The sequence below is a fragment of the Triticum aestivum genome, chromosome 5A (genome assembly GCF_018294505.1).
Source record: "Triticum aestivum cultivar Chinese Spring chromosome 5A, IWGSC CS RefSeq v2.1, whole genome shotgun sequence".
Taxonomy (NCBI): domain Eukaryota; kingdom Viridiplantae; phylum Streptophyta; class Magnoliopsida; order Poales; family Poaceae; genus Triticum; species Triticum aestivum.
The window spans coordinates 657,810,984-657,883,072 of NC_057806.1; the positions used below are offsets into that span (position 1 = coordinate 657,810,984).

Consider the following 72,089-nt stretch of genomic DNA (forward strand, 5'->3'; position numbering starts at 1 on the left):
GGGCATATTTCCAACAGTCTCCCACTTGCACTAGAGTCAATAATCTAATTCACATCGCCATGTGATTAACACTCACAGGTCACATCGCCATGTGACCAACATCCAAAGAGTTTACTAGACTCAATAATCTAGTTCACATCACTATGTGATTAACACTCAATGAGTTCTGGGTTTGATCATGTTATGCTTGTGAGAGAGGTTGTAGTCAAGGGTCTTGCCATATTCAGATCCCTATGTATTTTGCAAAACTTTATGTCATATCGTAGATGCTGCTACCACATTCCACTTGGAGCTATTCCAAATTGTTGCTCCATTATACATATCCGGTATCTCTACTCAGAGCTATCCGGATAGGTGTTAAGCTTGCATCGACGTAACTCTTTACGTCGAACTCTTTATCACCTCCATAACCGAGAAACATTTCCTTATTCCTCTAAGGATAATTTTGACCGCTATCTGGTGATCCACTCCTAGATCACCTTTGTACCCTCTTGCCAGACATGTGGCAAGGCACACATTAGGTGCGGTACTCATCATGGCATACCGTATAGAGCCTATGACAAAACATAGGGGACGACCTTCGTCCTTCCTCTTTCTTCTGTCGTGGTCAATCTTCGAGTCTTACTCAACTTCACACCTTAAAACTCAGGTAGGAACCCCTTCTTTGACTGATCTATTTTGAACTCCTTCAAAAACATGTCAAGGTGTGCGTTCTTTGAAAGTATCATCAGGCGTCTTGATCTATTTCTATAGATCCTGATGCCCATTATGTAAGCAGCTTTATCCAGGTCTTCCTTTGAAAAACACTCTTCAAACAACCGTTTATGCTTTCCAGAAATTCTACATTACTTCGGATCAACAATATGTCATCCACATATACTCATCAGAAATGTTGTAGTGCTCCCACTCACTTTCTTGTAAATACAAGTTTCTAGCAAACATTGTATAAACCTAAAAGCTTTGATCCCTCCATCAAAGCATATATTCTGACTCCGAGATGCTTGCTCTAGTCCATAGAAGGATCATTGGAGCCAGCATACCTTTTAGCATCCTTAAGATCGACAAAACCTTTTATTTTATCACATACAACTTTTTCTTACGAAAACTGGTAAGAAAACTTGTTTTGACATCCATCTGTCAGATTTCATAATCGAAAAATACAGCTAATGCTAACATGATTCCGACAGACTTAAGCATCACTACGGGTGAGAAATTCTCATCGTAGTCAACTCCTTGAACTTGTGAAAAGACTCTATCCCACAAGTCGAGCTTCATAGACGGTAACATTACCGCTCACGTCCGTCTTCTTCTTAAAGATCCATTTATCTCAATGGCTCGCTGATCATCGGGCAAGTCCACCAAAGTCCATACTCTGTTCTGATACATGGATCCTATCTCGGATTTCATGGCTTCTAACCATTTGTCGAAATATGGGCCCACCATCGCTTCTCCATAGCTCGTAGGTTCATTGTTGTCCAACAACATGATATCTGAGACAGGATTACCGTACCACTCAGGAGTAGTACATATCCTTGTCGACCTACGAGGTTCGATAGCAACTTGATCCTAAGCTTCATGATCACTATCATTAACTTCCTATTCAACAGACGTAGGCGCCACAGAAAACATCTTTCTGTGTTGCATCACTTTCTGGTTGAAATAAAGGTTCGACAACCTCATCAAGTTCTATCTTCCTCCCACTCAATTCTTTCGAGAGAAACTCCTTCTCGAGAAAGGACCCGTTCTTAGCGACAAACAATTTGCCCTCGGATCTGAGATAGAAGGTATACCCAACTGTCACCTTTGGGTATCCTATGAAGATGTGTTTGTCCGCTTTGGGTTCGAGCTTCTCCGGTTGAAGACTTAAGCATCGCAGCCCCAAACATTAAGAAACGACAACTTTGGTTTCTTGCCAAACCAATGTTCATACGGCGTCGTCTCAACGGACTTATATGGTGTCCTATCTAAAGTGAATGTAGCTGTATCTTATGCATAACCTCAAAATAATCGCGGTAGATCGGTAAGAGACATCATAGATCGCACCATATCTCATAAGGTTCGATTATGACGTCCGGACATGGCTTCAACTGTGAAACAATTACACAATGTCTTAACTGCTTACCAAACTCATAACTCAGAAATTCTCATTGATCAGATCGTAGGAATTTGATCTTCTTTTTATGATGATTCTTAACTTCACTCTGAAATCGCTTGAACTTTTCAAACGTTTCAGACTTGTGCTTCATTAAGTAAATATACCTATATCTACTCAAATCGTCAGTGAAGATGAGAAAATAGCGATATGCACCGCACGCTTCAATTCTCATTGGATCACATGCATCAGCATGTATGATTTCCAACAAGTCACTTGCCCATTTCATTGTACTTGAAAACGGGGTCTTAGTCATCCTGCCCATGAGGCATGGCTCGCATGTGTCAAGCGATTCAAAATCAAGTGACTCCAAACATCCATCGACATGGAGTTTCTTCATGCATCTTACGCCAATATGACCTAAGCGGCAGTGCCACAAGAAAGTGGTACTATCGTTATTAACTCTACATCTTTTGGCGTGAACATGTGTATTACTACGACCGAGATTCAATGAACCATTCACATAGGGTGCATGACCATGAAAGGTATTATTCATGTAAATAGAATAACCATTATTCTCTAACTTAAATGAATAACCGTATTGCAATGAACATGATCTAATCATATTCATGCTCAACGTAGACACCTGATAACGTTTATCTAGGTTCAATACTAATCCCGAAGGCAGATGGTGCGTGCGATGGTGATCTCATCAACTTTGGAAACACTTCCAACACACATCGTCACCTCGCCCTTAGCCAGTCTCCGTTTAGTCCGTAGCTTTTGCTTCAAGTCACCAATAATAGTAACTGAACCGGTATCCAATACCCAGGTGCTACCAGGAGTACTAGTGAGGTACACATTAACACGTATAAATTTTGTTGAAGTTGCCAGCCTTCTTATCTACCATGTATTTGGGGTAATTCCGCTACCAGTGACCGTTCCCCTTACAATAGAAGCACTTAGTCTCGGGTTTGGGTTCAACCTTAGGTTCCTTCATTGGAGCGGCAACTAGTTTGCCATCCATGAAGTTTCCCTTCTAGCCCTTGCCCTTCTTGAAACCAGTGGTCTTGTTAAACCATGAACACTTGATGCTCCTTCTTGATTTCTACCTTTTGCGGTCTTAAGCACCGCGAACAGCTCCGGGATCAACTCCATCCCCTGCATGTCATAGTTCATCAGGAAGATCTCGTAGCTTAGTGATAGTGTCTAGAGAACTCTATCAATCACTATCTTATCTGGAAGTTTAACTCCCACTTGATTTAAGTGATTGTAGCACCCAAACATTCTGAGCACATGCTCACTAGCTGAGCTATTCTCCTCCATCTTGTTGGCAAAAGAACTTGTCAGAGGTCTCACACCTCTCAAAACGGGCATGAGCCTGAAATCCCAATTTTAGCTCTTGGAACATCTCATATGTTCTATGGCGTTCAAAACGTCATTGGAATCCCGATTCTAAGCCGTAAAGTATGGTGCATTAAACTATCAAGTAGTCATCAGGATGTGTCCGTCGGGTGTTCACAACATCCACAGACGACGTTGTAGGGGTTTGCACATCGAGCGGTGCATCAAAGACGTAAGCCTTCTGTGTAGCAGTGAGGACACTCCTCGGACTACGGACCTAGTCCGCATCATTGCTTACAATATCTTTCAACTTAATCTTTCTCTAGGAACGTATTGAAATAGGGAGCTACAACGTGAGCTATTTATCTACAACATATTTGCAAAGACAATTTAGACTATGTTCATGATAATTGAGTTCATCTAATCAAATTATTTAATGAACTCCCACTCAGATAGACATCCCTCTAGTCATCTAAGTGAAACATGATCCGAATCGACTAGGCCGTGTCTGATCGTCACGTGAGACAGACTAGTCATCAACGGTGAACATCTCATGTTCATCGTATCTTCTATACGACTCATGTTCGACCTTTCGGTCTTTTGTGTTCCGAGGCCATGTCTGTACATGCTAGGCTCATCAAGTAAACCTAAGTGTTTCGCATGTGTCCCGAGCCCATGGCTGTACATGCTAGGCTCGTCAACACCCGTTGTATTCGAACGTTAGAATCTATCACACCCGATCATCACATGGTGCTTCGAAACAACGAACCTTCGCAACGGTGCACAGTTAGGGGGAACACTTTTCTTGAAATTTTAGTGAGGGATCATCTTATTTAGGCTACCGTCGTTCTAAGCAAATAAGATGTAAAACATGATAAACATCACATGCAATCAAATAGTGACATGATATGGCCAATATCATTTTGCTCCTTTTGATCTCCATCTTCGGGGCTCCATGATCATCGTTGTTGTCGGCGTTCTAGGAACGGGGGTCCCCAGACTTGCTTGCCTGCGGCCTGCGGCGTGGCTCAAAGGGGGGCCCAGCGCGGCCCATCTTCACCAACACAAACCCAAGACCCTCACGAGGGGCCAAGCCTCGCGGGGCGGACGATGCGGAGCTTTCTCAGGCGCGGCCTCGTCAGGCTGGCTCACGAGGAGGCGGAGAGATCAAGGCGGGGTACCTCACGAGGTGCCCGTGACGCAAGCCATGACGATCGGGGGCGCCAGGCGGGTGCTAGCCCGCGCGGTGTCCTCCCTTCCTCTTTGGTACAAAGGGGGCAAGCGCAGCCGCAGAGTACCGAGGCATCAGGCAAAGGTTGTCATTTCGGTGCAACGAGACCAACACCAGGAGGACTACGAGACGGAGGTCACCTGGAGCCCAAGACGGCGTCATCACCAAAGCTTTGCGCGGGCGAAGACTACTTTTGTCAGGGTAGCTAGTACTAGCTGTCCCCCTTCAAATTAGCCTGCCATTGTTGGCTCCCTTCCCGCTCGATATTTGGGAAGAGGACCAGGGCCTCTATAAATAGGACCATCCACCCACAGAGCAAAGAGAGCCGGGGGGTTGGAAGGATAGAGAAGATCAGAAAGAGAGAGAGAGAAAGGTGACTGAGCTCCTCCCAGCAGTTCATCGCCCCAGCCAAGAACAGACCCTCGAGAGGCTGTTCTTCCTTGTATTGTTCATCATCATCAGCCCAAGAGGCAATCCACCACACCACACACTGGAGTAGGGTATTACACCACAACGGTGGCCTGAACCAGTATAAACCCTGTGTCTCTTGTGTTGTTCTTTCCATAGTTTAGATCCTAGCAAGGCAGAGGAGTGCAGGTAGGTAGGAGGCGAAATCTCCGCGCGCACCCCAGTGTTCGAACCTCAAGGGTCTGCCGGAACCCGAAATCCGACATTTGGCGTGCTAGGTAGGGGTGCGCCGGGATTCGTCTTCCACCACCCCGTTCTCCTCCGACCATCATGCCCATGTCTGACGCTCGTTGGGCCCGCGTCGAGCGCCGGGCCGCGCTCGCTTCCTGCGTCGCCCAGACGACCCCTGTCGGCGGGCGTCCTTGCCGTTCCCTGTCACCTGCCGTCAACGCCGCCACCGTCCCGGTGGGGGACGAGGAGCAAGCATCGTCCCAGCATCCGTCCGTGCGGCAAGACGGCCGCACCGTGACTCCCTCGTTCACCCTAGTTGGTTCTTCGTCCCGCGCGCTCCGCGCGCCCATGGAGGCTCGGGCTACACTCATCGCGGCGTACGAGCTCCTGCGCTACCGTCCCGTCGATGACGTCTACGAAGAATGGCTCGACCGCGTTGTCGAGCTCGTCCGCGCCGCAGGGGGCTCTCCTGCGCCGTCCGTTCTGCTGCACCACACCCCGCCCCGCGCGGGCAATGAAGCTCCGGCGGCGCCCCGGCCGCCTCCTCCTCAGGAAGGCGTCATGGCTCCAAGGCGCGTGGCCCCTGGGCGGAACCCGCTCCGTCAGGCGCCAGCGCAGCAAGAGCAGAGCTGTCAAGAAGTCCCTCGCCCGCAAGAAGCTGCCCGGGCGCTCCCTGCTCCAGCACATCGCGACCATGCTCCTGCTCCCGCGCGTCAAGACCCCGCGCTCCTCCCAGCTGCAGCGCGTGGGGACATGCAAGACCAAGTTCCCCGTCATCCAAGGCCTCCCGTTGCCACAGCAGGCTGCCGCGCCTTCACCGCCGAGCTACGCAATGTCGCGTGGCTCGGCAAGTTCAAGCCAGACTTGCCTCCTCGATATGACGGCACGGCTGACCCTGCGGAGTTCCTCCAGCTCTACGAGCTGGGCATCGAAGCTGCCAACAAAGACGAGAAGGTCATGGCGAACTGGTTCCCCATGGAACTCAAGGACGGGCCCGCACCTGGCTCCTGAACCTGGCTCCAGGCACAATCTCCTCCTGGGACGAGATGCGCACCCGCTTCATCGCCAACTTCCAAGGCACTCGTGACCGGCCACCCGCCGTGAGCGACATGCGCCGCATCAAGCAACAGCCCGGGGAGACCCTGCAGAAGTACATCCAGCGCTTCAACAATGTGCGCCTCAAGATTCCCAAGGTGACTGAGGAGGCCATCATCTCGGCCTTCTCCGACGGCGTGCGCGACGTCAAGATGAAGGAGGAGCTGGCGATGCATGAAGACCTGTGCACTTCCTTGGAACTGTTCAACCTGGCAACCAAGTGCGCCAGGGCCGAGGAAGGGCGTCTCTCCCTCCTCGAGCTGCCTGCCTCAGACCTAGAAGAGAAGAAGCCCAAGGCCAAGGATGTGAAGCGCAAGGGGGCTGCCATGCTCGCGGCAGAACCAGACACCAAGCGGGGCAGAGATCAGCCCGAACCTTCCAAGGGCAGCCGGTACTGTGTGTACCATGACCTCCACACCCACAACACCAACGAATGTCAAGAGCTCCGAGCCGTGCGAGAAGGAAGGATCGGCCGTCGCCCTGACCGCAGTGACCGGGGCTACGGCCAAGGAGGAGGAAGGAACGCAGGACGCTGGGAAGACCGTGGCCCGCGCCAAGGGTGGCGCGATCAACCTTGCGAGGATCGCTGGCAAGACCCGCCTCGCGAGGGAGGCTGGAGGGACCAGCCTCGTGAGGGAGACTGGAGGGATCAGCCTCGCGAGGATCGCCCGCAAGGCAATGCAGGCCTCCCACCGCTGCAACCGCAGCCAAGGAGAAACGAGGACCGCCACCAGGACGAGGGGGCTGGGGGCTTCCAAGAGCCGCGCGCGATCCCCTGCATCCTGGGCGGGGCACAAGCCCCAGCGTCTCGGCGCATCTTCAAGCAGTTCGCCCGCGAAGTGAACGCAGTCCTCCCCAGGCTCGAAGCCACGCGCCCTCTCAGGTGGTCGGCGTGCGCCATCATGTTCAGCTCAGCGGATCAGCTCAAGTGTGCGGCTACAGCCAGAGTTCTCCCGATGCTTTGCTCCCCGATCGTCAGCAACGTGGTGGTCACCAAGACCCTCATCGATGGCGGGGCAGGGCTCAACGTCTTGTTCGTGGAAACATTCAACAACCTCCAAGTGCCCTACAGCCAGCTTCAGCCAACCAAGCCTTTCTCCGGTATCACCGACGGCTCCACGGTCCCGATTGGGCAGGTCCGCCTCCCTGTCACCTTCGGGGCACGCGACAACTACCGCACCGAGCTCATCGACTTCGACGTCGCTCACATTCGCCTGCCGTACAACGCCATCCTTGGGTACCCAGCGCTGGCCAAGTTCATGGCCGTAACTCACCACGGCTACAACGTCCTCAAGATGCCAGGAAGCGGCGGAGTCATCACGGTGCCCTGTGAAGATAAGGACGCGGTGTGTTCCCTGGAAGGAGCCTTTCAGGCCGCGTCACTGGAAGACCCGGATCGTGGAAGCAGGAGGCCTCCCGAGACCGCCCCTAAGAAGAAGAAGACATCGTCCGGCCCGACCACTCAGGAGGCAGGCCCCTCTGGGCCCGCGCCTGCCCAGGGGGAACCTCCTTCCATCGCATAGGAAAGCGCGCCCGGCGCCCTCCTCAGGCAGGGCTCGGGGGCTCTCCCCTGGAGGGCCACCGACCTAGCTAGGGTCACGAGGGAGGCGCTTGGGCACCACATGGAGGCGTGTTTCGAAGCACGTTTCCCTCAAGAAGGAGCAAGGCAAGGAGACCCAGACCCTCAGGAGTTCGTCAGCAAGGCCATTCAGGAGCTACAGGAGTCAAGAGTCATGAAAGGCGGCCGCCGCCTACCAGCAGTGGCTCCCCATCCAGGCGAGGATGGTGGGCTGCGCGTCTGCATTGACATACCAGGGCTCAACCGAGTCGCCTCTCTGGAGCGCCCCTGGCCCTCGCGAGTGGGGCGCTGCGGAGGCCCACCCCACAGCTACGTTCGCATGCCTTACGGCTTGCCGAACGCGGCTGACACGTACCAGCGCCTCATGAGGGGCATCACGGAGGCACGAGAGGCCAGGTGTTCCGCAGCCCTGGCAGGGATGGAGATGGCCCGCGAAGAGCCGCCAGCACCTCCGGAGCCTCCCGAGGCCCCTGGGCCTGGGGGCTCGTGAGGATCAGCTTCCGTAGCCCACCGAGCCTGCTACATCAATGCTCCTTCGTCCTCAACATCATCAGGTGACATCTTTCGAGTTTTATTTCCAGCTGGGAGCGCCCACCCAGGGCTGCATTGTTCCCAGGCCGCGTGGGTCCGTCCCTGCGGCGTGTATCCCTTTTTATTCCATGTTGTTAGCTTACCTTGTTGGGGGCGCCCCTCGGGCTGCATGACCCCCCAAGTCGCTCGGGCCTGACCCAGTGATGTCCGCATTCCCAGCATCTATTTGAACGAATCCACTCCTTCGCGGCTAATGTGTTTTACCTAGTTGCCTACTCAGCTGACGCCAACTAACGGAGCTGCTCCCAAACGGCACGACGCTTGCGCATGGGTCCGTCCCTGCAACGCCGACAAACCTGGATGGCTGAGCTCTGGCCGCGGCAGCCCCGCATAGCGTCACCTCGTCAAGCCTTCAGTGCCTCACTACCCCTCGGAAGCAACCAACGGCGGACTGTCAATTGTCATGGCAACCCCTTGTTTTTTCTATGATGGACCTGCAGGACCTCCTGAAGGAGCTGCGTCAGGCGAGGCCCTTGCGGTGTCTCCTTCGCTCTCGTCCGCGCGAACCGCTTGCACGTTAAAGGGGGGGTGCCTGAGCATCGCGACTCAGGGCTCCTACTGGCTCTCCAGCCCTCACCCTCTGGCCTTGACCACGGCATCGCGACCTGGCATACCAGCGACGGCTGAGACTCGCTCGAGGGCCGGGACCCGAGGACGTAGAGCAGAAAGGGGAGCAAAGGCGAGAGGGGAGAGACACACGAGGACCTCGCCGAGCAACCTCGCGCCTGCCGATGCACGGACCCGGCGACACACCAGAGAGCGGCCCCTGATCCTCGAGATAAGTCATCACCCGGAAGCGCCAGCTGCCGTGGCACCATCCCCGCACCTAATGCTATCCCGTGTTAGCGACGCCGCTCTCCTTTCTCACCAAATGACGGCTGCTTGGGCGCCAAAGGGGACCTCCTGAGCATCACGACTCAGGGGCTCTTACCGGACTCCGGGTCGCTTACCTCCTGGCCTTGACCATGGCATCGCGACCTGGCATACCAGCGACGACTGAAGCCGCCTTGGGACTGGGACCTGTCGGCGCAGAGCACCAAACCCTTGCGAGGTTCGAAAGGGAGAACTGAGCTAAGACGGAATGAGCAACTCGCTACGACAAGGGTTATATTAACAAACAGGATCACAGGCACCTTACAAGCCCCCACGGGACGCGTTTTTGATTCCTCGCATGGAACAGATACTAAAGGGACACAAACTACACGCGACCCTACAAAAGACGCCATCATCAACAGTGGGCCGTCAAGCACCGACGCCAACCCCATCCAGATCAGAGTCGGCGGCGGCCTAACGAGCCCGCCCTGCTCCAGGAGCGGCGCCGGCTCGGGGGCTCGTAGCTGTCGTCGCTCGTCTCCGGAGTCGCGAAGAGCTCGCCGGAGTCGCTGGAGCCTCCGATGCCTCTACCGCCTGAGGAGCCGCCAAGGGAGCGGTTGGCGGGCCCAGTCCTCGTCGCGGCAGGGTCCTGGCCACCTTCCCCGAGGCAGCACTCCAGTCGGCGCCCGCTCGCATCGAAGACCTTGAAGAGCATCACGGAAGCACCATCGTAATCCAAGTGGACTGCGAAGACGCCCCTTACCCTGCAAACCCGGGCGATCTCTCTCCAGCCCCGAGTCATGAAGACCTCGCCCGGGGCAACGACCACGACCTCTGCCTCGGTCGCGAGGGTGCTGCAGCCGGTGTGCTGCAGCCAGAGCTCCATGGGCTCCCCCTGCGGGATGATGGAGGCGAGGAAGGGAGGAAGGCGGATCCAAGACTGAAGAGGAATGGCGACCTGGAGCACGAACTCTTGGGAGGAGCCCTCGGTGTGGACCCCAGAGGGGACGACCCACACCTTCGTGACCCGTCGGCGCCGACGGTGGCGCCGCCCATGGCGGTCAGCATCAGCTCCTTCGGGGCCCTCGACGTGGGCGTACAATGGCAGCGGGAACCCCGGCGGCACCCGCTCGCACCAAGGCCTCGACACCACCTGAAGGGCCCCCTCGTCCGGGCCACGGGGGGCGAGCCGTTTCTTCGGCGGGAGTGGGTCTGGTTCCCCTCGGGGAGCCTTTCCCTTCTCTGCCGTCGAGAACCGGCGGATCGGAGCCATCACAGCAAGATGGAGCAAGGATCGGGAAGAAGGAGAAGCAAGGAGGGATGGATTGGAAGGGCGCGCGCTGTTCCGTACTTATGGCCGGCGAAGGCCAACCGCGTACCTCCACGATTGCAGGTAATCATGACCCACTTTGCATGCAGGGACTTGTCCAATCCGTGCAGTTGCCGAGGCGCCATGGGGAAATGGAGGCGCCCACGTCCAATCAACCGCCACGCGGCGCCCAAGGCCGCAGGCTATTAGGGCCCGCGGCGCTTCGCTCTTGCCCTTTCGCCTCCCTGCACGGCCATGTCCGAGCGCGCCTTGGGCCCGGGGGCTACTGTCGGTGTTCTGGGAACGGGGGTCCCCAGACTTGCCTGCCTGCGGCCTGCGGCGTGGCTCAAAGGGGGGCCCAGCGCGGCCCATCTTCACCAACACAAACCCAAGACCCTCGCGAGGGGCCAAGCCTCGCGGGCCGGACGACACGGAGCTTCCTCAGGCGCGGCCTCGTCAGGCTGGCTCACGAGGAGGCGGAGAGATCAAGGCGGGGTACCTCACGAGGTACCCGTGACGCAAGCCATGACGACCGGGGGCGCCAGGCGGGTGCCAGCCCGCGCAGTGTCCTCCCTTCCTCTTTGGTGCAAAGGGGGCAAGCATAGCCGCGGAGTACCGAGGCATCAGGCAAAGGTTGCCATTTCGGTGCAACGAGACCAAGACCAGGAGGACTACGAGATGGAGGTCACCGTGGAGCCCAAGACGGCGTCATCACCAGAGCTTTGCGCAGGCAAAGACTACTTTTGTCAGGGTAGCTAGTACTAGCTGTCCCCCTTCAAATTAGCCCGCCATTGTTGGCTCCATTCCCGCTCGATATTTGGGAAGAGGACCAGGGCCTCTATAAATAGGACCATCCACCCACAGAGCAAAGAGAGCCGGGGGGTTGGAAGGATAGAGAAGATCAGAGAGAGAGAGAGAGAAAGGTGACTGAGCTCGTCCCAGCAGTTCATCGCCCCAGCCAAGAACAGACCCTCGGGAGGCTGTTCTTCCTTGTATTGTTCATCATCATCGGCCCAAGAGGCAATCCACCACACCACACACTGGAGTAGGGTATTACACCACAACGGTGGCCCAAACCAGTATAAACCCTGTGTCTCTTGTGTTGTTCTTTCCATAGTTTAGATCCTAGCAAGGCGGAGGAGTGCAGGTAGGTAGGAGGCGAAATCTCCGCACGCACCCCAGTGTTCGAACCTCAAGGGTCTGCCGGAACCCGAAATCCGACAGTTGTCACCGGCATGACACCATGATCTCCATCATCGTGTCTTCTTGAAGTTGTCTCGTCATCTATTACTTCTACTACTATGGCTAATGCTTTAGCAATAAAGTAAAGTAATTACATGATGTTTATGTTGGCACGCAGGTCATAGATAAATTAAGACAACTCCTATGGCTCCTGCCAGTTGTCATACTCATCGACATGCAAGTCGTGATTCCTATTACAAGAACATGATCAATCTCATACATCACATATATCATTCATCACATCTTTTTGGCCATATCACATCACAAGGCATATGCTGCAAAAACAAGTTAGATGTCCTCTAATTGTTGTTGTAAGTTTTTATGTGGCTGCTATAGGTTTCTAGCAAGAACGTTTATTACCTACGCGAAAACCACAACGTGATATGCCAATTTCTATTTACCCTTCATAAGGACCCTTTTCATCGAATCCGATCCGACTAAAGTGGGAGAGATAGACACCCTCTAGCCACCTTATGCAACTAGTGCATGTCAGTCGGTGGAACCAGTCTCACGTAAGAGTACGTGTAAGGTCGGTCCGGGCCGCTTCATCCCATGATGCCGTCGAATCAAGATAAGACTAGTAACGGCAAATAAATTGACAATATCGATGCCCACAACTGCTTTGTGTTCTACTCGTGCATAGAAACTACACATAGACCTAGCTCATGATGCCACTGTTGGGGATCATAGCAGAAATTTAAAATTTTCTACGCATCACCAAGATCAATCTATGGAGTAATCTAGCAACGAGAGGAAGGAGAGTGCATCTACATACCCTTGTAGATCTCTAAGCGGAAGCGTTGCAAGAACGCGGATGAAGGTCTCGTACTCGTAGCGATTCAGATCGTGGTTGATTCCGATCTAAGCGCCGAACCACGGCGCCTCCATGTTCAACACACGTGCAGCCCGGTGACGTCTCCCACGCCTTGATCCAGCAAGGGGAGAAGGAGAGGTTGGGAAGACTCCATCCAGCAGCAGCACGACGGCGTGGTGGTGGTGGAGGAGCGCGGGACTCCAGCAGGGCTTCGCCAAGCACTATGAGAGACGAGGATGGAGAGGGGTAGGGCTGCGCCAATAGGGAGATCGAATCATGTGTTTGGCTGCCCCTTTGCCTCCACTATATATAGGGGGAGAGGGAGGGTTGTGCCCCCACCTAGGGTTCCCACCCCAAGGGGTGCGGCAACCCTAGATCCCATCTAGGGTGGCGGCCATAAGGGGGAGAGGGGGAGGCGCACCTAGGGTGGGCCTTAGGGCCCATCTGCCCTAGGGTTTGCCCCCTTGCCCTCTTGGAGGCCCCTTGGGCCTTGGTGGGAGGCGCCCAGCCCACCTAGGGGCTGATCCCTTCCCACTATGGCCCATGTATGCCTCCGGGGCCCGTGGCCCCTCCCGGTGGACCCCCGGACCCCTCCGGTGGTCCCGGTACACTACCGGTGATGCCCGGAACACTTCCGGTGGCCAAAACCATACTTCCTATATATCAATCTTTACCTATGGGCCATTCCGGAACTCCTCGTGACGTCCAGGATCTCATCCGGGACTCCAAATAACATTCAGTAACCACGTACATACTTTCCCTATAACCCTAGCGTCATCGAACCTTAAGTGTGTAGACCCTACGGGTTCGGGAGTCATGCAGACATGGCCGAGACAACTCTCCGGTCAATAACCAACAGCGGGATCTGGATACCCATGTTGGCTCCCACATGCTCCACGATGATCTCATCGGATGAACCACGATGTCAAGGATTCAATCAATCCCGTATACAATTCCCTTTGTCTATCGGTACGATACTTGCCCGAGATTCAATCGTCGGTATCCCGATACCTTGTTCAATCTCGTTGCCGGTAAGTCTCTTTACTCGTTCCGTAACACATCATCCCGTGATCAACTCCTTGTTCACATTGTGTACATTATGATGATGTCCTACCGAGTGGGCCCAGAGATACCTCTCCGTTTACACGGAGTGACAAATCCCAGTCTCGATTCGTGCCAACCCAACAGACACTTTCGGAGATACCTGTTGTGTACCTTTATAGCCACCCAGTTACGTTGTGACGTTTGGCACACCCAAAGCACTCCTACGGTATGTGGGAGTTGCACAATCTCATGGTCTAAGGAAATGATACTTGACATTAGAAAAGCTTTAGCAAACGAACTACACGATCTTGTGCTAGGCTTAGGATTGGGTCTTGTCCATCACATCATTCTCCTAATGATGTGATCCCGTTATCAAGGACATCCAATGTCCATGGTCACGAAACCGTAACCATCTATTGATCAACAAGCTAGTCAACTAGAGGCTTACTAGGGACATGGTGTTGACTATTTATCCACACATGTATATGAGTTTCCTATCAATACAATTCTAGCATGGATAATAAACGATTATCATGAACAATGAAATATGATATAATAATAACCAATTTATTATTGCCTCTAGGGCATATTTCCAACACTCCCTTGTCCTCAGGAACAAACATAACTACTCACAAAGCATATTCATGTTCATAATTAGAGGGGTAATAATATGCATAAAGGATCTGAACATATGATCTTCCACCAATTAAACCAACTAGCATCAACTACAAGGAGTAATTAACACTACAAGCAACCTACTAGCACCAATCCCGGACTTGGAGACAAGAATTGGATACAAGAGATGAACTAGGGTTTTGAGATTAGATGGTGCTGATGAAGATGTTGATGGAGATTGCCCTCTCCCGATGAGAGGAGCATTGGTGATGATGATGGCGATGATTTCCTCCTCCGGGAGGGAAGTTTCCCCGGCAGAACAACCCCGCCAGAACAGCCCCGCCAGAACCCTAGATTGGCTCCGCCAAGGTTCCGCCTCGTGGCGGCGGAGTTTCGTCCGAGAAGATGGCTTATGATTCTTTTTCCCCAATCGAAAGAGTCCATATAGCAGAAGATGGTCACCGGAGGGCCACCAGGGGGCCCACGAGGTAGGGGGCGCGCCCAGGGGGGTAGGGCGCGCCCCCACCCTCGTGGGCAGGGTGTGCCCCCCCTGGTGACGTTCTTGCGCTCAATGTTTTCTATATATTTGGAAAACATCATCCGTGAAGTTTCAGGACTTTTGGAGCTATGCAGAATAGGTCTCTAATATTTGCTCCTTTTCCAGCCAGAATCCCAGCTGCCGGCATTCTCCCTCTTTATGTAAACCTTGTAAAATAAGATAGAATAGGCATAAGTATTGTGACATAATGTGTAATAACAGCCCATAATGTAATAAATATTGATATAAAAGCATGATGCAAAATGGACGTATCAACTCCCCCAATCTTAGACCTCGCTTGTCCTCAAGCGAAAAGCGAAATTGAAAAATATGTCCACATGTTTAGAGATGAAGGTGTCGATAAAAATAAAATACGGACATGAGGGCATCATGATCACTCTTAGAATAGCAACTTATATAATTCTTGTCATATGATATCTTATGCTAGAGTAATAATTCAATCACAATATCAAGTATGGATCATAAACTTCATTGAAAACTACCAAACTATAATCTCAGTCATTGAAGCAATTGCAATTTATCATAACATAGGAAAGAGTCAATGTATAAGAGCTTTTCAGCAAGTTCACATACTCAACTATCATATATTATTTCACAATTGCTGACACTCACGCAATACTTATGGGTATGGAGTTTTAATCGGACACGGAGAAAGATAGGGGCTTATAGTTTTGCCTCCTGATGTTTTACCTCAAGGGTAATGTCAACAGTAATAGTTCATGAAAACCCACATCCAATTAGCCATATATACCTGGATCTTTCCAACATATTGCGCTTGCCAAAGGATAAGATGTAAAAAGGAAGGGTGAAGATCACCTTGACTCTTTGCAGTAGAGGAGATAAAAGTAAAAGATAGGCCCTTCGCAGAGGGAAGCAGAGGTTGTCATGCGCTTTTATGGTTGGATGCACAAAATCCTAATGCGAGAGAACGTCACTTTATATTGCCACTTGTGATATGGACCTTTATTATGCAGTCTGTCGCTTTTATTACTTCCATATCACACGGTTGTATAAAGCTTATTTCTATCACACCAATCAATCATACATATTTAGAGAGCAATTTTTATTGCTTGCACCAATGACAACTTACTTGATGGATCTTACTCAACCCATAGGTAGGTATGGTGGACTCTCATGGCAAAACTAGTTTAAGGGTGTTTGGAAGCACAAGTAGTATTTCTACTTGGTGCAAGGAATTTGGCTAGCATGAGGGATAAAGGTAAGCTCAACATGTTAGAGGATCCAAGACAATATAATTTATCTCAGATGTAAGAAAACATAACCCATTACGTTGTCTTCCTTGTCCAATGTCAACTCTTTAGCATGTCATATTTTAATGAGTGCTCACAATCATAAAAGATGTCCAAGATAGTATATTTATATGTGAAGACCTCTCTTTCTTTATTACTTCCTATTAATTGCAACGATGACCAAAACTATGTTTGTCAACTCTTAACAACTTTTATTCATCATACTCTTTCTATGTGAGCTCATTACTCTCCATAAGAGTCACATGATCTCTTTGTTTCTTTTTTATTTCTTTCTCTTTTCTTTTATTCACTTAGGATCATGGAAAAATAATCAAGCCCTTGACTCAACACTAATCTTTATTATATAGCTCACGGACTCGATTACATAGAGAGATCAGAAGGCAAAACTCAAGACTAGATCATGCCATAAACTTTATTCTACTAGATCAAAATACTACTAATAGGATCAAACTAAGGAAAATGGTAAAGATAGGAGTTGTGATTGTGATACGATATCGGGGCACCTCCCCCAAGCTTGGCGGTTGCCAAGGGGAGTGCCCATACCCATGTTATTATATCTCCTTGGTTGGTGAAGAAGGTGGAGGTGTTGTTGACTTAGTTGATGGCATAGCCTTCTCCCTTAATTTACGCTTGAGGACGGCATTTTGATCCCTCAGATCATCAATTTCCCACTCTAGGGTTAATATCTTTTTGCATAGGTCCTGCTTATTTTCTTGCAAGAGACGAAAAGGGATAAACTCAAATTTTGGTTTCTTTACCCTATCAGGGAGACTTGACTTTTTGAACTCCACGTGCATATCCCTAGGTTGAGGTAATGGGGCTCCATCTTCATCTGAGCTCGTCTCCTCCTTCCCATTGGGTTCATAGTCCTCTTCTTCCTCCGTGGTCCAACCATCGTGCTCCACATCTCCATAGACCTTAGGATTAGCTAAGTAATCATCCACATAGCTTTCTCTTTCTGAATCCTGGGAAGACATGTTGATCTAATCTGTAGCGGGACATCTCGAAACAAAAAACAGAGGATAATTGCGTGATACGGGAGTCAAAACCTTCAGGAGAATATATAGTGAATTTTTACCGACCAAAATACATATCGTGCAAGAAAACAGAGTCCGGAAGGCACACGAGGTGCTCACGAGGTAGGGGGCGCGCCCAGGGGGGTAGGGCGCGCCCTCCACCCTCGTGGGGCCCTCGTGTCCTTCCCGGACTGCTACTTAATTTTCTATTTTTCTAAATATTCCGAAACGGAGAAATATGGCCTTAAAAATTGTTTTGGAGTCGGTTTACTTACCGTACCACATACCTATTCCTTTTCAGAGTCTGAAATGTTCTGGAAAGTGTCCCTTATGTATTCCTTCGGGGTTACGGTTTCAATAATATTGGTTTCAATATTTATGGGATTACCTGAGATATAATGTTTAATTCTCTGACCGTTTACCACCTTCGGATTTGTGCCTTCGAAGTTGTTGATTTTTATGGCACCGGAATGATAGACCTCCTCGATAACATAGGGGCCTTCCCATTTAGAGAGAATTTTTCCTGCAAAAAATCTTAAACGAGAGTTGTGTAGCAATACATAATCACCTACATTAAACTCACGCTTTTGTATCCTTTTGTCATGCCATCTTTTAACCTTTTCTTTAAACAACTTGGCATTTTCATAAGCTTGAGTTCTCCATTCATCAAGTGAGCTAATATCAAATAACCTCTTTTCACCGGCAAGTTTAAAATCATAGTTGATCTCTTTAATAGCCCAATATGCCTTACGTTCTAGTTTGAGAGGTAAGTGACATGCTTTTCCATATACCATTTTATACGGAGACATACCCATAGGATTTTTATATGTAGTTCTATAGGCCCATAATGCATCATCAAGTTTCTTGGACCAATTCTTTCTAGATCTATTGACAGTCTTTTGCAAAATTAATTTAAGTTCTCTATTACTCAATTCTACTTGACCACTAGACTGTGGGTGATACGCAGATGCAATTCTATGATTGACGTCATATTTAGCAAGCATTTTACGGAAAGCACCATGAATAAAATGTGAACCACCATCAGTCATTAAATATCTAGGGACTCCAAACCTTGGAAAAATAACTTCTTTAAGCATTTTAATAGAAGTGTTATGATCAGCACTACTAGTTGGAATAGCTTCTACCCACTTAGTAACGTAATCAACAACAACTAAAATATGTGTATATCCATTAGAGGCAGGAAAAGGTCCCATATAATCAAAGCCCCAAACATCAAACGGTTCAATAACAAGTGAATAATTCATAGGCATTTCTTGGTGTCTACTAATATTACCAATTCTTTGACATTCATCACAAGATAGGACAAACTTACGGGCATCCTTGAAGAGAGTAGGCCAATAAAAACTGGATTGCAATACCTTATGTGCAGTTCTATCTCCCGTTTGGTGTCCTCCATAAGTTTCGGAGTGGCACTTGCGTAGGATCTGTTCCTATTCATGCTCAGGTACACAACGTCTAATAACACCATCTACTCCTTCTTTATAAAGATGTGGGTCATCCCAAAAGTAATGTCTCAAATCATAGAAGAACTTTTTCTTTTGTTGGTATGTGAAGCTAGGTGGTATAAATTTAGCAACTATGTAATTAGCATAATCAACATACCAAGGGGTACTACGAGAAGTACTTATGACATTTAATTGTTCATCAGGAAAGCTATCATCAATAGGTAGTGGGTCATCAAGAACATTCTCTAACCTAGATAAGTTGTCTGCAACGGGGTTCTCAGCTCCTTTTCTATCAACAATATGCAAATCAAATTCTTGTAGCAAGAGAACCCATCTAATAAGTCTAGGTTTAGCATCTTTCTTCTCCATAAGATATTTAATAGCAGCATGATCAGTGTGGATAGTTACTTTAGAATCAACAATATAAGGTCTGAACTTATCACAAGCAAATACAACTGCTAAAAGTTCTTTTTCAGTAGTAGCATAATTTCTTTGAGCACTGTCTAGGGTCTTACTAGCATAATGGATAACATTTAATTTCTTATCAACTCTTTGCCCTAAAACAGCACCTACAGCATAGTCGGTAGCATCACACATAATTTCAAAGGGTAAATTCCAATCAGGTGGCTGAATAATAGGTGCAGAGACTAATGCTTTCTTAAGTATTTCAAATGCTTCTACACAATCATCATCAAAGACAAATGGTATATCTTTTTGTAATAAATTAGTCAGAGGCCGAGAAATTTTTGGGAAGTCCTTAGTGAACCTCCTATAAAATCCGGCATGACCAAGGAAACTTCTTATACCTTTGATGTCCTTGGGACATGGCATCTTTTCAATAGCATCAACCTTGACTTTATCAACTTCAATACCTCTTTCAGAAACTTTATGCCCCAAGACAATACCTTCATTAACCATAAAGTGACACTTTTCCCAATTCAAGAGAAAATTAGTTTCTTCACATCTCTGCAAAACTCGATCAAGATTGCTCAAGCAACCATCAAAAGAAGATCCATAGACAGAAAAGTCGTCCATGAAAACCTCACAAATCTTTTCACAAAAGTCAGAGAATATAGCCATCATGCATCTTTGAAAGGTAGCAGGTGCATTACATAAACCAAAAGGCATATGTCTATAAGCAAAAGTACCAAAAGGGCATGTAAAAGTAGTCTTTGATTGATCTTTAGCCGACACGGGTATTTGAGAGAAACCAGAATAACCATCTAGAAAGCAGTAATGTGTATGCTTGCATAATATTTCTAGCATTTGATCGATAAAAGGTAAGGGGTAATGATCTTTCTTAGTAGCCTTATTTAATTTGTGGAAATCAATTACCATCCTATAACCTGAAATAATTCTTTGTGGAATCAATTCATCTTTATCATTAGGAACAGCAGTAATACCTCCCTTCTTAGGGACACAATGAACAGGACTTACCCACTGACTATCAGCAACGGGATAAATTATACCTGCCTCCAGAAGCTTTAGTATTTCTTTTCTTACCACTTCTTTCATTTTAGGATTCAGACGTCGTTGAGGATCACGAACTGGTTTGGCATCTGCTTCCAAATTTTTTTATGTTGACATAGAGTGGGACTAATGCCCTTAAGATCATCAAGAGTGTATCCAATAGCAGCATGGTGCTTCTTCAGAGTTTTCAATAATCTTTCTTCTTCATGCTCTGAAAGGTTAGCACTAATAATAACATGATATATCTTCTTTTCATCAAGATAAGCATATTTAAGATTATCAGGCAACGGTTTAAGCTCAAACACGGGATCACCCTTAGGTGGACGGGGATCCCCTAGGATTTCAACAAGCAAATTGTGTTTCAGAATAGGTTCTTGTTTAAAGAATACTTCATCTATTTCCCTTCTTCCATTCATAAACATATTATTCTCATGGTCTAGCAAATATTGTTCTAAAGGATCACTAGGAGGTACGGCAATAGAAGCAAGACCAATAATTTCATCCTTACTAGGCAATTCTTCTTCACGGTGTTGTTTACTAAATTTAGAGAAATTAAACTCATGAGTCATATCATCCAAGCCAATAGTAACAACATTCTTTTCGCAGTCTATCTTAGCATTAACAGTGTTCAAGAAGGGTCTACCAAATATAATGGGACAAAAGCTATCTTGTGGGGAACTAAGAACAAGAAAATCAGCAGGATATTTAGTTTTCCCGCACAAGACTTCAACATCTCTAACAATTCCCACTGCTGAAATAGTATCTCTATTAGCAAGTTTAATTGTGACATCAATATCTTCTAACTCAGCAGGTGCAATTTCATGCTTGATTTCTTTATACAAGTCATAAGGTATAACACTAGCACTAGCGCCCATATCACATAAGCCATGATAACAATGTTCTCCAATTTTAACAGAAATAACAGGCACGCCTACCACAGGTCTATGTTTATCTTTAGCACAAGGTTTAGCAATTCTAGCAGTTTCATCACAGAACTGAATAACATGCCAATCAATATTATCAGACAAGAGATCTTTAACATTAGCAATATTAGGTTCAACTTTAACTTGCTCAGGAGGTGTATATGTTCTAATATTGCTTTTACGAACCATAGTTGAAGCTTTAGCATGATCCTTTATCCTAACAGGGAAAGGTGGTTTCTCAACATAACAAGTAGGAACAATAGGATCATTATAAGTGACAGTCTTTTCTTCAACTTTAATAGGTGCAACTACTTTTACTTCTATGGGAGGATGATATTTAAACCACTTATCATTAGGGAGATCAACATAAGTAGCAAAAGATTCACAGAAAGAAGCTACTATCTCAGAATCAAGTCCATATTTAGTGCTAAACGTACTGAAAGTATCGGTATCCATAAAAGATTTAAACAATAAAACTTAGGTGTCATATCTGACTTCTTACCTTTGTCGAGGTCCCAATATTCAGAGTTGCGTTTAATTCTATCCAATAAATCCCATCTAAATCCAATAGTCTTCATCATAAAAGATCCAGCATAAGAAGTATCAAGCATGGTGCGATTATTTTCAGAAAGCCGAGCATAAATTTTTTGAAGAATTGTTTCTCTTGGGAGCTCATGATTGGGGAATGAATATAACATTGATTTAAGCCTCCCCCAAGCTTGAGCGATGCTTTCTCCTTCGCGAGGCCAAACATTATATATATAATTGCTATCACGATGAACAAGATGCATAGGGTAATACTTTCGATGAAATTCCAATTTCAATCTTCTATAATTCCATGATCTCGTATCATCACATAGCCTATACCATATCAGTGCGTCTCCCTTCAAAGATAAAGGGAAGACCTTCTTCTTAGCAACATCATCGGGGATACCTGCAAGCTTAAATAATCCACAAACTTCATCCACATATATTAGTTGTTCATCAGGATGCTTTGTTCCATCTCCTGTAAAAGGATTAGCTAGCAGTTTTTCTATCATACCCGAAGGATACTCATAAGGAATTTCATTTTCAATAGGTTCGGTAGGTTGAGGAGAAACTCTTTGCTCTACCGGTCGGGGTGAAGATACCCCGAACAAGCCCCTCGGAGGATTACTTTCCATAATAACAAGTGACAGTAAATTTCAGCACACTATATAAATTTTTCCTTACCAAATTCCACCTACCAAAGGCGCTTCACTCCCCGGCAACGGCGCCAGAAAAGAGTCTTGATGACCCACAAGTATAGGGGATCTATCGTAGTCCTTTCGATAAGTAAGAGTGTCGAACCCAATGAGGAGCAGAAGGAAATGATAAGCGGTTTTCAGCAAGGTATTCTCTGCAAGTACTGAAATAAGTGGTAATAGATAGTTTTGTGATAAGATAATTTGTAACGAGCAACAAGTAACAAAAGTAAATAAAATGCAACAAGATGGCCCAATACTTTTTGTAGCAAAGGACAAGCCTGGACAAACTCTTATATAAGGAAAAGCGCTCCCGAGGACACATGGGAATATCGTCAAGCTAGTTTTCATCACGTTCTTATGATTCGCGTTCGGTACTTTGATAATTTGAAATGTGGGTGGACCGGTGCTTGGGTGCTGTTCTTACTTGAACAAGCATCCCACTTATGATTAACCTCTATTGCAAGCATCCGCAATTACAACAAAAGTATTAAGGTAAACCTAACCATAGCATGAAACCTATGGATCCAAATCAGCCCCTTACGAAGCAACGCATAAACTAGGGTTTAAGCTTCTGTCACTCTGGCAACCCATCATCTACTTATTACTTCCCAATGCCTTCCTCTAGGCCCAAATAATGGTGAAGTGTTATGTAGTCGACGTTCACATAACACCACTAGAGGCTAGACAACATACATCTTATCAAAATATCGAACGAATACCAAATTCACATGACTACTAATAGTAAGACTTCTCCCTTATCCTCAGGAACAAACGTAACTACTCACAAAGCATATTCATGTTCATAATCAGAGGGGTAATAATATGCATAAAGGATCTGAACATATGATCTTCCACCAATTAAACCAACTAGCATCAACTACAAGGAGTAATTAACATTACTAGCAACCTACTAGCACCAATCCCGCACTTGGAGACAAGAATTGGATACAAGAGATGAACCAGGGTTTTGAGATGAGATGGTGCTGATGAAGATGTTGATGGAGATTGCCCTCTCCCGATGAGAGGAGCATTGGTGATGACGATGGAGATGATTTCCCCCTCCGGGAGGGAAGTTTCCCCAGCAGAACAGCCCTGCGAGAACCCTAGATTGGCTCCGCCAAGGTTCCGCCTCGTGGCGGCGGAGTTTCATCCGAGAAGATGGCTTATGATTTTTTTCCCATCGAAAGAGTCCATATAGCAGAAGATGGTCACCGGAGGGCCACCAGGGGGCCCACGAGGTAGGGGGGCACGCCCAGGGGAGTAGGGCGCGCCCCCATCCTCATGGGCAGGGTATGGCCCCCTGGTGAAGTTCTTGTGCTCAATGTTTTTTATATATTTGGAAAACATCATCCATGAAGTTTCAGGACTTTTGGAGCTGTGTAGAATAGGTCTCTAATATTTGCTCCTTTTCCAGCCAGAATCCCAGCTGCCGGCATTCTCCCTCTTTATGTAAACCTTGTAAAATAAGAGAGAATAGGCATAAGTATTGTGACATAATGTGTAATAACAGCCCATAATGCAATAAATATTGATATAAAAGCATGATGCAAAATGGACCTATAAAGGCTATGTGTTGGTTCGGTATTCGGCGTTGTGTGTATCTGACAACGTTTATCGAGCAGGTCGTCAAGGACTGTTCTGTGTCCCGAAAAGGGCTTCACTTTTTTGTCCATGGGATGATGATAAAGTTCCCCATAAGGGTGCATCCTTTTTGTCCGTCCGGTGGGCTGTTTGAAGGCAGGAGGTTCCCACCGCACTGTTTGTGCCCTCCAGGTGCTTTCCATTGCACTGTATTTCTGTACGATGTGTGCCATATCTGCAAAGTGCAGTATGTGGTGATGTTTGAGGGCATTAAGGATTCCCTCGTCCGTACAATTACGGAAAAATATTGAAACCGCGTCGTCGTCACGACAGTGCTTTATCTTGTTTTTGACAAGGAGGAACCTGTCCCAAAAGTGGTGGACTGTTTCCTTAGGTTGCTGCCGCACGTACATTAGGTTGCATACGTCTGGAGGACCTGAATTGTTTGGGGAATATTGCTTGTGGTGGGTGGGCGGGCTAAAATCCGAATCCTGACCCATTGTTGCATCCGGAGTTTGAAGAATTTGTGAAATCACCGACCTAGGGTCCGGAGCATCCTGGCGGTCTTCGGGCTCAACGCCCGGTTCTATGTTTGGAGGACATGAGGTCTCTTTCCAAAGATTGGTATCCGGCTCGTAGGACTCGGAAATCCGAACATAGCTTGTTTTTAACTTAGGGGGAGAAGCATCATTGGCTTGTTCCTCCATGACCGCTACCATATGGGTGATCGGCGGGGACCTGATTTCCCTCTGATCAGGTTTAAGCCCAATTCGGTCATAGTCTGTTGCTACTCCCAGGGCGGTGATGCGATCAATTAGCTCATTTAAGGATGAGACATTTGCTGGATCCATATTTTCGGGGTGTTCAAGCCGATGCGAAGACGATGTTTAGTGATCTCGAGGGATGTCCTTGGCTTAAAGGCTGCACGGGTGCCCACGGTGAAACTGCCGAGCTGGAGGATCTCTCTTAGAGCTAGGGTCTCTCCAGAGGTAATGTTGTCGTTGATGACAAGGGAGCCATCGATCCCACCGTCGACGACACAGTGGAACTCTCAATGAAAGCACCAATATCGGTGTCAAAACCGACCGATCTCGAGTAGGGGGTCCCAAACTGTGCGTCTGAGGATCGAGGGTAACCGGAGACAAGGTAGAAACGATGTTTACCCAGGTTTGGGCCCTCTTAATGGAGGTAAAACCCTATGTCCTGCTTGATTGTATTTGATGAGTATAAGGGTTACAAGATTTGATCTACCTCGAGATCATAATGGCTAAACCCTAGATGTCTAGCTTATATGATTTGTCTTAGCCTCTACGGACTAAACCCTTCGGTTTATATAGACACCGGAGGGACCTAGGGTTGTACAGAGTCGGTTTACAGAGAAAGGAAACTGCACATCTGGGCGTTAAGCTTGCCATCCACGCAAAGGAGAGTCCCACCCACACACGGGGGAAGGTCGTCTATCTTGTATCTTCATCGCCCATCAGTCCGGCCCACGCCACACAACTCGGACACCCGAGGACCCCATAATCCAGGACTACCTCAATCACATCATTAGAGAATGATGTGATAGACAAGACCCATCCACAAGCTTAGCATAATGATCATTAAGTTTTGTTGCTATTGCTTTCTTCATGACTTATACATATTCCTTTGACTATGAGATTATGCAACTCCCGAATACCGGAGGAACACCTTGTGTGCTATCAAACGTCACAACGTAACTGGGTGATTATAAAGATGCTCTATAGGTGTCTCCGAAGGTGTTTGTTGGGTTGGCATAGATCGAGATTAGGATTTGTCACTCCGAGTATCTGAGAGGTATCTCTGGGCCCTCTCGGTAATGCACATCACGATAAGCCTTGCAAGCAGTGTGACTAATGAGTTAGTTGCGGGATGATGTATTACGGAACGAGTAAATAGACTTGCCCGTAACAAGATTGAACTAGGTATAAAGATACGATGATCGAATCTTAGGCAAGTAACATACCGATGACAAAGGGAATAATGTATGTGATCATTGCGGTTTGACCGATAAATATCTTCGTAGAATATGTAGGAACCAATATGAGCCTCTAGGTTCCACTATTGGTTGTTTACCGGAGATGTGTCTCAGTCATGTCTACATAGTTCTTGAACCCGTAGGGCCCGCACGCTTAAAATTCGATGACGATTTGTATTATGAGTTATGTGTTTTGGTGACCGAAGATTGTTCGGAGTCCCAAATGAGATCACAGACATGACGAGGAGTCTCGAAATGGTTGAGAGGTGGATGATAGTATTCGGACACCAGAATGGTTCCGGAGTGATTCGGGTATTTTTCGGAGTACAGGGAGGTTACCGAAACTCCCCAAGGAAGTTATGGGCCTAGATGGGCCATAGGAGAGAGAGGGGAGCCCGCAAGGGGTGGTGCGCCCCCCCCCCATGGGAGTCCGAATTGGACAAGGGGGAGGGGGCGTGGCCCCCTTTCCTTCTCCCTCTGCCTCTCCTTCCCTTTTCCCCTCTAAGAGAAAGGAAAGGGGGGCGACTAGGACTAGGAGTCCTAGTCGGTTTTCCCCCATGGCGCGCCCCCTGTGGCCGGCCTCCTCCCTCTCCTCCTTTATATACGGGGGAAGGGGGCACCCCAAAGCACATCAGTTATTCTCTTAGCCGTGTGCGGTGCCCCCCTCCATAGTTTACTCCTCCGGTCATATTGTTGTAGTGCTTAGGCGAAGCCCTGCGCGGATCACATCACCATCACCATCACCACGCCGTCGTGTTGACGAAACTGTCCCTCGACACTTTGCTGGGTCAAGAGTTTGAGGGACGTCATCGAGCTGGACGTGTGCTGAACTCGGAGGTGCCGTACTTTTTGTACTTGATCGGTTGGATCGCGAAGACGTACGACTACATCAACCGCGTTAACCTAACGCTTCCGCTTTCGGTCTACGAGGGTACGTGGACACACTCTCCCCTCTCGTTGCTATGCATCTCCTAGATAGATCTTGCGTGTTCGTATGAATTTTTTGAAATTGCATGCTACGTCCCTAATAGTGGCATCCGAGCCAGGTCTATACGCAGATGATATGCACGAGTAGAACACAAAGAGTTATGGACGATCATAGTCATACTGCTTACCACCAACGTCTTATTTTGATTCGGCGGTAGTGTTGGATGAAGTGTCCCAGACCAACCTTACATGAGCACGTTCATGAGACCGGTTCCACCGACAGACATGCAACTTGTTTTGCATAAAGGTGGTTGGCGGGTGTCTGTTTGTCCAACTTTAGTTGAATCGAATTTGACTATGGCCGGTCCTTGTTGAAGGTTAAAACAGCACACTTGACGAAAACTCGTTGTGGTTTTGATGCGTAGGTAAGAACGGTTCTTACTAGAATCCCGTAGAAGCCACGTAAAACTTGCAACAACAAAGTAGAGGACGTCTACCTTGTTTTTGCAGGGCATGTTGTGATGTGATATGGTCAAGACATGATGTGATATACGTTATTGTATGTGATGATCATGTTCTGTAAAAGTTATCGGCAATGGGCAGGAGCCTTATGGTTGACGCTTTATTGTATGAAATGCAACCACCATGTAATTGCTTTACTTTATCACTATGCGTTAGCGATAGTCCTAGAAGCAATAGTCGACGCTACGATGGAGATCAAGGTGTCAAGCCGGTGACAATGGAGAGCATGACGGTGCTTTGGAGATGGAGATCAAAGGCACAAGATGATGATGACCATATCATGTCACATACTTTGATTGCATGTGATCTTTATCTTTTATGCATCTTATTTTGCTTAGTACGGCAGTAGCATTATAAGATGATCCCTCACTAAATTTCAAGGTATAAGTGTTCTCCCTGAGTATGCACCGTTGCGACAGTTCTTCGTGCCGAGAAACCACGTGATGATCGGGTGTGATAAGCTCTACGTTCACATACAGCAGGTGCAAGACAGTTTTGCATGTGCAGAATACTCGGATTAAACTTGACAAGCCTAGCATGTACAGACATGGCCTCGGAACACTGAAACCAACAAGTCGAACATGAATCATATAGTAGATATGATCAACATAGAGATGTTCACCATTGAAAACTACTCCATCTCGTGTGATGATTGGACATGGTTTAGTTGATATGGATCACGTGATCATTTAGATGACTCGAGGGATGTCTATCTAAGTGGTAGTTCTTTAGTAATATGATAAATTGAACTTAAATTTATCATGAACTTAGTCCTGATAGTTTTTTCATATCTATGTTGTAGATCAATGGCCCGTGCTACCGTTCCCTTGAATTTTAATGCATTCCTAGAGAAAGCTAAGTTGAAAGATGATGGTAGAAACTACATGGACTGGGTCCATAACTTGAGAATTATCCTCATTGCTGCACAGAAGAATTACGTCCTTGATGCACCGCTAGGTGCAAGGCCTGTGATAACCCACAAGTATAGGGGATCGCAACAGTTTTCGAGGGAAGAGTATTCAACCCAAATTTATTGATTCGACACAAGGGGAGCCAAAGAATATTCTCAAGTATTAACAGTTGAGTTGTCAATTCAACCGCACCTGAAAGACTTAATATCTGCAGCAAAGTATTTAGTAGCAAAGTAGTATGATAGTAGCGGTAACAGTAGCAAAAGTAATAGTTTTGGTTTTATAGTGATTGTAACAGTAGCAACGGAAAAGTAGATAAGCGAAGATCAATATATGAAAATCTCGTAGGCAATGGATCAGTGATGGATAATTATGTCAGATGTGATTCCTCATGCAATAATTATAACATAGGGTGACACAGAACTAGCTCCAGTTCATCAATGTAATGTAGGCATGTATTCCGAATATGGCCATACATGCTTATGGAAAAGAACTTACATGACATCTTTTGTCCTACCCTCTCGTGGCAGCGGGGTCCTATTGGAAACTAAGGGATATTAAGGCCTCCTTTTAATAGAGTACTGGACCAAAGCATTAACACTTAGTGAATACATGAACTCCTCAAACTACGGTCGTCACCGGTAAGTATCCCGATTATTGTCACTTCGGGGTTAATGGATCATAACACATAATAGGTGACTATAGACTTGCAAGATAAGATCAAGAACTCACATATATTCATGAAAACATAATAGGTTCAGATCTGAAATCATGGCACTCGGGCCCTAGTGACAAGCATTAAGCATAGCAAAGTCATAGCAACATCAATCTCAGAACATAGTGGATACTAGGGATCAAACCCTAACAAAACTAACTCGATTACATGATAAATCTCATCCAACCCATCACCGTCCAGCAAGCCTACGATGGAATTATTCATGCACGGCGGTGAGCATCATGAAATTGGTGATGGAGGAAGGTTGATGATGACGATGGCGACGGATTCCCCTCTCCGGATCCCCGAACGGACTCCAGATCAGCCCTCCCGAGAGAGATTAGGGCTTGGCGGCGGCTCCGTATAGTAAAACGCAATGAATCCTTCTCTCTGTTTTTTTCTCCCTAAACGTGAATATATAGAGTTGGAGTTGAGCTCGGTGGAGCACCAGGGGGGCCATGAGGCAGGGGGCATGCCCAGGGGGTAGGCGTGCCCCCACCCTTGTGGATAGGGTGTGGGGCCCCTGTCCTTGATTCTTTCGCCAGTATTTTTTATATATTCCAAAAATATTCTCCATTGATTTTCAGGTCATTCCGAGAAATTTTAGTTATGCACAAAATAACACCATGGCAATTCTACGGAAAACAGCGTCAGTTCGGGTTAGTTCCATTCAAATCATGCAAGTTAGTGTCCAAAACAAGGGCAAAAGTGTTTTGAAAGTAGATACGATGGAGACGTATCAGCCTGCTGCAGGAGCAACTCCGGACGTTATGAACGTCTGGCAAGCTAAATCTGATGACTACTTGAACGTTCAGTGTGCCATGCTTTACGGCTTAGAATCGGGACTTCAAAGACGTTTTGAACGTCATGGACCATATGAGATGTTCCAGGAGTTGAAGTTAATATTTCAAGAAATTGCCCGAGTTGAGAGATATGAAGTCTCCAACAAGTTCTATAGCTGCAAGATGGAGGAGAACAGTTCTGTGAGTGAACACATACTCAGAATATCTGGGTACCATAACCACTTGACTCAGCTGGAAGTTAATCTTCTGGATGATAGTGTTATTGACAAAGTTCTTCAATCACTACCACCAAGCTACAAAGGCTTCGTGATGAACTATAATATGCAAGGGATGGAAAAGATTGTTCCCGAGCTCTTCGCAATGCTCAAAGCTGTGGAGGTAGAAATCAAGAAGGAGCATCAAGTGTTGATGGTTAACAAGACGACTAGTTTCCAGAAAAAGGGCAAAGGAAAGAAGGGGAACTTCAAGAAGAATAGCAAAGCAAGTTGCTGCTCCCGGGAAGAAACCCAAGTCTGTACCTAAGCCTGAAACTGAGTGCTTCTGCTGCAAAGGGACTGGTCAGTGGAAGCGGAACCGCGCCAAGTATTTGGCGGATGAGAAGGATGGCAAAGTGAAAGGTATATTTGATATACATGTTATTGATGTGTACCTTACTAATGCTCGTAGTAGCGCATGGGTATTTGATACTGGTTCTGTTGCTCATATTTGCAACTCTAAACATGGACTACTGATTAAACGAAGATTGGCTAAGGACGAGGTGACGATGCGCATCGGAAATGATTCCAAGGTCGATGAGATCGCCGTCGGCACGCTACCTCTACATCTACCTTCGGGATTAGTTTTAGACCTGAATAATTGTTATTTGGTGCTAGTGTTGAGCATGAATATTATATCTGGATCTTGTTTAATGCGAGACGGTTATTCATTTAAATCAGAGAATAATGGTTGTTATATTTATATGAGTAATATCTTTAATGGTCATGCACCCTTCATGAGTGGTCTATTTTTGTTGAATCCCGATTGTGGTGATACACATATTCATAATATTGATGCCAAAAGATGCAAAGTTAATAATGATAGTGCAACTTATTTGTGGCACTGCCGTTTAGGTCATATTGGTTTAAAGTGCATGAAGAAACTCCATGCAGATGGGCTTTTGGAATCACTTGATTATGAATCCCTTGATGCGTGCGAACCATGCCTCATGGGCAAGATGACTAAGATTCCGCTCTCCGGAACAATGGAGTGAGCCACTGACTTATTGGGAATAATACATACTAATGTATGCGGTCCGATGAGTGTTGAGGCTCGCGGCAGGTATCGTTATTTTCCGACCTTCACCGATGATTTGAGCAAATATGGGTATATCTACTTAATGAAACACAAGTTGAAACATTTGAAAAGTTCAAAGAATTTCAGAGTGAAGTGGAAAATCATCGTAACAAGAAAATAAAGTTTCTACGATCTGATCGCGGAGGCGAATATTTGAGTTACGAGTTTGGTCTTCATTTGAAACAATATGGAATAGTTTCGCAACTCACGCCACTTGGAACACCACATCGTACTGGTGTGTCCGAATGTCGTAACCGTACTTTATTAGATATGGTGCGATCTATGATGTCTCTTACCGATTTACCACTATCATTTTTGGGTTGTGCATTAGAGACAACTGCATTCACGTTAAATAGGGCACCATCTAAATTCATTGAGACGACACCATATGAAATTTGGTTTGGCAAGAAACCGAAGCTGTCGTTTCTTAAACTTCGGGGTTGCGATGCTTATGTGAAAAAGCTTCAGCCTAATAAGCTCGAACCAAAATCGAAGAAGTGCGTCGTCATAGGATACCCAAAAGAAACTGTTGGGTACACCTTCTATCACAGATCCGAAGGCAAGATATTTGTTGCTAAGAATAGATCCTTTCTAGAGAAGGAGTTTCTCTCGAAAGAAGTGAGTGGGAGGAAAGTGTAACTTGATGAGGTAGTTGCACCTTCTCTCGAATTGGAAAGTAGTTCATCACATAAATCAGTTCCAGTGATGCCTACACCAATTAGTGAGGAAGCTGATGATGATGATCATGAAACTTCAAATCAAGTTACTAGCGAACCTCGTAGGTCAACCAGAGTACGTTCCGCACCAGAGTGGTAAGGTAATCCCGTTCTGGAAGTCCTGTTACTAGACCATGACGAACCTACGAAGTATGAGGAAGCGATGATGAGCCCAGATTTCACAAAATGGCTTGAGGCCATGAAATCTGAGATGGGATCCATGTATGAGAACAAAGTATGGACTTTGGTCGACTTGCCCGATGATCGGCAAACCATAGAGAATAAATGGATCTTCAAGAAGAAGACTGACGTTGATGGTAATGTTACTGTCTACAAAGCTTAACTTGTTGCGAAAGGTTTTTGACAAGTTCAAGGAGTTGACTACGACGAGACCTTCTCACCCATAGCGATGCTTAAGTCTATACGAATCATGTTAGCAATTGCCGCATTTTATGATTATAAAAAATTTCAAATGGATGTCAAAACTGCATTCCTTAATGGATTTCTTAAAGAAGAGTTGTATATGATGCAACCAGAAGGTTTTGTCGATCCTAAAGGTGCTAACTAAGTGTGCAAGCTTGAGCGATCCATTTATGGACTGGTGCAAGCCTATCAGAGTTGGAATATACGCTTTGATAGTGTGATCAAAGCATATGGTTTTATACAGGCTTTTGGAGAAGCCTGTATTTATAAGAAAACGAGTGGGAGCTCTGTAGCATTTCTAATATTATATGTGGATGACAAATTGTTGATTGGAAATAATACAGTACTTTTGGATAGCATAAAAGGATACTTGAATAAGAATTTTTCAATGAAAGACCTCGGTGAAGCTGCTTATATATTGGGCATCAAGATCTATAGAGATAGATCAAGACGCTTAATTGGACTTTCACAAAGCACATACCTTGATGAAGTTTTGGAGAAGTTCAAAATGGATCAGTCAAAGAAAGGGTTCTTGCCTGTGTTACAAGGTGTGAAGTTGAGTCTGACTCAATACCCGATCACTTTAGAAGATAGAGAGAAAATGAAAGCCATTCCCTATGCCTCAAGCATAGGTTCTTTCATGTATGCAATGTTGTGTACCAGACCTGATGTGTGCCTTGCTATAAGTTTGGAAGGGAGGTACCAAAGTAATCCAGGAGTGGATCACTGGACAGTGGTCAAGAACATCTTGAAATACCTGAAAAGTACTAAGGATATGTTTCTCATATATGGAGGTGACAAAGAGCTTGTAGTAAATGGTTACGTCGATGCCAGCTTTGACACTGACCCGGATGACTCTAAGTCGCAAACCAGATACGTATTTATATTGAATGGTGGAGCTGTCAGTTGGTGCAGTTCCATGTAGAGTGTCGTGGCAGGATCTACGTGTGAAGCGGAGTACATATGAAGGAGTCTGAATGAAGGAGTTCATATCCGATCTAGGTGTAATACCTAGTGCATCGGGTCAAATGAAAATCTTTTGTGACAATACTGGAACAATTGCCTTAGCGAAGGAATCCAGATTTCATAAGAGAACCAAACACACCAAGAGACGCTTCAACTCCATCCACAATCAAGTCAAGGAGGGAGACATAGATATTTTCAAAATACATACGGATCTGAATGTTGCAGACCCGTTGACTAAGCCTCTTCCACGAGCAAAACATGATCAGTACCAAGACTCCATGGGTGTTAGAATCATTACAATGTAATCTAGAATATTGACTCTAGTGCAAGTGGGAGACTGAAGGAAATATGCCCTAGAGGCAATAATAAAATTGTTATTTATATTTCCTTATACCATGATAAATGTTTATTATTCATGCTAGAATTGTATTAACCAGAAACTTAGTACATTTGTGAATACATAGACAAACAGAGTGTCCCTAGTATGCCTCTACTTGACTAGCTTGTTTATCAAAGATGGTTAAGTTTCCTAGCCATAGACATGTGTTGTTATTTGATGAACGGGATCACATCATTAGAGAATGATGTGATGGACAAGACCCATCCGCTAGCTTAGCAATATGATCGTTTAGTTTATTGCTATTTCTTTCTTCATGACTTATACATGTTCCTCTGACTATGAGATTATGCAACTCCCGAACACCAGAGGAACACTTAGTGTGCTATCAAACGTCACAACATAACCGGGTGATTATAAAGATGATCTAAAGGTGTCTCCAAAGGTGTTTGTTGGGTTGGCATAGATCGAGATTAGGATTTGTTACTCTATGTATCGGAGAGGTATCTCTGGGCCCTCTCGGTAATGCACATCACTATAAGCCTTGCAAGCAATGTGACTAATGAGTTAGTTGCGGGCTGATGCATTACGGAACAAGTAAAGAGACTTGCCGGTAATGAGATTGAACTAGGTATGATGATACACGATCGAATCTCGGACAAGTAACATACCGATGAGAAAGGGAACAACGTATATGGTCATTGCGGTTTGACCGATAAAGATCTTCATAGAATATGTAGAAACCAATATGAGCATACAGGTTCCGATGTTGGTTATTGACCGGAGATGTGTCTCGGTCATGTCTACATAGTTCTCGAACCCGTAGGGTCCGCACGCTTAATGTTCGATGACGATTTGTATTATGAGTTATGTGTTTTGGTGACCGAAGATTGTTTGGATTCCTGGATGAGATCATGGACATGACGAGGAGTCTCGAAATGGTCAAGAGGTAAAGATTGATATATTGGACGATAGTATTCGGACACCGGAATGGTTCCGGAGTGATTCAGGTATTTTTGAAGTACCAGGAGGTTACCGGAACCCCCCCCCCCCCGGGGGGGGGAGTTATGGGCCTACATGGGCCATAGGGGAGAGAGAGGGGAGCCCGCAAGGGGTGGCACACCCCATGGGAGTCCGAATTGGACAAGGCGGAGGGGGCGCGGCCCCCTTTCCTTCTCCCTCTCTATCCTTCCCTTTCCCCCCTCCGAAAGAAAGGAAAGGGGGGCGACTAGGACTAGGAGTCCTAGTTAGTCCCCCCCTCCCCCCGATGGCGCGCCCCTGTGGTCGGGCTCCTCCCTCCCCTCCTTTATATATGGGGGCAGGGGCACCTCAAAGCAGATCCGTTATTCTCTTAGCCGTGTGCGGTGCCCCCCTCCACAGTTTACTCCTCCGGTCATATTGTCGTAGTGCTTAGGCGAAACCCTGCGCGGATCACATCACCATCACCGTCACCATGACGTCGTGCTGACGAAACTCTCCCACGACACTTTGCTGGATCAAGAGTTCGAGGGACGTCATCGAGCTGAACATGTGCTGAACTCGGAGGTGTCGTACGTTCAGTACTTGATCGGTTGGATCGCGAAGATGTTCGACTACATCAACCGCGTTAACATAATGCTTCCGCTTTCGGTCTACGAGGGTACGTGGACACACTCTCCCCCTCTCGTTGCTATGCATCTCCTAGATAGATCTTGCGTGTTCGTAGAATTTTTTTAAAATTGCATGCTACGGTCCCTAACAATAAGGTATGTGGTTGCAAATGGTAGAATCTGAGGTCCACCTGGTCATTGTCCGCGGACATTTCAGGGCTCAAATTTGTCAATAAACTCTTCCTACGACCTTTAGAGCAACTTCAATGGGGCGACCATTTCGTTCGCCTGCGTCTGTTTGGGTCGGCGCGGACACAAAATGCGATTCAATGCGCCGACCCAAACGAACACGTGCCCGCTTTTCGTCCGCGGGCGACCCATTCCCGGTCCATTTTTAAGCCGGATTTGTGTCGGCGCGGACACGCGACAGACGCGCGCACACTCGCCTTCTCCTCTCCCTTGGCCCGCTGGTCGGTGGCACATTGGCCTCCCCCCTCACCCCCAGCCAACAACAACCCCTGCCCTTCTCCTTCGTCGCCGACGCTGCCGCCCATTTTTGCCGGCGACTCTGCCAGCTGCCGCCGCCTCCACATCCGCCCAGTAACGCTGCGTACTCCCATGTCGCCCGCCATCGTCGTTTTGCTGTCGGGGAGCAAACTGCTTCCCGCCGCCGCTCCCCCCACCGCACAGCCGCCCGCGAGCAAGAAGCCGCCTCGCCGCCCCGGCCAGATCCGACCGGCACGCTCGTAGACCCCGGCAAGGCAGCTTGCTGGTCCGTGCCCACCGCGACTCCCCTCGCCGGCCGTCTCCTTCTATATGCCCGCAAGTTGTTCGACAGTTTGCCAAGGTACGAAAATGGACTCCGCCGACGAGTACTTTTTCACAATTTCCTTTGCGACTCCGACGATTCATCGTCCGACGAGGAGGAGGAGATATTGGCTGCCGTGTTGGTCCATCACCACCTCAACAGCCATCGACTGTTGTTCCGTGGCTCCATTCTAAGCCACCTTCCGGTGTTGAATCGCAACCGAAAAAGCAGACAATTCCTTCTTTGGAAAGACTACTTTGATACAACAAGCCCGCTGTTCAAACATAAAAAATTCCGATGGAGAGAAGAAGAAAAGATTTGCCCAAGAGCAAGAGAGTGCTAGGAAGGATGTTGAGCGTGCCTTTGGTGTTTTGCAATCTCGATAGGGCATCGTTCGGTATCATGCTAATACCTAGAGCACGCAGAAACTGTGGAAGGTGATGACTGCTTGCGTGATCATGCACAATATGATCGTAGAAGACGAGCGTCCGGAACGTCTGTACGATTAAGGGTTTCAGTTTCAGGGTGACAATATTGTGTCTGAGCATGGAGTAGCGGCAATGTTTGAACAGTTCACCCAACTTCATCAAGACATGCGTGATTGAAAAACGCACGTGCAACTGCAAAATAATTTGGTTGAGCATATGTAGGCTCATGTTGGCAACCAATATATGTATCTTCTTTTATTTATTTGCAAACCTATGTGAAACATTTTTATTTGTATCCGGCTTGTAAAATTATACTATTTTATTTGATGAACTATGTTATTTGACAATATGTTTGAATGCAAATCAATATAATATTAAACGGTCAGCCGGTTACGCCGGCACATATGAGTCGGCGCGTTGGGCGCGCTGCCGACCCATATCAGAAACAGGGCAGACATCGGGTTGGCGGCCGACCCAAACAGATAAAAAACAGACGAAATCGCCGTCTGTTTGGGTCATCCCATTAAAGTTGCTCTTAATTTGTCAATAAACTCTTCCTACGGCCTTTGCACTACGTTGCATTGAGCGGCTAGAATGACCAGGACTAGACCGCCCTGTTGCCTGCCACTTTTGTTATGTGTTGTTGGGTGGTTGTTCCCTATCAACTCCACGATCTCCCTAGCTATCGTCCATCCATCTATCGGTTGTGTGATCGTACGTGCGATCGTCGACCAGGTCGACCTCGTGGAAAAACTACACAGTACTCCGTACTACACTTTTATGCCGCACTCAGATTTTAAATCATTCAGAAGAACTTAGATATGCCCGTTGTTGTTCCATGCATAGATCGTGATGCGACGGCGAAGAAATACAAATTGCAATAATTAATTCCAAAATTTGAACTAGTACATTTTATTCTCGCGTTACATGAGACATAAGCAGAAAAATCAAAAGCTACGTAATTTCTTCCACGTAGGCACGTATGGCACGTAATTTCCATCATGTGCCGACGGTGCACCCTGTCGGCTGCGTGAACTTGAGCGACGCGACGGCGCGGCTGGCTGTACCGTTGAGGCCAGCGCCCCCGGTCGGCATGCCACCAGGGCCGGCGGCGAGCACGGCGGGACAGCTGACGAAGAGGTGGTAACTGCCGGAGACCCAGCTGCCGACCTTCCACCGGACGCGGCCGTCGACCTTGACCTGCAGTGCCACGTACCCGGCGGCGATGTCCTGCTTCATGGCGTCGGCGACGAACCCGGCCACGGGCACGGACTCCCCGGACAGCACGGGGGACCAGATGGTGACGTCCCGGTGGCCCTGGTACGCGGGCGGCAGCGAAACCGGCACCGTCACGGGCTCGTCGCGGTAGGTGACGAAGACGTCGAGGCGCCGGTAGAGGACGCCGACGCGGTCGTTGGGGTTGCGGGAGGCGAGCGTGACCTGCGCGGTGGCGGACAGGGACGGGTCCCCGAGGCTGACGGAGCGGAGCTGCAGGTCCTGCAGGTAGAAGGAGGGCTTGGCGGGGCGGAGCACGAGGTAGACGACGAGCGCGGTGACGGCGACGGCGACGACCAGGAACAGGAGGCACGCCGCGAGGCCGCCGCAGCAGCGCCGCAGGTGGTGCTCGTGCCGGTCCTTGCTCATGGCTCCGCTCCGCTCTCTGTACCGTGCTTGGTATGGCTGTGGGGTGGGTGTGTGGCTTAGCTAGTGGAGTGGAGTAGCTCCCTTCAGAGAGTGAGTGAGTGAGCGAGCGAGCGATCGGGCGCTTTGAAATCAAGCAACGGTAGGTAGGAGATGGTGGCCAACGATTACAGTGCATCTGGGTTGGATCTTGGGATGGGGGAGGTGGACAGGGAAAGCAACGTCTCAACCGAAGAAGATTCTTCTGCCAACTCGACCGGCGCGTACCTCCGTTGGGTTCTTGCGGCATGCGCTTTGAGATTCGTGTTTTCTGTTTGACCATGTGCTGGTGAGCCTTTTACGCACTGTAGCCCCAATTAGCAACCAATTAGCAAAACGCCCGTACTTGCAACGGGAGAAAAAAAATTCATAATCTCTAATGGCCATGACCATATTTTGCTACATCACCTAGATACACAACCACTCTCATTTTCATGAAATCGTGAACAGCTTTTGAAAATCATGAACATTTTTTAATCTCGTGAACATATCTGAAATCATGAGCATTTGTCAAATCTGTGAACCTTTTTACAGATTTTCGAATATTTTCTAAAATCATGAACATTTTATACTATTTGTAAACATTTTTTAAATCATTTTTCTTTAATAGGATAATATTTCTAGGTTTGATGAACATCTTTTTTAAAATTGTTTGGTGGAACAATTTTTGAAATTCACAAACATTTTTTTCTTTAATGAACATTTTTTGAAATGCATGATCATTTTTCGAATCAGCGAACTTTTTTGAATCAATGAACTATTTTGTAAGTCACAAACAGTTTTTGAATTTTTGGGATAATTTTTAATTCACGAACATTTTTTGAATTGGCGAATTGTTTTTCTATTTCATTAGCATTGTTTAATAGGCGAACTTTTAAAAAACATAATGAACATTTTTTGCTTTCGCGAATACTTATTTTCATTTTTTTAAATATGCATACATTTTTTTAAAATCATGCACATTTTCTGAATCCAAAAACATTTATGAATTATTAAACATTTTATTTAAAATATCTCATTTTTTAAATTTTCGAAACTTGTTTGAAGTCCCAAATTATTTAAAATATAAAAAAATGAAGACGGAGAACGAAAATGAAAAACAAAAAACAAAATTTAAAACCAGGCCGCCTGGACATGGGCTGGCCCAAATAGGTGCGTTGCGTCTTCTCCCAGCGCATTGAGCGCAGTATAGAAGGTTCCTACAACATGGGCCGGTCGAGGCGGGATTCCCCTGTGTTAACTGTTTTTTTTATCATTTTTAAGTTTTTCTCAAAAATAAAATCACTTATAAGTGGCATCGGAGGGTAATATTTTGCAAATTTAAGGGCAATTTCGGTAACGTACCGGCAGAAGCAATAGCTCCTTTATTATTAGGTATGGAGGTATGGATATGGATTATACAGATACAAAGTTGTAGAACCCAATCAGATGCACGACACACACGCCACACACACCACAACCCTCGCCCCGCTATGCGCCTAAACAGGCCTACAACCTATACACATGCAAATTTTCGAAACCAACCAGATCCGTGAACTACTAGTACGTCGTCCTTTCTGTGGCGTGTGAAATACCTGAAATAGGAAAAAAGTATACCCAAGTCAAACACTCATGTTGATCCTGGGGATAGTTTTTTTTACCGTGATCCTGGGGATAGTGTGATGAGCCTTTTATGTTTTGATTGATGGATCACGAGGTAGTTTTTCAGATCCACCAGATAACTCGGTACGTCAACGACGCAAGTACCTGATTTGAATTGATGGTTGTTTGGTGAGCAAGGTTTTTTGTAGCTCTAGTTTTTTTAATTGTGATGTGTGTGTGTGTGTGTGTCCACCCCCCCCCCCCCCCCGGTTACCGTCCGCTGCTTCCCCACGGAGGCAACGGGGTCCAAAGAATTAGGAGCGGTCTGATCGGAGGGCTCTATGAGGTGGAGGGAGAGGCGTCGAGTCTTTTTTGTCAGAGCCAAAGCCAAAGTGGGACGTGGTGGCCATGGCAAAGGAGGTGAGGTGTTGGACGAAACGAAAATCCTACACTTACGGTATGAGTGCTACAGGCTGGTTTCACGGGGAGATGTGTCCTCCTCTCCACCATGAATTCATCCCTCCTTGATTTTAGCTGGCCCCACCCCTTGATTTTCAAGGGGTCATGTCAGTCCGTAACTCCCTTTCTGTGAGAAATCGCCTGTAGATATACCTGGCCAAACCTCGGGCCGGGCCGGGCCTAGCCAAGCCCGAGCCAAAAAACCTGGGCCCGAGCCCGGCCCGACCCGGCCATCGGGCCTAGTTTTTGGGCCCAAGCCCGGCCCGAACATGCAAAAGCCCGCCGGGCCTCGGGCCTCGGGCCGGGCCCCTTCAGAAAACTGCAAAAATGACAGACCCGGGCCCGGCCCGGCCAGGCCACCGGGCTCAAAATCTAGGCCCGAGCCCGGCCCGGGAGCAGCGTCGGGCCGGGCCGGGCAGCCCATGGCCAGGTCTACCTGTAGATGTAGCAAAGCTCTGGACGAAATGTGTGCGGGCCAGGCGGGGCACCTCCTATTGCTGCCATGTTAGAAGAGCTAGAGCAGCGGAGATCAAGGGGAAGCCAGAGGAAGACGCTAGCGGCCATGGCAGAGGAGCGGTAATAGAGGAGGTCGTTAGAGATTTTCGGTGAATCGAGACCATCAGGAAAAGGGATTCCGGTGCTGGTGAGGGTCGCCGGAGCTGTGGGGACGGTGGACGGTTTCATTTTCTCAGTCATCGGGGCGGTGGACAGCAGGTGACGCATGTTCTGGTGACAGACGGGATGGACTAAATCTGAGGAGAAAAGTTGCGAATTGAGTAAAAGAAGATTACCCCCCACATATGTTAGTCCATCCCGTCTTTTTCTTCTCAGATTTAGTCTTAAATGTGACTTTGAGATGTTCTAAGCTTCTAAACCATGTTTGCTTGTTTCTCAAATGTGCGTTCGTGTGCATATGTATGTGTGTGTTTCCTTGCAGCAAGAGCATCAAGAGGCTATTCATTGACTTGGCATACAAAGCTTGTCTTGCTCCAAACGGGAAATATCCTTGTTCTATAGGTCTATCTTTGAAGGGGATCGACGTGCAGGCCGTTAGCGGTTCGTATGCCCTATCATCGTCGGCCAGCGCCAAGTGCATGAACCTCCTTGTTTACTCCTGATGGCGATCGGATGCCGCGTTGTCCTGTATGTTTTCTCTTCGTTTAGATGTAAGGTGTCATGTGAGGCTTCTTGGCAGGAGCTCGTGCTGGCTGAGCACACCAGTGCAACTCCAAGGTTATTAGGCATGATCCGCCGAGTCTTCTGATGTTGTAAGAAGACTTCTTTTGTGTTTCAGTGTTTGGGTGCGTGACGGTGTCCAAATGCATGTATACATGTGTGATTGCTTCCTAGGTAGGCATAGTTGGCGCATCCAAAGTTGAAGAGAAACAGGGAGAGTAACATATGCACTGTATGTATCATGGTTAATTTGATAATTGAAGAAATGGATCATGATTTGGCGATTTACTTTCCTGTCAATTCTCTTTTGGTAATTAGTACTGCTTCCTTTGACTTGTCTCTCACTGGATCCATCTTCACGAGCTCTATCTTTTTGGTTGGGTCAGGCGACGTTGGCTATCGAGTAGCAATTCCCTCTTGAAGGTGTTGTCATCAAGTGTTGTAGATGATGGGGCTCGGAACCTATCGGATTGTGCCAACATGCATTTTCCATGGCAGTAGATTTGTGGCATTGTAGGATGTTGAATGTAGTCATTAATGCCAGAGATGAAGCTTTTCATAGTAGTCATTGGGCAATCCCGGATTGTCTCTTCTCGTTAAGTTCATTGCTACTTCAAATCAATGAATGTAAATGGAGACGGTGGGTAATTGAGTGAATGCATGAAAGGTTCTAATTGTGTAGGTGCACAACAATCTCACCGGCAGAAAATCTCAGAGGCATCACTGACACACACGATCAGCAACAGGTGAGAAAATGTCATCCCAAATGAAAAAAAAAATCCAAATAGACGAGGGGATACAAGACACTTCCACTTCAACCAAGAACCCAGTCTATAGTAGTAGTGGTATATACTCCTTCCGTCCCAAAATAAGTGACTCAAGTTTGTACTAGCTTTGGGACGGAGGGAGTAAAAGTTACGAGTTGGTGAAATCTAAACAATCTCATCGCGCCATCCAAGGACTCATGAATTTATTAAAAAGGTAAAAATGATGACACATGTGCTTAGACATGCAACCTGGTTCCCTGAAATCAGCAACCGGAAGACAACATAGCGCATGTCCATTCGGTTTCCGCTAATTGACTTTTAGCGAGTTCAAGCATGTTTTTTTTTCAGTTACGGGGAGTGAGTTCGATCTTGTTGCTTGGTAGATTCCTCCACATGCCCACGAAAAGCTTGACCAATAGATGGACATAAGCATCACCGTCTCGGTATATGATTTCACTAAGCCTGAGGTTCTTGCACTCGAAATGAACCAGGTGCTTAGAATATGACTGGTGGCGTTCCATCACCTCCTTTGTACGATGGAAGTCCGGGACCTATTGAACAACACAAAGCAATCAACATTACAGAAAATATTGAGTTATGGTAATAGTTCATGAGAAAAGTAGCAGTAGCACCTTGCAATGTCGCAAGGTGAGCTTCTCTAGGTTAGGCGAGTTGTGTAGGTATTGACGCAGCCCGAGGAAGTCGTCGCTAATAAGACACTCGTCCAGGAACAGGGTTCTCGGGTTCTCAAACTTAAATACTGGAAGATACCCATGAATCTCATAGAGCAACAGCTGAAACCCAGATAGACTGTCATTTTGTTTGTTCTGTAAAAGGCCTCTGATAAATGAGATGCAAACTGAATAAAAGGGGGTATGAAGAAGATATACCGTGACCGCAAAATGCAACAGGTGCAAGGTTGTCACATTAGAGAGCGCGCCGAGGATACCCAATTGGTGCCTCTCTTCCTCTTCATTCCGAATCCAGTAAAGATGAATCGACGCATCAACAAGGGACGGCATGTTATGTGGTTCATCCGGATCAACAATGTGATCGAGCTCCTTGCCAAGGCGGAGAGAAACAAGAGCAGGAGCCTCTATAATCAACGCAAAGATCTCACCATCATACGCCGTGTACTGCCCATCGACGACCAATTTCTTCAGCGAGGAGGAGACGATCTTGACATTGCAGCCGGTGGCCAAGAAGCTGCATTTTCCAGTTGCACATCTTCCCGAGCAGGCAAGATGGAGCTGACGTGGCTCGCGAGATCATCCAATTCCACTTGCAGGCGGGAAAGATGCAACGAACTGAGCCGGCAAGGCCATGCATCTCGACCTATGTCGCGGCGGAGCCAACGGTCCTCAACAGCATTATTGCCCCCGTGCAGCCGGAAGCCCTCCAGGAGCGTGAAGTCATGGCTGCGCAGAAGGTTGGTCGTGAAGTTGTTGAGTTTGTAGTAGCTATAAAACTCCGGCTCGTCGATGTCGATGTCGAGGCGCGGCACGGCACGCCAGAGGTGCCTCCACCTCATGGACAGCACGCACGTTCGCACCGTCTGCAGGGCCTTAAGGCGCGACAGGATGACGCAGAGGAGGTCGTCCGGCAGCGCGCTCAGCCGGTCATCGCCTGCGTCACCGCCGCCGCCGTCTGCATGGCGTGGACGCTTCGGCGCGGCAGAGGGCCCAAGCATTTCCGTTGTTCTGGATTGCTGCACGCAGTAGGTCGGGGAGACAACTAATCTGCTGGGTGTCTCTGCGCCGCCGCCATGACTATGGAGAAAGATGGGATCGGGAGTGAGGACAATGACGGATGAGAGAGACAGCCTAGTGGTGGGCTGCACCCTAGACAACGTGTTTGGCGATATTTGGGAAGGAAAATGAGAGTTTAAAGGAGGGAGTTGTATTGAGACTAGACATGGGATGAGTCATTTTATTCCCAATTCTCTGTTTGGTGTGTGATAGGAATTATGTGTGAGAATATGAGAAGAAATTGTACTCCCTTTGGCTCGTGGGAATTGACATGAGACTAGACAAGCAAAGTTAGGATGAAGGGTTAAGATTGGCTCACTAAAATAATTTCCATCCAACTCTCACCCCCTCCCCTGTTAATAAAACGGTGGAAGTTGAAGTCTCAAGTCCCATACCTATTCCCTTGAATTCCCAATGCCTCCAACCAAACAATAGATTTGAAGTTTCGTATCCCTTCAATTCTCATTCTCTAACTCTAATTACCCCCAACCAAATACGCTGTATGTACTAACGGGCCGGCCCTTTCTATCTCATTTTTCTTTCTTTATTATGTGCCTGTGTTGTCTAAAAAAAAGCATCTGCTCGTGCGTTGTTGCATGGAGTGGGGCGCATAGATTTTTTACTGCCTGACAAAATAGAGATTAATAGCTATTTATTTGTTTACATATCGTGAATTATTGCTATTTATTTGGTTACTGAAGATGTCTGGCCGGTATTAGGATTTTACCATGAGAATGGATCATGAATTTATTGCTATACTATAGATTGATCTGATTTATTGGTTTACTAAAGATTTGTTTTGAGAATCAAGGATTCTTTTCGAGTTTCCATTTCTTTATTTGGAATCTGGGCTCTTCTATCTTTGACTTATTTTTTGGCTTATTATTTATTTATTTCATTTTGATTTTTTTCGTCTTCCTTTATCCCTATCCTCTAGGTACAGCGTTTTGCATCAATAGAAAACCTTTTTCTCTGTATGAAACTATATTGTTCCTTTCCAACTTCTTCTCGAAACTTCCTAAGAATAATCCCGAATTGAATCCAAATTTGATGTGTTAATGTGACCTTATCTATGTCGTTAGGCACTCTTCAAATAGGAATCCATTTTCTAACTAGCTTTCGCGCTTTGGTGAGTTGCCCGAGATCTTTTTAATAACCTAATGTTGTGTCGAAGGGATATCTATATGATTCGATCATTTGGATAAGACCCGCGGTAGCAATAGAACAGGGAAAGTATACAGAAAAGACAGCTCTTTTCAATTTCGATTATCTATATATTACTTTGTTTCTATTTCCAGATATATATTTCTATATATTAGTATTAGTTAGTAGTACTATTAGTTACCGATTCCAGCTCTTTGAGTTCTTTCTTCCATGATGAATTGTCGGCACTAGTCCTACATTTTTTCTCTGTGGACCAAGGAGAAAGGGAGCTCAGCAAGAATTGGATTGTACCATGAGAGAAGCACGGAGGTCAACCTGCATCAAATGTGGAACATGGATTCTGGCAATGCAACGGAGTTGGGTCCTCATACCGATCCGAATGAACCAGTCTTTCTACAAAGGTCAACCTTTGTCTATTAGGCAAGAGGATAGCAAGTTCTAAAATCTGTCTCGGTAGGACATGCATTTCTATACTATGAAATTCATAAATAAAAATGAAGTAGTTAATGGGAGGGCTACCCTAATCCTTTTTCTTGTATGTGTTCCTAAGACAAGTAATATGTTCTCATGTTTCGAGGTATCAAGAAAAGGGCGTGGAAAATAGATAGAAACTCTTGAATTGAAATTGAAAAGGAATGCAACCTTCTTCCTTCATCTCCTACCCATTCAAACCTGCGATGGCATGAGGCAATAGAATCCGCGGCCAGGGTCGGAGCAGGAGCGGCCCAAAGACCAACACCATCAAGGAGTGGAACAAGAGGAAGCCTAGCTCCTCCGCCGGTGAGAAGAAAGAGAAGGAGGCAAGCGTCATTTCAGTTCAACTCAAAATTGAGATACATTGGAATATTCCGCTCCCCTTTTCCATTGCCACGATCATAGACAACCATGATCTTTGCCAGCAAAGCTGTACATGGATGTCTTTGAGTTTTTTTAGACATATGTCCTTGAGTTTTACAAGTGATTGGCCTCTGGTTCATCTTAATTTTATTTGAAGTTGTCCGTCTTCTTGTTGAGACTCTCTTTTCGATGCCCACGGGCGTCAAACTGACGCGCTGACGCACAAGGCGGTCGCAAATGAGCTGGCCCATTAAGAGGTACTGTAGCGAGCCATTTTTTGTTTTTATTACTTTCTTTCAAATTTTATTTTTCCTCTTTTTGCACCTTTATATATATATATATATATATATATATATATATATCCCTAATATATAAACGTTTTAAATATATGGTGAAGTTTTCAGAATATACACTAATTTGTTTTCATAATTGTTGAACTTTTTGAATATAGTGGATATTTTCTATAATATACGGTTAATCTTTTTAATATAATGAACATTTTTAATATATGTTGAACATATTTTAAATACACAATGAATTTTTTTTGTAATATATGGTGAACATTTTTGTAATATGCAGTGAACTTTTTCATAATATACGGTGAAATTTTTTGAAATACACATTGAACTTTTTTGTAATACCTGGTGAACATTATTGCAATACACGATGAACTCTTTCATAATACATGGTGAACATTTTTGTAATATATGATGAACATTTTCATAATACGCAGTGAACATTTTGTATAACACACGGAAAAATAACCAAAAAGGAGCAGGAAAATATAAAACCGGAACAAAACTCAAAAAGGAAAAACGGAACCAAAACAGAAAAATGGAAAACCAGAACAAAACCGAAAGAAAAAAAAACAGGAGAAAAACCAAAACATGGAAGAAGAAGTAAAACATCAGCGAACGAAGCAATCACGTGACCCCCGTAGTGGGCCAGCCCAACTGGCTCCGTTGCGGGCTGTTTGCTCGACAGCTTGCCGCTCGCGGGCTCGGGCTGACTTGTGACCAGGGCAATTTGGGCTGCACGGAGGAAGACAATTCATGAAGATATCTTTCAGTCTCCACACGCTACATCTACGTTCATTAATAAATTTTTGTCAGAGTTGGAGATAGTCAACAAAAGGGAGATGCAAGCTGTACCACGGAGAGCTATGCGGAGTGCAACCTGGGTACCGCCAAACCAAGGTTGTGTTAAGATCAATGTCGACGATGCAGTGGCCGTGAGGAGGAAGCATGGTGCAGTGGGTGCAGTCTGTAGAGACTAACATGGCACTTTTCTGGAGGCCTCGGCGATCGTTTTCAAGCACATCACAGATCCTCAAACGCTCAAAGCCCTAGCTATAAGAGAAGCTCTCTCTTTAGCGTATGATCTATATGCACGACATATACAGGTTGCCTCTGACTGCAAGGTGGTGGTTGATGATCTGCATCATGGCAAGCTAGCTACTTATGGAGCTGTTCTTCGTGAGATATCGGACCGCTTGTCTAGTTTTTTGTCATGTAATATAGGTCATGAATTTAAGAGCTCAAACTATGAAGCTCACAATAAAACATTCTCTCTCCCTCGCGGTTGGTCGCCATGTTTGGTTAGGCCAGGCGGGAGATCTTCATTTCGTCCCTGTAAATATTGTGACGGGTTAATAATGTTTCGCGAGATTGTCTCAAAAAAAAAAAACAGAGCACTACCAAAACTTTGTTGTTCCCTAAAAAAACTCAAAACTTTGTTGTTGTTGCTAAAAAAACCAAAACTATGTTTTCCCGAAAAAAAACTAGCAGAGTGCTGGAATCATGGAGTATGGCTCCATCCACATTCACAGGGGTTTATGCTCCTGTGCTTACGTTTAAAGCCATGAGATTGTGCGGTGCATTACGAGCAAACAGAATCATTCTACGCCTGGATGATGATGTTCGACAGTCCCGCAAAAAAAAGAAAAAAAAGATGATGATCAACAGGTACTAGTACAGTAGAAGCCCCTGCATTGTTGCAAGACTCCACAACAGCTACACCAGACCAGACCAGACATCGACTTGAATGAATACGTAACACAACGATCGATCACAAAGCACAACACAAATCCTAATAATCCCTTGATGCTAGTACTAGATTTCAGCCAACGAACGAAATTCTTCCCTGCCTAGTACCACTAATTGGTTATGCCTATGCGGCGACGGCGGTGGCGCACTCGACGTCGCTGGCGCTCACCCTCTTGGCCTTGACGGTCTGCTTGTACGAGTACCGGGCGGCGACGAGCACGTAGAAGCCCAGGTTGACGGCGGAGATGGCGGCCAGCAGCCAGTAGAAGAGGTCCAGCCTGCTCCGGCTCAGGTCCTTGCCGAACCACCCGTCCCGCCGCCCGCCGTGCGAGCTCACGTGGTCCGCCGCCGCGATCACCAGGCTGCTCAGGAAGCTCCCGGCGCCGATCACGCTCAGGTACAGCCCGATGCCCAGGCTGCGCATGCTGTCGGGCACCTGGTCGTAGAAGTACTCCTGCAGGCCCACCAGCGCGAACCCGTCGGCCACGCCCATCAGCGCGAACTGCGGCACCAGCCAGAACACCGACATGGTGGCGGTGGAGTGCAGCCGGCGACGCTCGACGACCGCGGCCACGGCCATGGCCACCACGGCCAGCGCCATGCCGACGCCGATGCGACGAAGGACGCTGAGCCCGCGCTCCGTCCCAGTCACGCGGCGCAGGCACGGCTCCAGCACCTTGTCGTAGAGCGCCACGGTGGCGATCATGGCGACGGCGGCCAGCGCGAAGATGGACGCCGGCGGGAGCACGAAGTGGGCGCCCATGCGCCGGTCCATCACGCTGCCCTGCTTGACGAAGAAGGTGGACACCTGCGCCGTCGTGATGCCGAACGGGAGCGTGGCCACCCAGATGGGCACCATCGACACCACCAGCTTCGTCTCCTCCACCTGCGTCAACGTGGCCAGCCGCCACGCCCCGCGCCGCCCCTCGCCATCATGCTCCACGATTGCCGCCTTGTCGAGACACCGGAGCTGGTCGGTGTGGCAGAGCAGCCTCTTCTTGCCGCCGTCCTCCTCGTGCAGCTCGCCGACGTCGGTTGGCAGCCGAAGGCGCCGCTTCCTGACGGCGGCCACGACGACCCGCAGCATCGGCGTGAGCGGGCTGCCCTGCGGCACCCTGTACCGGTACGTCCGCCACCCCGCGAGGTACACCACGAGGGAGCACCCCATGACTGCAGCGAGCAGCACCGTGGCGGCGCCCCATCCGACACGCTCCTGGACATACACGACGACGGTGACCCCGAGCAGGACCCCGGAGCAGAGCGCGCAGTTCCACCAGTTAAAATAAGACATCTTCTGCAGCCGCTCCCCGGTGTGGCCGTCGTCGAACTGGTCACCGCCGAAGCTCTCGAGCGCCGGCTTGTGGCCGCCGGTGCCGACGGACACGAGGTAGATCCCGACGAAGAAGAGCGTCTCGTGGATCCGGGGCACCGAGCCGCCGGCCGGCCTGAGACCCGGCGTCAGCTGCGCCACGGCCAGCAGGACGAGGCCAAGGAGGTAGACGACGGTGGAGTAGAGGACGGTGCGGAAGCGGCCGAGGTATGAGTCGGCGAGGAATCCCCCGAGGAGCGGCATGAGCGTGGTGACGCTCATCCAGTAGTTTGAGTTCTCGGCGGCGACCTTCATGTCCTGGTGCAGCACCTTGGTGAGGTAGATCATGAGGCTGGTGGCGATGCCGAAATAGCTCAGCCGCTCGCTGAACTCGATCACTGCCAAAACAATAGACACTGCCATTAACCAAAGTAGCAAACGGACAGAGACAGAAACAGAACAGAGAGATCTGACAGAGGAACTTACGGATGATGAACATGGCGGCCTTCCAGGAGCCGGTGGCGGCGCGGAGGGGCGGGCGGCCGCGGTGGTCGACGGAGGAGTCGTCCACCCACCGCTCCTCCTCGGCGCCATGGCGGAAGCTTAAACCCAGGTGCTGGTGGTGCTTGGTCATCGCCGAATCAATGCGTTTCCAGACGACAGAATCGCGGCCGGCTGGTTTTCTTTCTAATTCCAGCACGTAGTCGACTGGTGTGTGGTCGCTGGCGGTGTGAGGCTGGGAAGAAAAGGTGGCGCTATATAGGCGCGCGCGCGCGTGTGGGGTAGCACAGGAAGCGCGGCCGCTAGTGCGGCATGGCCCGAGCGAAGCAGGCAACAGAAACTGCGGGACGAAAGGGAGGGAGCATCGCCATCGCCTGTGTGTGTGTGTCTGTGTGCGCACGCGTGGATCGAATCGGCGAAAGGAGGGCTTGCTCCTCAAGTTCTCTTCTTTGTGAGACCACGGACGGCCAACGAATCGGCTGGAGGAGGATTGTTTTTCGTTTCGTGGTTTTTTGTGTGTGTCTATTTGCAGAAGTCTCACACCTGCACTGGCAGCTAGTAAGTGTAATCGCAGCAAATTAGGCAGTAAGTAAATGCTCCGGCCCCGGAGTAATTTACACACGTTTTACACATTGGCGTTACTTTGACCTGTTATTAATACGGCAGTTGCAAGGCGAAAATGCACGATGGCAAACCCATCTCATCCATCATGGCCAAACCTCTCTATGCACCTAGGAGTAGCAATACATTGATATAGCAGTTAATTAAAACATACTAAAATCTAGATATGCACCTGCAGGTTCGTGGAAAGTTCTGAAATCCCACGCTAAATAAACAAAATCTGGATAAATCTGACGGCATTAATGTTGGAAAATTAATTTTGACTGTGCGCTTTCCAGAAGGTGTGATGCACTGGGACTCCGAGGCGGTGCGTGTACGCTAGCGGCTAGTCCGTCCGAGGGATCCCCGTCCGAGACAGCTGACCCTGCACCAGTCGTCGGGTGTCCGTTGAATGGGGAAGAAACGGACATGCTTTGCCAGGAGGAACGTCAGTGTTGACTTGCATGTGACAGCAGGAGTAGGAGCGTACGTATATGTATTCCAGAAATATAGCAGTAATGTATATACATTCACTCTTCTCATTTAACACCAGCACTGCACAGCACACGCCAGCCACCGTATTATTCGTTCATTTATTTGGAGGGAGTATCAATGTAGAGTATAATACGCCAGTACAGCACACACCAGGAGTATTGCGCTGGCTCTGACTTTTGCATGCGCGGCGCGGCACGAAAAGCACGTGTTCCATGCATGCGTTTCTTCTGCGGGCGGGCCCGGACGCCGCATCGGACGGCCGGTGATGCGTGGAGGGCGTGGCAGTGACGCCTCCGAGCGCCGTCGGCCGTCCGATGAACGGTGTGTCCTCTCCTCTTTGCAGATGCTCCATCCATCCACTTGGTCATGTGATGTGGTCGATGGAGCTGCGTGTGATGCGATTCAGATGGATGGCTGGCTGCATATGTACAGTTGGCGGTTCGGGGCGAGTGCATGGTCCGGGGTTTGCTTCAATCTCTGACGAGCTAGATAGATAGCACAGCGTTTCATAAACAAAATTCTGAGATTTTTTTTTGAGAAATACACACCGCTTCATATATTTCTTGGGTCTTCATCTGCAATGGGCCTGTAGGACGGTATGACGGCCCAAAGCACAAACCGACTTAGGGGGCCACGGGCCGGCCTGCGTGGTCCAAAACGAGCCCTTCAAAACTAATTTACTCAAAATCACTAGTTAAGGTCACCACTTGCAGAAGTCATCTCACCTTCTTAGGTATTGACAAGTGTGCATGTGCGCCACATGTTGCAACATGTGAGTTTTCCCTCTTTTCCAAAGATATGTTTTTTTTGTTTTATCTCTTGAACCGTGCGTCTAAATACCGAACCGTTTTCACCGCTGGACCTCTCGCGTAGGAATCTTCGAAACTAGATTCCATGTTTGTATGTTTTGACAAACTTTTTTTTATAAAAAAAGAAAACAACCAAAAAAAGAATACAAAAAACAATCAAAATATGAAAATTGAAAAAACGATAACAAAAAACTGAATACCAGAAAAGGAAGAAAAATCGGAGCCCAAAAGCGCGGCTGCAGTTTTTACCTTTTTGAAGGACACATTGTGATTTTACCTTTTCAAGTAGAAGCACCTCACACGGAAATATTTTTTTCCAAGAAGCACATATGCGCTTCAAAAAAAATTCAATAATTTTATCCAAAACCTAGGAAAAATCAAAAAAGGCAAAAGGCATCTAAAACCCAAAAACGCGTGCGAAAAATAACAATCCAGAGGAAGCACCCAACACGCGACATGTGGTAGTTGTTGGATGCACCACTTGGTGCATTCCCAAACCATAAAAGTGACCCTTGTGAGAGCCCCCGAGGGGGGTAATCGTTGATTACACGCGCTTCGCCACACCGTTCTTCACTCGTGAAATTAACTTTTTTAATCTATAGATTATTGTGATTAGTTATTTTGTTTTGATCTTATCTGGGTTGGTTTTGTATTTTATTTTTTATTGGTGGTGTTTTTTTGTTCGTATATCATGTTGGGTTGCTGTTGAAGTTTTCTTTTCAAGAGAAGAGAGGAGTTATTTGATGTGTGGTCATGAATTCTTTGCACACATTGGCCTTGGTGTAAGCCCGATGGTGATTGTTTCAGCCTCTTAGGAGTTCTTATTTCACGCTAAACCCATAGAATTGCTAGTGTGACGCTCACGTGGGTTAGCACACGAAGCTCTTGCTCGCTTAGCTTGGCTCCCTACTCCTCTTGCTCATTTAGTTTTTTCTTTCTGCTCACCCGACTACGAACTCAAAAAAATCACAATTCTTTTTTTATTTGAGAAGGCTAGGTAAATTAAATGATGTTTAATGAAATTTAAAAATACCATGTCATGGTTTAAAAAATTAAATGATGTTTAATACCATGAATTTTAGAAACCTTCATGAATTTTAAATGTATTCATGGTTTAAAAAATGTTAGCAAAACAAAAGGTTTTCAACTTTAAAAATGTTCACAAACTTTATATGACCGTGAACTTTCAAAATATCTACAAATTTAATCAATATTAGTGAATTTGAAGAATTTTAAAATAAGATAATGTTTTAAAGTACACAAATTTTAATAAGCGCTCATGAATTAGAACATGAAAAGAATTAAAAATAAAAAGAGAAAAATAAATAAAACTAAGAGACTTTAACATTTATGCCCCTAACTTGAACCCACTAATCAGATTTGCCCCTAATTTCATTGCATACTCAAATTTGCCACTCTGTCGTTAGGTGCCCTTATAGAAATGCTTTGACCGTTTTCCGTCCGGTCAAAGTGCTTTGACCATTTTCCTGATGTTTGCCGGACATTTTTGCCCCTCTATGCACATGCGACTTACAGGTGGTACCTAACTAGGAAAAAAAACTCGCTCGTAATCTCTCTCTCTCCCTGACATGTGAGTCATTGGACCCACTGTCAGGGTCAATTCCTGTCCACACATGGTCATGGCGAGGCCTCCAATAAGAATATGCACACTAGGTATGTGCCCGTTTATTGCCACGAGGGTTAACACAATAAGAATATCATACCAAAAAAATCTTGATGGAAAGCAAATATATAAAATAAGATTACATTTGGTTATAAAGTATAGATTTCTGAGCTATTTTTAAATGATAAACTAGGTATATGCCCATGATTAATCTTCTTTATTAGGTTACCAAATATAAGAGATTAATTTATATACCTTTTGCTTCTCCATTCCATAATGTAGTACATGTAGATTTTTTAAGAAGTCAAACATCACAAACTTTTGATCAAGTTTGTGAAGAAAAATAGTTACATCTAGAATGCCATACATATATTATTAGATTCACCGTAAGATATATATATATATATATATATATATATATATATATATATATATATATATATGATATTGTAGATATAAATAGTTTTCTTCATAAACTTAGTCAAAGTTTACAAAGTTTGACTTTTCAAAAAATCTATACACACTACATTCTGAAACAGAGGAAGTACTATTTATTTGGTTACCAAATATGTGTGGCTGTGAATTTACATTGCTATAACATATGAAGGGGGTGAAAATCATAAAAAATGATGAAGGGTGGATTGTTGAACCAAGGGGTGGTGTGGGGAAGTGAAATATGAAACCTTACTTTCTTTTTTAAGTACTCCCACCGATGTCGTTGAAAAGGATGTATTTAGATACATTTCAGTGCTAGATACACCATTTAAGCGACAATTAGTATGATTCAGAAGGAGTAGTAAATATAGAGATAGATTTTATTTGTAAAGTTCCTGAAAAATTGACTCTTTATGTTAAATTATTTACTGCTCCTTTTTTGGAAAAAGTTCCCATATTTTGGTTAGTTTTTTTTTTGCAAGGATATTTTTGTTAGTTTCTAATGTATCCGGGGAAGAAAATTTTCTTTTTCTTTTTTTTTTGTGAAAAAATCAGATTTGTTGTTAAAGTTCATCGAAAGTAAAAAAATACGTCGAGATTCTGAAAAGAGACCATCGAACGACCACTACTGCTGCTAGAACGAGTCGTCGATGCGCCGTTTTCACCGTTTTCCTACCATAGCCGGCTTGACCTTGTCGATATCAGCCGGGAAGTCTTCGTGCACATGCCCCTAAGGGTCAGCGCCCTGGAGTCGCAGTCGTCTCCGTTGAACCCTTGCATAGATTTGAAACACCCGTCACCAAAACTCGCCACATGACGAGAAACCCTAACCTCATCGCCCCATAAAGACAACAGGAATCTACGCCAGAGCTACGTCGACTACATCCAGACGGACAAACTCGAGGAGGGTCGGAGGCTCGGAGCCCGAAGACGAACTCGAAGAAGAAGCACCACCATCCATTCGAGCGCTGCACCTGCGAAGACTAAAAAACCCTAACCTAAACGACTATGTTTATACATTCTATATGAATTCCTCGATTTTTGAAAGTTTTTTCGGTGTCAACAAGCTTGTTCGATATAAAATCAATGTGTATATGAGGAAGTGCTACACACACAAATTTGTATTCAAAAGATGACAGTACACTCTCAAGTACCACAATAAAATTTGTGCACAAAATTGAATAGTAAAATCTAATTTTAAAGCATAGAGATTTTTGAACTGAACCCAAACTGCTAATCGCTGAAGTTGGGACCTGTTGGAAATATGAGCAAATTACTATGAGATTTAATCCGAATAAACAGAAGATAAATCATGACCACAGCAGCAGAGATTAAACTAATCATGCGAACTAGCATAGCAGATGAACATATCACATCTAGGGCACATACTAGAAGCATGAATTCTACCACGATCTCGAACAGGAAGGATAGAATCACATACGGTGCAGCGGGTGCAGCACTGCCGGCGTTGACGTTGTCGCCCATGTCATCGAGGACAACGTTGCCGAGGTCGGGGAAGAAGTCGTCGTTCGCGAAGTCGTCGCTGCTAGCAGTCGCGCGAGTGCGCTCCCCAAAAACCTGATCGCCCCTCTCCCGTACAGGATCACGAGAGGCGGGGTTCCGGAGGCCTGCTATCCCTTCTCGCGGTGCACGCCGGAAGGAGGGATGGAGAAGACTTGCTTGGCGGCGCAATGATCTGGAACGGTGGTGAGAAACCATACGAAGCGGCGGCGGCTAGGGTAGACATCTGCCTGACTATATAGTGCGGGCCGGGTAGGTCGTGGGAGTAAACCCCACGTCCGAGTCGTCACAATCCAAAAGAATCGGAAACGGTTCAGTAATTAATGCGTCCATTAATTATTAATTAATGACTCATTAATTTTCCCATGCAGCAAAGATATAGACAACGTGCATAGCTCTGTCCTCGGCTCGGCTCAATCCCGCAACCCGCGGCGCGGCGCATCGTGACGAGGTATGGCGAGCGAGGAGGAGGAGCGCGCGTGTAGGTCTCCTCTTCTCATGCTCATACAAGTGGTAGAAGAGCTCATGTTATAAAGAGGTGCAACTCTCTCTCAACTTCCGGGGTGAGACTAAACTTTAGCCTCACTCACTTCACTCACATGTGTGAATGAATGGGCCAAGAGAATTTTAGAATTTTAGTTGGGCTTTGGGCCAAAGGCCTACAACCAAAATTCCAACAATCCCCCACAAAGTCTCATTGGCACATCTCATCATTTAGTTCCAAAACATTGTTTTATATATCGGTGCTTAGTGGAGACTGTGAAGTTGAACTTCCACTTAGAAATTTATGCTACACTAGATCACAACTTGAATAGTGGACTATGCCTTGAACTACAAGTTTTCTGTGAAACTAGTTTCACACAAATTCTTGACCGATACTGGGCTGCCGCAAGGCTTCCCCGCGGGTGGAGCGTATACGTCATACTCCAGGGCCTTTCATGAATTTATTAGAGAACACCCAATTCTCACAGACTGCGACGTTAACAGTCAAATTCATATAAGTGTGTTCCTCAGAAGATGTTCTGCAGGACAACATCTCTGCTTACCCAAATAAGCCACTTGGAACACATTAAGATAAGTATCAACCTGCATGCAGATCAGGAGAGTATTGCATCTTCACGGAGTGGGATAATTAATATAGGGATACTCTCCTCCCAGCTGACCAACAGCTTGTCTCCCACTTTTACTTCACGGGATCTCTGATCACATAGAGTGGTTTACCACTATGGACAACTCATGCGGTGGGTCTCAAACCCATCTCCATCAATGCATTATCTATCACATTACGTGATAGACCCTTTGTGAAGGGATCTGCCAAGTTTTTTGACGTTTGGATATAATCCAACGTAATAACTCCGGAGTTCCTCAATTTTCTGACAGATTTTAGTCTTCTCTTCACATGCCTTGAGGACTTCATATTGTTCTTAGAACTGTTTATCTTGACGATCACAGTTTGATTATCACAGTTCATCAGGATAGGGGGTATTGGTTTTTCAACCATAGGTAAGTCCATCAAGAGTTCACAAAGCCACTCTGCTTCAACAGTGGCAGTGTCTAATGCTGTGAGTTCTGCTTCCATAGTTGACCTCGTTAAGATGGTCTGCTTGCAAGACTTCCAGGAAACAGCGCCACCAGCAAGTGTAAAACCATAACCACTTGTGGCCTTAATCTCATCAGCATCAGATATCCAGTTTGAGTCACTATAACCCTCCAATACCCTTGGATACCCGGTGTAGTGAATCCCATAGCTCGCGATGCCTTTCAAATAGCGCATAACTCTCTCAAGCGCATGCCAATGATCATCTCCCGGTTTTGACACAAACCGACTCAGCTTGCTCACAGCAAAAGAGATGTCAGGCCTTGTGGCACTCGCCAAATACATAAGAGAGCCAATAATCTGAGAATACCTCAGTTGATCTCTAGCAATTCGTCGATTCTTTCGAAGCAACACACTAGCATCATATGGAGTTGGAGAAGGCGTGCAGTCGCTATACCCAAAATGACTCAAGACCTTTTCCACATAATGAGACTGAAGCAGTGTGATCCCACCATTCTCATCTCTCAACAGCTTGATGTTTAAGATAACATCAGCTACTCCTAGATCCTTCATCTCAAAATAGCGAGATAAGAAATTCTTAACCTCCTTGATTAAATCAAGTTTGGTTCCAAAGATCAATATGTCGTTGACATACAGACAAAGAATAACTCCTTCGCCCCCACCATAGCGATAGTACACGCACTTGTCACCATCGTTTACTACAAAGCCGGCAGCAGTTAATGTTCTTTCAAACTTCTCATGCCACTCCTTAGGAGCTTGTTTAAGGCCATATAAAGACTTTAATAACGTGCACACCTTTCCTTCTTGACCAGGTACTACAAAACCATCTGGCTGATCCATGTAAATTTTCTCCTTCAACTCTCCATTGAGGAAAGCCGTCTTAACGTTGATTTGATGAACGAGAAGACCATGTGAGGCAGCCAGTGATAGTAGCACCCGAATTGTGGTCAGTCTAGCCACGGGTGAGTAAGTATCAAAGAAGTCTTCATCTTCTTTCTGGGTATAACCCTTGGTCACAAGCCGTGCCTTGTACTTTTCAATCGTACCATCAGGTCTAAGCTTCTTCTTAAACACCCACTTACATCCTACAGGTTTGCACCCATAAGGAGGTCAGTGATCTCCCAGGTACCGTTAGCTAAGATGGAATCCATCTCGCTACGTACAACTTCCTTCCAGTAGTCAGCATCAGGAGATGCATAGGCTTCTGAAATAGTCCTGGGTGTGTCATCCACGAGGTACACAATGAAATCATCACCAAAAGACTTTGCAGTCCTCTGTCTCTTACTCCTCATAGGAGTTCCATTGTTACCCTCAATAGGATTCTCAACGTGTTCCATCGCAATGGTGGGTTCAGGAATTACAGTGAATTCCTCACTAGATGGAGTAGGTATCTCCTGATTTGATGAACTCGACATATCCTTCATAGGAAATATGTCCTCAAAGAAAGTTGCATCATTTGATTCCATAATCGTACCAACATGCATGTCGGATACCTCAGATTTTATTATCAAAAATCTATAGCCGATGCTATGAAAAGCATAGCCCAGAAGAACACAATCCACGGTTTTTGGTCCAAGCTTGCGCTTCTTGGGAATTGGTATATTGACTTTCGCCAAACAACCCCAAGTACGTAGGTAAGAGAGTTTTAACCTTTTCCTTTCCCATTCCTCAAATGGAGTCATGGTCTTATGCTTTGTGGGAACTCGGTTTAGGACATGACATGCAGTCATTAGCGCCTCCCCCCACCATTCCTTGGATAGACCCGAAGTGTCTAACATGGTGTTAACCATATCAGTTAGAGTTTGGTTCTTTCTTTCGGCTACCCCATTTGACTGGGGTGAGTAGGGAGGCGTCCTCTCATGGATTATACCATGTTCCGCACAAAACAGATCAAATTCATTGGAAAAATACTCTCCACCACGATCGGACCTAAGCCGTTTAATTTTTTGATCAAGTTGGTTCTCTGCCTCAGCTTTATAGTTTTTAAAGAAAGTCAAAGCCTCATCTTTTGATTTCAGAAGATACACATAACAATATCTAGTGGAGTCATCAATCAACGTCATGAAGTATCTCTTTCCACCTTTTGTCAACACACCATTCATCTCACAAAGATCAGAATGTATAAGCTCAAGTGGCGCCAAGTCTCTTGCCTCTGCAGTCTTATGGGACTTGCGAGGTTGCTTAGCTTGCACACATACTTGGCACTTGGAGCTTTTGACAGTAGAGATTTTCGGAATTAAATTCATATTGGCTAACCGCGTCATGCAACCAAAGTTAATATGACAGAGTTGTGAATGCCAAATATCAGACTCATTATTGTGGCAAACATTATTAATAACTTTAGTGCAAAAATCTTACAAAGATAGGCGGAACAAGCCTCCGCACTCATAGCCTTTTCCAACAAATTGTCCACACTTAGAAATTACAACTTTATTGGATCCGAAAACCAACTTAAAACCATCTTGACATAGACGGGAACCGCTAACGAGATTTTTATTGATGGACGACACATGATGAACGTTCTTCAGACGCACAGTCTTCCCCGAAGTAAACTTCAGATCGACCGTACCAACACCTCGAACGATGGCATGTGACCCGTTCCCCATCAGCACGGGTGAAGTCCCTGTTGCCTGGTAAGAAGAAAACATGGAGGCGTCAGCACAAACATGTACATTGGCACCGGTGTCAATTAACTAATCAGGGGATTGAAATACTGAAAGGATGGTAGGAAAAATACCGTACCCCGATTCCTTCATATCAGTATCACCGATGACAACATTAGCGGACTTGCCGCTCTTCTCATGTTCACGCTCCTCAAAGCGGTTAGGACACTTCGGAGCCCAGTGATTAGGATCACCGCAGACATGGCAAAGTCCCTTCCCCTTCTTATGAGAATTCTTCTTGAAGTTGGTAGAATGTGATGGCTTGTTCTTTGTATCAAACTTGCCTTTGCACTGAGTTTTGTTCTTATTGTTTTTGAACTTGTTGGGCTGGGAGTTCTTCTTCTGTACCATGTGGGCACTAGAACCTCCCTCAGCAACTCGAGCTCGTGTGTCCTTTGCTCTCGCCTTCTCTTCAACATCAAGAGTACCAATGAGATCCGCAACGGAAAACTCCTGTCTCTTGTGTTTCAGGGAAGTAGCAAAATTGTTCCACGAAGGTGGAAGCTTGGCAATGATGCCTCTGGCAACAAATTTGTCCGGCAACACACACTTGAAGTACTCAAGTTCTTTTGCGAGCGACTGTATCTCATGAGCCTGCTGTACAACAGGGCGCTCATCAGTCATCTTGTAGTCATAGAATTGCTCCATGACACACAACTCGCTGCCGGCGTCTGAGGCACCAAACTTGGCCTCGAGCGCAGCCCACATGTCCTTGCCGTTGTCAAACGACATATACGAATCCACAATGGAGTCATCAAGAACACTCAGAAGAGCGCCTTTAAAGAGGGTATCGATCTTCTCAAAAGCTTCCAGCTGTGCTGGATTAAGATCGCCCTCAGGCTTGCCCTTGGTGGCATCATAGCAGTGGTCTGAAACCAGTAGACTGCTCTCGTGCGCCACCTCTTATATCGCGCCCCCTTAAAGGCAGGCAGCTTCAGATGCGCAGCAAAACCACTCGGAGTAAATTGCCTATAATCAGGTTTTTGGATTGTTGGAAATATGAGCAAATTACTAAACAGAAGATAAATCATGACCACAGCAGCAGAGATTAAACTAATCATGCGAACTAGCATAGCAGATGAACATATCACATCTAGGGCACATACTAGAAGCATGAATTCTACCACGATCTCGAACAGGAAGGATAGAATCACATACGGTGCAGCGGGTGCAGCACCGCCGGCGTTGACGTTGTCGCCCATGTCGTCGAGGACGAGGTTGCCGAGGTCTGGGAAGAAGTCGTCGTTCGCGAAGTCGTCGCTGCCAGCGCGTGAGTGCGCTCCCCCTGATCGCCCCTCTCCCGTACAGGATCACGAGAGGCGGGGTTCCGGAGGCCTGCTGTCCCTTCTCGCGGTGCACGCCGGAAGGAGGGATGGAGAAGACTTGCTTGGCGGCGCAATGATCTGGAACGGTGGTGCATAGCTCTGTCCTCGGCTCGGCTCAATCCCGCAACCCGCGGCGCGTCGTGACGAGGCGTGGCGTGGCGAGGCGAGCGAGGAGGAGGAACGCGCGTGTAGGTCTCCTCTTCTCATGCTCATACAAGTGATAGAAGAGGTCACCTTATAAAGAGGTGCAACTCTCTCTCAACTTCCGGGGTGGGACTAAACTTTAGCCTCACTCACTCCACTCACATGTATGCATGAATGGGCCAAGAGAATTTCAGAATTTTAGTTGGGCTTTGGGCCAAAGGCCTACTAGCAAAATTCCAACAGGACCCCGAAGTCATCAATCACGGTCATTAGCGGCTACCACGAGGATGCATAATTTCTGAGCCCGAACTCAAATGAGTTCAGATGAACAGTGAATTGGAAAAAAATCTAAAATTATTTTGTGACAAACATTGACAAAAGTTTTTCAGATTTATTTAAAGTTTTTCGATTTTTACTGTTCACCAAGCTCAAATATTTGAGCTGGGGAGCAGAAGGACACTTTCGCTACCACGAGCGGTATTTCTCCCCCACTGGGTAAGATAGAGTGAAAATCAAGGAAAGTTCCATTTGTCAGTGACACAAACCGACGGTGCTGGAAAACAGCGGAAGCAATTCCCGAAGCGAGCCACGCCTGCACGAGCTCGTCAAAACTACTCTACTCTACATGTGTTACTCACGTCACGTGCAGGTACATTTTCTTTTCTGTCTTCGAAATGATCGTCACGTCTAGCGGACCTCAGGCTGTCAACCGTGATGAATATGTCACAGGAACAAACTTTTAAAACGTATCTCGTTGAGAGTTTAGACTACTGTAATGCTTCACCGTAGAGGAGAATGAAACACCAAAAATATGCATTTTTTCTTCACAAAATGTTGAACGGTAAAATTCAGACTCCGGCGATGCTGTTATGACTTCATTAAGTACTTCCTTCTCCCCAAAATATAAGGTGTGATTGATTTTGTATGATCATTAATGCACGACTTTATATATATATATATATATATATATATATATATATATATATATATATATATATATATATATATATATAAGTACATGGATTGAACATGTATAAATGACGTCGCGGTATTTGTCTTATAAAATAATTTTTTATACATTTGTATATTAATATTTTATACACATATAATACGTTTTTTTGAGAGGACGCCAATGGCATACCATATTTTTATAGAAAATAGATCATATTTACAAGAAGTGTAGCCCATATGCGTACACACGGGTGTCCACATAACACCAACACCAACACCGACCCTAAACTTCTAAGCTAACTTCTCACGAAACGTTGTAAACCTCCAACACGACCCGCCGTCTGACGCCAATCTGCAACCTCGCTTAGAATGTTTACAACAAGCTCCATGGGTCGCTTCTGTTGCTCCACCCCGTGGAAGACTCGCGCATTTCTATGCTTCCACAAAGCCCAAATTACTGCTATTACTAGGGTGTCGAAGCCCCTCTTGTTCGCCTTGTGATAGTTCTTTCGTTCCCTCAACCACCAATCCAAGGTCGAGTCCGTGGGCAGGGCATCGAGTACCTGGATCCGTAATGCACTCTAAGTGGTGTGCCATACTGATAACCCACAAGTATAGGGGATCAATTGTAGCCTCTTTCGATAAGTAAGAGTGTCGAACCCAACGAGGAGCTAAAGGTAGAACAAATATTCCCTCAAGTTTTATCGACCACCGATACAACTCTACGCACGCTTGACGTTCGCTTTACCTAGAATAAGTATAAAACTAGAAGTATTTTGTAGGTGTATCTCTACTCCTAATGGACGACTTGGTGAATAGTCTACGCGGTTTAATTTCATTGATTTTTTTCATCATCCTCCCACCTCCGGTTTTTTTCGTCATCCTCCCACATCCGTTAACTCGCAACCCTCCCGCGAAAAAAATCTAGCGATTCCCCGCCGTTCCTCCTGACCTAGCGATTCCTCCAGATCCCTCAAAAAAGCCCCCGACCTCCTCCCCGGCGGCCGCCCCATCTCCTCCCCAGATCCTGGCTCGCCCCGCCCCCACCTTCTCCCTCACTCCCGGCGCCGCCGGACCCCCAACCTCCCTGGATCCCGGCGCCACCCCGCCCCCACCTCCTCCCTCGCTCCCGGCCGCCCATGCCCTCCCGGCCTCCTCCCGGCGCACATGCCACCGCCCCTGCTCCTCCCTCCTCCAGGAGGGAACACCACCGCCCCTGTTCTTCCTCCCCCCTGCTGGCATGCGCGTCGCCGCCCCTCTGGCCGTCGTTGGCATCCTGCTCGAGCCCGTGGGCCTGAGAAAGATGGAGACGATGGATGATGGGAAGGAGCAACGGCTGCCTCGTGATGACCTCGTGGGAGCAGACAGTGACAAAGACGATCAACGAGGCTGCTACTGGTATGTGCTTGATTTACAAATTGTGAGGAATTGAGGTTGAATACCAATATACACACATACAGCAGCAATGGTTGATGATAACAACAACCTTGTAGCTTCAGGTATGAGATTAAGAAGACTCACAATTTTTGCTGCTGTATGGAGACACACATACATACAATTTTTTTTAATTTTTGATTAATTGTAGTTTAATGCCGAAGGGTTCATTAGCTGTGTGGAGACCTTTTATTATGGTGATGATGACAAACAAGATCAATCTGTCAATTTTGAATTAAAGAAGGATCATTTGCAAAGAAGCTTGCGAGGAGTTGTCAAAATTTTGATTATAATGCAGGTATGCATTCTGATTTTGTGAAGTCTAATTTATTCAATATATATTCAGAATTTATGCAATACATTGTTAACTTGATTATGTGCTTTAATTCATAGCATCTTGGTGGAGGCTCTATGGAACTGAAGCACCAGCTCTACAAAGGATGGCTGTGAGAATCCTCTCATTGACATCAAGTTCTTCAGTCTGTGAAAGGAATTGGAGTACCTTCGAAAATGTTAGTCTCCTGACTCTCTAATCTCACATCTATCTTGATTAGTCCGTCACATGTCAAAACATTCCCTGTTCTTAATCCTTATGTTTTTTCCTGTTGTAGATACATATGAAGAAAAGAAATAGGCTAACTACAGAACGTCTAAACTCTCTTGTGTTCATACAATTCAACTCGAGAATGATGGCCAAGAAACAAATGATCAAGGAGAAGAAGATCACCGATGTCCTCTTATCCGCTGAAACTACTGAAGCTCAAGGTTTTCTTTTTGAGGGCGGAGAAGATTATGCAGAAGTCATCTATATGGATAAAGATGAGGAGGAGATGAATAGTATAGGGATGAATGGTGGGCATATGAGAATGCATGATGGTATAGTAGCTCCTTGACGTGTAAGCTCCTGTAGGTCCCACCCAAGACCAAACATCATTTTCCAATGGATCCCTAGCCAAATTGTTCACCTAGGAGGTAAGTGAATCTATTTCAAGAGCAGCATGTTGGGAAATAGGCAGCTGAAAAAGGAGGCCCTATCCTGACTATCAAGGAAATCTGCCACTGAAATCTTATCATCCAAAGCAAAAGAGAACAACTGAGGCAGTCTTTGTCTCAAAGGCATCGAAGAACCACCCAAATTCCAAGCATCAGACCAGAACAGAACCAAGTCCCCTTTATTAACTGAAACAGAGGCAACAGCTCTGTAATTATCAGCTAACTTGAAAATATCTTTCCATCAAAAGGATCCACATAGGACAGTGGCATGAGGGACAACTCCATCATAGTATGAATCCCATAACAAGGATACCCAAGGTATATCAGCTTTATTGTAGAATTTATGTAGGTGTTTAATGAGAAGCCCTTGGTTCTGAAGCTGCAAATTGATAACCCCCAATCCCCCTTTTTCTTTAGGTCTACAAACCATATCCCATGCAGCAAGGGATTGCCTAGGTGTATTAGAGTTCTCTCTCCAAAGACATTGGCACATGATCTGTTCTAATTGCTTGATGATGCCAGGTGGAATAGATAGGGAACAAAGGAAATATATAGGCATGGAAGAAAGAACAGATCTCAGCAACTGGAGCCTGCAACCTTGGTTTAACATAGCTGAAGTTGCAGTCAGGCGCTTCTCAAGTGAATCCACCAAAGGCATCAGATCAAGGATCGTGGGCTTGGTCGTTCCCAAAGGGAGATCAAGATAAGTGAAGGGCAAAGATCCTAGAGTACACTAAAAGACCTAAGAAAGCCGAAGAGCATCAGCTTCAGGGACATTAATAGGTACCATCATGGATTTAGCACAATTAACTCTCAGACCAGTGGATTCTGCAAAAAACATGTAACATGTCCCTGAGGGCCACTAACCGGGCCTCATCCACAGGAATTAGCAAGATTGTATCATCAGCGTACTGGATTATTGGAAAATCCTTGTCATTGCATTCAATCGGCAGAGAGAGAATACCATCAAGCAACATCTTGTTGACAACAGACTGTAACAAGTCTGCTGCCAAAACAAAGAGCAATGGAGAAAAAGGGTCCCCTTGCCTAACCCCACGCTTACATTTAAAGTGATTGTCAGGGATGCCATTTAGTAGAACCTGAGAATCACCAGAGGACAAAATTTCCTTGACCCAACCAATCCATTTAGGAGGAAAACCTTTTGCAACAAGAAGAGCCAGAATGGCCTCATGTTCAACAGTATCAAAGGCCTTAGCAAAATCCAACTTTAAGAGGATGATTGGCTTCTTTGATTGCTTGCACTGATAGATGTACTGGAAAGCCCATGCCAAGCAATCCTGAATAGAACGATGCTTCAGAAATCCATATTGGTTCTTGTGTATGCACTTGAGGATTACCTTCTGTAATCTATTAGCCAACAATTTAGTTAGGAATTTGAGACAGGTGTTGGTTAGGAAATAGGCCAGAAATCATTAGGACCCATTGGTGCCAACATTTTCGGAATGAGGGTGATGAAGGAGGAATTGATGTTCTGCAAGCTGATCCTCCCCTCATAAAAGTCTTTAACTAACTGTCTGAAATCTTTCTCAATAATAGTCCAACACCTTTTGACAAACATACCATTAAAACCGTCAGGCCCAGGTGCCCGATCAGTAGGCAGATCTTTTAGCACCGCAGAAATCTCCTAACCAGAAAAGGGAGCATCCAAAACATCAATCCCCAAGACTAGATCAATAATAGAAGAGAGATCAAAACCCATGGAGATACCCTACGCTTGGCCCATTCTAGACTTGAAGGAGTTCCATAAAATTCCTGCCATTTGGTCATGATCACTGACAGATGAACCATCCTCTCTCTGCAGCGAGGAGATTGAGTTAAGTTAAGCCTCTCCGAGGCCATAGCATGAAAGAACTTGGAATTTTCATCCCCCACCATGATATATCTAATAGTGCACCTCTGCTTCTAGTATATATGATGCAGTTTCAGAAGGCGTTCATACTAAAGCTTGACGATTTTTCTGAAGTTAAACTCTGGTCTGGTGAGGGGTCTGAGTTCCTCAAGGGTGTCAAAGTACAGAACCACCTCAGAACATTTAGTGGCCAATTTCCTTAAGGAGGAAAGATTAGTGCTCCACTTCTTGAGTGCAAATCTCAACCTCTTGAACTTAACAGACAAAGTGGCAGGTGCAGATAAACCCACAGCAACGGGCTCCTCCCAAGAGGTCCTAACACAATCAAAAAAACCTGGCATTTCCACCCAAAAATTCTCAAAGTGGAAGATCTTCGACTTTGGAATAGTGGTATCAATTGACACTACACAAGGCACATGATCAGAGGAGGTTTTAGCCAATGGAAGAACTATTGTATTCGGATAGGCATATATCCAGTCAGCAGTAGTAAAAAACCAGTCCAGTTGCTCCATGAGAGGCTGTTCCTACATGTTATATCAGGTGTAGGCTTTGCCTTTCAGAGGTAACTCAAGCAAACCTAGGTGGCCGATGATCTCATTGAACAAAAAATGTCATTAACATCGCCCCCAGATCTATTCCTATTATCCAACGAACGGATGAAATTAAAATCCCCAAGGAGGAGCCAGTTTTGATCCGTGGGTATAGGAAGGTTGTACAACCACTGAACAAACTCGTCCCGTTGAGGAGCAGTCGATGCACGCTGAAAATCAAGGTTTTTGCTTGGCTATTATTCTTTGACAGACTCAACACTAAGGACCTGCTGGTGAGGAGGCACTAGCGGGCTGGGGATGCTGATAACCTTTGTGTTTTGTGCCACCAGCATATATATGAGGATCGTCAACACTTGTTCTTCTCTTGCAACTTCAGTACAAGAAGCTGGACCTATTTGCAGATTGATTGGTCTGGTGGCTCTACTGTGCATCAATGCATTTCTTTGGCCAGGCAAAGATTTGCTAAAAGCTTCTTTTTCGAGGTGGTGTTCACGGCAGCTTGGAACATTTGGATTCTTCGGAATGGAAGGACATTCAAAGGGGAACGACCTACGTTTAGTGCTTAGCGTTGTAAATTTGTACATGATTTGACTTTGCTTTCCCATAGAGTTAAGGCTCATGTCAGACCCCTCCTTCTAAGCTGGTTGGATGGGTTACATTGAGTTTCCCTTTGTATAGGTAGGTATAGGTAAGTTTGCCCTCCCTGGGCTTCCTTTTTAGTTTCTTTTTGTATATAGTTAACTTGTATTGGACTCTTGTTTTCTTTGGAATAAAAGACTGTGGGGCTGTGCCCTGCAGTAGTTAGTCAAAAAAATAGTACGGGGATGCCAGGGAATGGCATTGGAGAAGCAATGGGAGGCGATGAACTTCTTGAGCCATGTAGAAGTGCGAGACTAAGACAACTTTATGAAGAAGAAGAATTTGATTCTGAAGAAGAGGAGTTTGATGATGAGGAGGAGATGCATTCAGATGAGGAGAATGGCTACTGATAATTGAGGAGACCCAAATGAACATGTGTCTTTTCTTAAGTAATTTTTATATATTATATCTTTATGTCATTGAGTCGAACCGTTTGTGTGTGCGTCCATGTGGAATTTCCCTTTTTGACTTGTGAGAGAAGTCTTCCCAATAAGATTCTAGGAATTAAAGAACTTCATTTTGATGTGTGACCTGTTGAACTCATAATTTATAATGCTATGCCAATTGGGTTTGTGTGATGTTTGCCTCTAATCTATTTGAATATTTGATATTTCTATGGGTGTGCTGCCCCATTGAATAGACTATATTTAGTTCTTCACATTGCCTGATGTATGTTATTTTTATCACCACATTGTCTTTCTAACCTACTATGGGACAAAGTCTGTCCTTTTTATCACCACATTGTCTTTCTAACCTGTTATGGTACAAAATCTACCCAAATAATTATCCTCCTAACCTGCTACCATACGAAATGCCTTGGGCCGCCTAGGCTACGCCTAGGCAAGCAAGGCGCTAGGAAGAGGGTCACCGCCCGCCTACCGCCTAGCGCTTTTTCCAACCTTGGTTTATGGTACCCCTTTTTATTATGTTCACGTGTACAAGCAACTTCACAACAAAATTTATATGTGTGGTTTGTTTTGCCTTCTTTGATTTTGCTAAGGAGTGGAGCATGGGGGAGGGCTCTGAGTGACGGCGACGCATGACAAAGGGCTCTGGATTGTGGAGGGGAAGGAGCGGAGGAACTGTGCATCCGGGAATGTCGTGACCACTGATCCTATCTATTTTATTTCAGAATTATGTTATCTATCTTGTGCCAAATTAACCACTTCTTTCTGAACTGTAGAGTCCATATGGTTAATTTTATTATCATAGCAAAAGAAATCCATTTTAATCATGATATCATGACCATGTGAACTAGTATGCAAGGTTATTTCTATGACTACTATGCTGTCAAACAGGAAGCTACACCAGTTGTTTCTTTGGCAATTACAAATCAGCATCCATCATCTACAGACACCAGAGGAATATGTTGTTGGAGAAGGTGCAGCGTTGCAGTGAGCAGCAGGTTTTGTCATCGTGGTGGTCACCCTCGGCTACGATGGTGTGCTGTCCTTGGCGCCGGGAATCGGCCTGGGATGTCGTGGAGGGGAGAGGAGGGGGCGTGGCGCTGAGAGCAAGGTGTGAGCTAAATGACGTGGCGTCGAGGGGGGGGGGGGCGACAAGGAGAAGCCGTGGTGGGCAGAGCACGCTAGGGAATTGAGATGTGAGTGTGACCGTTGCATCGTGCGATGAGTGAGAGGGTGAATTGTTTTTTTAAGGTAAGAAGTGAAGGATCGGTTGTTTGCTTTCAAGGGAAAATCGGTTGTTTGCTATGAGAGAAATGTCATATACTTCGGTATATAGAGAAAAATCTCACAAAGCCTAACAAGTCATTTCTAGCAGCTCACTAGCAAGTCATTCGGTTAAAAAACTATCTACCACATTGTTTAATCTGGGGTTTACCTGGTGCCAAGTGTACTATATTACTATATTTAATTTAACCGATGTGTTGCTCCGTATGTATCTCAGCATAAATGGTTCATTAGGATTTAATATAGTGATCTTACTTTTGTTGCTTCTTGGTGAACGGAATTGCCATGCAACGGATGCACTAGAGCTATAAATGTATGAAAGCTCAACAAAAGAAACTAAGTGGGTGTGCATCCAACTTGCTTGCTCACGAAGACCTAGGGCACTTGAGGAGGCCCATTGTTGGAATATACAAGCCAAGTTCTATAATGAAAAATTCCCACTAGTATATGAAAGTGACAAAACAAGAGACTCTCTATCATGAAGATTACGGTGCTACTTTGAAGCACAAGTGTGGAAAAAAAAGGATAGTAGCATTGTCCCTTTTATTTTTTTATTTGGCCCTTCTTTTTTTCTTTTTGGGACAATGCTCTATTAATGATGATCATCACACTTCTATTTATTTACAACTCAATGATTACAACTCGATACTAGAACAAAGTATGACTCTATATGAATGCCTCCGGCGGTGTACCGGGATATGCAATGGACCAAGAGTTACATGTATGAAAGAATTATGAACAGTGGCTTTGCCACAAATACTATGTCAACTACATGATCATGCTAAGCAATATGACAATGATGAATGTGTCATGATGAACGGAATGGTGTAAAGTTGCATGTCAATATATCTCGGAATGACTATGGAAATGCCATAATAGGTAGGTATGGTGGCTGTTTTGAGGAAGATATAAGGAGGTTTATGTGTGAAAGAGCGTATCATATCACGGGGTTTGGATGCACCGGCGAAGTTTGCGCCAACTCTCAATGTGAGAAAGGGCAATGCACGTTACCGAAGAGGCTAGCAAGGATTGAAGGGTGAGAGTGCGTATAATCCATGGACTCAACATTAGTCATAAAGAACTCACATACTTATCGCAAAAATCTACAAGTCATCAAAAACCTCGGTACTACGCGCATGCTCCTAGGGGGATAGATTGGTAGGAAAAGACCATCGCTCGTCCCCGACCGCCACTCATAAGTAAGACAATCAAATAACACCTCATGTTTCAAATTTGTTACATAACGTTTACCATACGTGCATGGTATGGGACCTGCAAACTTCAACACAAGTATTTCTCAATTTCACAACTACTCAACTAGCACGACTTTGATATTATTACCTCCATATCTCAAAACAATCATCAAGCATCAAACTTCTCTTAGTATTCAAAACACTCTTAAGAAAATTTTACTAACTTTGAATACCTAGCATAATAGTATTTTAAGCAAATTACCATGCTATTAAGACTCTCAAAATAATCTAAGTGAAGCATGAGAGATCAATGGTTTCTATAAAAAAAAGTCACCACCGTGCTCTAAAAGATATAAGTGAAGTGCTAGAGCAAAACTATATAACTCAAAAGATATAAGCGAAGCACATAGAGTATTCTAACAAATTCCAAATCATGTATGGCTCTCTCAAAAGGTGTGTACAGAAAGGATGATTGTGGTCAACTAAAGAGCAAAGACTCAAATAATACAAGACACTCCAAGCAAAACACATATCATGTGGCGAATAAAAATATAGCTCCAAGTAAAGTTACCGATAGAAGTAGACGAAAGAGGGGATTTCTTCCGGGGCATCCCCAAGCTTTGGCTTTTAGGTGTCCTTAGATTATCTTGGGGGTGCCATGGGCATCCCCAAGATTAGGCTCTTGCCACTCCTTGTTCCATAATCCATCAAATATTTACCCAAAACTTGAAAACTTCACAACACAAAACTTAACGTAGAAAATCTCGTGAGCTCCGTTAGCGAAATAAAAGACCACTTCAAGGTACTGTAATGAACTCATTCTTTATTTATATTGGTGTTATACCTACTGTATTCCAACTTCTCTATGGTTTATAAACTATTTTACTAGCCATAGATTCATCAAAATAAGCAAACAACACACGAAAAACAGAATCTGTCAAATACAGAACAGTCTGTAGTAATCTGTAGCTAGCACAAGATCTGAACCCCAAAAATTATAAAATAAATTTCTGGACGTGGGGAATTTATCTATTAATCATATGCAAAAAGAATTAAATAAATATCACTTTCCAAATAAAAATGACAGCAGTTCTCGTGAGCGCTAAAGTTTCTGTTTTTTACAGCAAGTTGAACAAGACTTTCCCCAAGTCTTCCCAACGGTTCTACTTGGCACAAACACTAATTAAACACAAAAAAACACAACCGAAACAGAGTCTAGATAAATTATTTATTACTAAACAGGAGCAAAAAGCAAGGAATAAAAATAAAATTGGGTTGCCTCCCAACAAGCGCTATCGTTTAACGCCCCTAGCTAGGCATAACAAGCAAGAATAGATCTAGGTATTGCCATCTTTGGTAGGCAATCCATAAGTGGCTCTCATAATAGATTCATAAGGTAATTTAATTTTCTTTCTAGGAAAGTGTTCCTTGCCTTTCCTTAATGGAAATTGGAATCTAATATTTCCTTCCTTCATATCAATAATTGCACCAATCGTTCTAAGGAAAGGTCTACCAAGAATAATAGGACATGAAGGATTGCAATCTATGTCAAGAACAATAAAATCTACGGGTACATAATTCCTATTTGCAACAATAAGAACATCATTAATTCTTCCCATAGGTTTCTTAATAGTGGAATCCGCAAGGTGCAAGTTTAGAGAACAATCATCAAAATCACGGAAACCTAACAAATCACTAGCACCCAAATCACATAAAGCATAGCATTCATGATCTTTAATTTTAATTTTAATAGTTGGTTCCCACTCATCATAAAGTTTTCTAGGGATAGAAACTTCCAATTCAAGTTTTTCTTCATAAGATTGCATCAAGGCATCAATGATATGTTTAGTAGACGCTTTATTTTGACTATAAGCGTGAGGAGAATTTAGCACGGATTGCAACAAGGGAATACAATCAATCAAAGAGCAAT

The 72,089-nt window shown here is 45.9% G+C and overlaps 2 protein-coding genes across 2 annotated transcripts; both read right to left on the reverse strand.

The window, feature by feature from the left end:
- Positions 1–37,262: 37,262 nt before the first annotated feature.
- Positions 37,263–38,168, reverse strand: LOC123108250 (NDR1/HIN1-like protein 1). The gene has a single exon (XM_044530074.1). The coding sequence runs from the start codon at positions 38,038–38,040 to the stop codon at positions 37,396–37,398; it is 645 nt and encodes a 214-aa protein (XP_044386009.1). The 5' UTR covers positions 38,041–38,168; the 3' UTR covers positions 37,263–37,395.
- A 9,591-nt stretch (positions 38,169–47,759) lies between these two features.
- LOC123108251 (protein NRT1/ PTR FAMILY 5.7) lies at positions 47,760–49,904 on the reverse strand. The gene is made up of 2 exons (XM_044530075.1): positions 49,649–49,904; positions 47,760–49,560 (listed from the first exon to the last, which is right to left on the reverse strand). The coding sequence occupies exons 1-2, from the start codon at positions 49,794–49,796 to the stop codon at positions 47,978–47,980; spliced, it is 1,731 nt and encodes a 576-aa protein (XP_044386010.1). The 5' UTR covers positions 49,797–49,904; the 3' UTR covers positions 47,760–47,977.
- Positions 49,905–72,089: the final 22,185 nt, after the last annotated feature.

Excerpts from the sequence above, each read along its gene's own strand:
- LOC123108250 (XM_044530074.1), bottom strand. The coding sequence starts at position 38,040 with ATGAGCAAGGACCGGCACGAGCACCACCTGCGGCGCTGCTGCGGCGGC.
- LOC123108251 (XM_044530075.1), bottom strand. The coding sequence starts at position 49,796 with ATGACCAAGCACCACCAGCACCTGGGTTTAAGCTTCCGCCATGGCGCC. Across the intron at positions 49,561-49,648 it reads GGCCGCCATGTTCATCATCC|TGATCGAGTTCAGCGAGCGG; the intron begins GTAAGTTCCTCT and ends TTGTTTTGGCAG.